General features: G+C 50.0%; 1 protein-coding gene across 1 annotated transcript; it reads left to right on the top strand.

The window, feature by feature from the left end:
• Positions 1-5,518: 5,518 nt before the first annotated feature.
• SELENOS (selenoprotein S) lies at positions 5,519-37,493 on the top strand. Its single transcript, XM_078609357.1, has 6 exons — positions 5,519-5,626; positions 5,974-6,102; positions 20,133-20,233; positions 26,349-26,426; positions 28,713-28,785; positions 35,199-37,493. Exons 1-6 carry the CDS (start codon positions 5,575-5,577, stop codon positions 35,279-35,281), a joined length of 516 nt encoding a protein of 171 aa, XP_078465483.1. The 5' UTR covers positions 5,519-5,574; the 3' UTR covers positions 35,282-37,493.
• The last annotated feature ends 34,596 nt before the right edge of the window (positions 37,494-72,089 follow it).

The following is a 72,089-nucleotide window of genomic DNA, read 5'->3' on the forward strand; positions in this document are numbered from 1 at the left end:
CGCTGCACAGTAGTGACACCATTTATGTCACTACAAATATATACCCCGCATTTTAGTTGTATATGTACCTGGTTAATCAATCGCTTCGTTATAGTTTTATTATGTACTAGGCTCTTGCCCATTGTGGCACATTAGGAATGGATAACTTTTTTAATTATATCCTTGTGCAGCAAGGGAGTAAATTGTGGTTCTGTGAAGGTCCTGATGTCCTGTGCAGTGCATCAATGCATGTGTGTACAGCAGCATGTGATGACTGAGTCAGGCCTGTAGGTGGCTGGCAGGGTTAATGAATAACCGCACGTGTAAACCAGCCACATGGTTAATGGCGTCTCGGAAGAATTGCTGCGTGTAACACGCGCTGTTGCATTTTACAGGTAAAGGACCCAAAGGTTGTTTTTGATCGTTATATAAATGTTCTAGACTTGTTCTAGACTTTAAGCTTGGCTTTGAATTGTTCGTTTGTGATATATGCAATTAGAGGCGATTTAGCACTGTGCATTGTAAAGGGATGACGCACTGTAATTAGTTACTGTCATTGTAATTCTCTAACTCTAATACTGTTTAGTCTATAACCATGCCCATGTACCCAGAGTATGACTACTTGTGTAATGGGTTCCGGAGACACTTGTAGAGGTAACTTCTTTATTACAATCCAACACTCCAACAGTCCTGATACTCTGTTACAGCCTAGGTACACAGCCTAGGTACACAGCCTAGATCCACTACTCTGGCTACGCTCTGGAACTCGCCCTCACAAGGACGTAGAGCCGGGAGTTCCAGAGTCCCACCACTGGCTCTCACAGCATCCCAGGGTCCTGAGATGGCTGGTCTTGAGTCTTGGGTCTTGAGCTACAACTGGCCTCGATCGTCCAGGGAGCTGCCCTTTTATGCCTCGTCCCCAACGAGGGGTGGGGTTGTGTGCGCCCCCAGATATCCCACAGAGCACACACAGCTCCCCCCCCCCCCCGTTGGTGGCACCAAGGGGCTTAAGCGTTTTGGTTGCCTGGGAACCCAGCGCCTGGCGCCAAGGGGCTTAAGCGTCTGGGTTGCCTGGGAACCCAGCGCCTGGCGCCAAGGGGCTTAAGCGTCTGGGTTGCCTAGGGTCCCAGAGCCCCCAGCAGCCCCTCCCCTCTTATGTCACTACACTTGCAATGCTATTGAGAAAAGAACACATGTAAAGTAGTAAGCTGTACAATGGTGAGATACAGTACGTATACTGTACACATACAGTACATATAATGGGTGTAATATACCGATATAAGTGGATGGTATAGATAGACATACAGCTTAGGATTAAAGTAATAGTCGAATAGTGATGTGCAAATGTGATTGTCAAAGACAAGGATGGTTTATAAGTAGCAGAATTGGGTTTAAGAGAAAGGGTTAATGAATAACCGCACGTGTAAACCAGCCACATGGTTAATGGCGTCTCGGAAGAATTGCTGCGTGTAACACACGTGTTGTTGCATTTTACAGAGTGACGGTGCGGTTCTTCACAAGATTAATATTAACCACAATAAATAAATGTGCTTGCCCTCGATTTGGAGCACCTGCCCACGTCCTTCATTTCGAGTGTAATATTAAAGATTTACATTTACGTGTTCTTGTGTGATTGTAGTTTCTTTTAGGAATTGTTGCACGTAAATAAATTTTTCTTAACTAAAAAAATTAAAATAACGACTTTGGAAGATTTCTTGGTATACGATATTTTGTGTGAATCTCTTATCACTGTTCAAAAGGTTTTCCTGCAGTTGACTATCCTTGATGAACGCTTTGATCCGCTGAGGATTTTTAGATCTAGACAGAGCCACGTACAACTGTCTATGGGAAAATACGGGTTCATTGAGATAAATGCCCACATTTTCAAAAGTCTGACCCTGGCACTTGTTGATCGTCAGCGCATACGCAGGAATTATCGGAATTTTCCGTCGTTTCAGCACGAAAGGAAGAGTGACATCACTTGGAGCTAGGTCGATTCTCGTGATGAAAACGATTTCGCCTCGGTTGCATTCCGATACAATATCTGCGGCGATGAAGTTATTTTGTAATGATTTGACCATCAGACGCGTTCCATTACAAAGACCATTCTTCAGGTTCAGATTTCGCAGCAGCATGATGATAATGCCTGTCTTCAGTGCCAATGTGTGTGGCGGCATTCCTGAAGGCGTTTGATCGTGAATAAATTCTGGAGGGTAATTCAATGCATCCACAGGATCTTCCGACACGATCGAGTCAGAGCTGTAATAAATTTGGAGATCTCCGGACAGCTGTGTGATGATGTTTCGGTTCATTTCGAGAGTGTCGTTGTTGGTAGGTGCCTGAATTGCTCTTTTCGCAAGCTCTTTGGCAGGCATGTGTTGCAACTTCTGACCGTAAATTGCGGTGACCAGATCATCAACTGTTATAATTGAGGTGGAATTTCAACGGAACCTAACGGCACTCCAGATATCTCGGGCAAAGTTCCCAATCCAACTTTCAGCAGCCAATTGTTATGCTCATTTTGACCATCACTCCGAAGGTTTTCCGTGAGAGTCAATTTGGTAAAACGCTGCCATTATAGGCTAGATTTGATGCAGCACTCGATTACATCAACACGGGTGCCTTTTGCCACCGATTACGACGACTTTTGCACCAAACGGTCATTGAATCTGCATGATGTCGTGCAACAGCTGATCGATGCATCGAAGGCTATGCTTTGTCAGCTTTGTAATTTCATCAATGATGATGAGCGAAGCTTGTTGTAGCGTTTCGCCTTCTGGCGAATTCAGTCTCATCGACGAAGAAGATATATCGAGGAGGGGAACTGGAAGCTTGAATCCGCTGTGCATAGTTATTCCGCCTTTCAGTAAAGTCGCTGCGATTCCAGTGGCCGCAAAAGGAAGAGAGATTTGACCTTTTCCACGAACAAATGAGAGCAGCGTGGAGTACAAAAAAGTATTTGCAGAGCCGCCAGGACCATCTAAGTAGAAACGTCTGTTGTGGACATGCTCATCGTCGACAGCTTTCATTATTGCTGTGAAAGCTTCAAACTGTTGCCCTTTAAGGGAGAAAATTCTCATTTCAGCTTCTTGTTCTTCTTGCACTGCGTCATATAGCTGAGCTTCGATTGGATGTCCTGTCGGTTGCGGAATACCAATTGATGCGCAAGACAATCCATGTTGTTTGAGAATCGCGTTAATGTCGTGCAGAGCCATGTTCAATGCAACATTTTTGTCATTACGCCGTAGATAATCCAGCGACATGTCAAGTGAATGCTTGTTCCACAACTCGCCAGCGTTTGTTTAGTTTTATCATTATTTATAAGCAAAAATTAAACTTACCTCTTGTTTCAAGTGCTGAAGAAATAAACAAAGACACCAAAAGCACTTTGTTGCTGCGTATAATTATTTATTTCAAAACATTTCAATAAAGAAACGTCAAATTTAAAGAGAGTGTAAAAATCCACCCGCTCATGATTATTAATGGAGGGGGGGGGGGGCCTCTTTTACCAGTGACATCACAAACGGATGTAGCACTGGGCTGCGTATATTTATTTTTTACCGTCACTTTCTGTAAAGACACGTCATATTTGAAGTGATTTTGCTAAAAAAAAAATCTTTCCACTCGATCTAATAATAAAATAATCATGACCGAGTGGAATGATTATTTTATTATTAACTCGCTTGACTACCCGGCTTCGCCCGGGACTTAGATTCACCACGCTCGGCCGCCTTTGTCTCCCCAGTGGCGATGTTCAGACAGTTACTCGTTTGAGGCTGAGTCGACCTAGGGGAGGCCCAGGACTGGTTAAAATAATCGTCACCGGTGGTGGCCGTGAGCGGGAATCGAACTCGGGTCGCCGGGTTCATAGCGCAGCACGCTAACCACTACACTAACGCTCCCCCCACATACACGGGCTTGCTGCAGACACACAACTTTCAGGGTGCGTACGGCGGTAAACGACTGAAATAATAAAGCAATTCTGCGCGAAGAACGCCTTAGACCTGCAACACATTTGTATGGCACTTTACTCGCGGAGGGTTGGGGGGGGATGCGAGACGTCAGCAGGTACACTGCGTGACGCTTCCGCATGCGCGGGTGACATGACAGATGTGACGTCACAGCTCACTTGCCGTGCAAAAGATATGCATTATTGCGCCCCCCCCCCTACCCCAAAAAATACAAAAGTCTATTTTTTATAATTTTTTCATGGTGTACAGTCCGGAAAGTACACACATGGCAAATTTCAAGTTTGTTGCATGTCGAGAAGTACTCTAAACATTTTGAACAGACACATATTTAAAAATGTCCTTTTTATTTACAGATAGTCCCCGAGTTACGATGGTCTGACTTACGATATTTCGATCTTACAATGGCGATACGACAAAATTGTGAAATTTTTAATTTCGCGTGGCAGGCAAACGCAGCAGCGTACGAGGTACGATACGCCATCTCCCGCCTTGTGTGATGCAGATAGGATTGTTTCCTGAAAAAAACTTCCTATTAAATTGCAGTTTATATAGGTAGGCTAAGAATTTACCTTGTTTTTTTACTTTACATTTTACTGTGCAATACAGTATTGCAATTAATAAATACATACAGTATATAGTTTATACAGTACGGAACTGTAAATTGCTCTGTTTTGATAAATTATCACCATTTTTTAAGACTCCTGGGTAGGCTAGGCCATCTTAGACTTACGATATTTTTGACTTACGATGGGGTCGTCGTAACGCATCTCCATCGTAAGTACAGGACTACCTGTACATAGGTGACGGGGGTGCAGCGTGTGGAGTGACGTCATGCGCGTTACACACATTTCTGGGCTATTATAGTATTTTGTATTGTATTTGGAGAGGCAGATATGCGAGAGACTTCTCTGCTCGTTATGCATATTCCTCACGACACTAATAATTATTTTGACTTCGTGCGTTTGAGATTTCCAGGCTCATTTGGTCGATTTTGCAAGTATATATTTGGCCGATACTGTAAATGTAATCCACAGTATTTTTGTGCTTCATAGTTCATTGAATTTCTCCAATCTAAATAAAGCTTCAGATTATATCGTTACATCGTATAACGCACTTGCTGCCATTTGTACCAAAATGATAATCGGCTTGCCGTCAATCAACATGTTACAAAATACTTATTTAACGGGTAATACGTTATATGTTATGTAAAGCTTAAAATCAAGAATGAATGTAGTCAGTTTGTTTACAGTTCAGAGAAAACACGCGCTTATGTCTGCTCGAGAGCACAGAGAACACAGACAGAATTAATTCCCTCGTCCTGTGGAGGTTGCGAGCCGGCGCTATCTTGTTATTCGCGGCGGCACGATTCGAGATTACGCGGCAATTAAGAACTTTCTAAAAGTAAATTGTCAAACGTTTCTAAAGTTTAAATCTCAACGCCTCTCTGTCCGTGCCGCTCTGGTTGGTGTACGTTTTATGAATGCGTGTGTATGATTATTATATGTGTGTATGTGTATTTACTAAAGGGGCGTACTGTATATGTTTATGAACGTTGACGTTTTAGACGAAAGAGCAGCGTGCGGAGTAAACGCTCATAGCCGCGTGGTGACGTGGAGGAGGAAAGATGGACCCGCGGAACGAGGAACCCGCGGTGATACGCGGTGCCAGCGATGCGGGTGGGAGCCGCGAGTACCGCGTGTCCCGCGTGTCCTGCGTGTCCCGCGAGTGTGTCCCGCGTGTTCCGCGAGCGTGTCCCGCGAGTGTGTCCCGCGTGTATCGCGAGTGTGTCCCGCGTGTATCGCGAGTGTGTCCCGCGTGTATCGCGAGTGTGTCCCGCGTGTCCCGCGAGCGTGTGCCGCGAGTGTGTCCTGCGTGTCCCGCGAGTGTGTCCTGCGTGTATCGCGAGTGTGTCCTGCGTGTCCCGCGAGTGTGAGCGGCGTGTCCCGCGAGTGCGAGCTGCGTGTACCACGTGTGTGAGTGAGTGTCTCACTGCCTCTCTCCCCTCTGTGTCTGTGAGCGTTAGTGTCGGAGCTGCTCGCTCGCTTTGGCTGGCCGCTGCTGCTGCTCTGCGCTCTTCTCTACTTCACTGTGCGCCGAGCCACCCCATGGCTGCGATGGGGCAGGAGCAGCAGCACCAGCATCAGCAACCCAGGTTTTACCAATCGATGAGTCGACACCACTTTATTTTTGGTCACGGCCGTATTCTTAGTCACGGCCCTGCTCTGGCTTTGCCTCTTAACACGGCTCAGCTCTGGCTTGAGCCGCGCAGTTGCTTTCAAAGATACATACGCAGCTCAGCCATTGCACGTCTGAGCCTCAGCTCATGGAAACCCTGAGCGTGGTTGGGACCATTATAATATCAGGGCAAATGGAGCCCATCAATGCCTGCAGACTATTGCTGGACAGTGACAAGAGACAAGCCAAGAAGCGCCGAGTAGACACTGAATAAGGACTAAACTAAGTACTTATATACAACTAGCGGAAGTACCCGGCTTTGCCCGGGTGAAAAATATATTTCTTAAAAACCTTACATATATATACACAGATACTAAGGTATTGTCAAAGCCCGGTGGGCTGTTTGTACATTTCTCCACCAACAAATATTTGAGGCTTTCACAAGTCCAAAAAGTTGTAGAAAGTGTGGGGTAAATAGTTGATGTCAAAAGGTTTCCGAAAATTGCGGTCTCCCCCCCCCCCCCCTCAAAAAATATCTTTACCCCTCGTAGTTATATATACTAACAACACCTTACATACAACAGAGGAAGTGGTATCTATTGACTCTGTAGTAGTATCTACTGACTGTACCGTAGTATCTACTGAGCCAGTAGTAGCTACTGACTGTAGTAGTATTTAGTGACTGTAATAACTACTGACCATAGTAGTATTTACTGGGCCTACAGTAGTATCTACCGACTATATACTCGTAACGACTAACTGTATAGTATCTGCTGACTCTATAGTTGTATCCACTGACTATAGTGATGTAGTGACAGAGAAAGGTCACTACTGTGTCGGCCCGTACGAAGGCTGGGGGCCCCAAGGGGGTGCCTGGGGGGTCACGTGGTGGAGGGATCCGGACCCTCCCAGAGGTGGGGGAAGTGAGGCGTGTCCTGGGAAGGGAGGCGTGGCCTGAAGAGAGCCAGCCACGCCGGGGCGGAGCCAGCCACGCCAAACCAAATATAAGCGTGGTGTGAACGCAGAGCGAGGCTGCTGTTGTACTTTACTCCAAGGTGAAGACATCTTCGGTCGTCAAGTCCCGAGTCGTCGTCCTGGGCCAGGCAGGCCGTTGCCTGCCTGGTCCAGTCTGTGTCGTGTTCCAGAGTGTTAGTGAGTTGAGGAAGGTCACCACCTCATGTAGAGTGTTATATTATTTACCGTTTAATAAATAGTGTTGCCTCCAAGTTGCGTGTGTGTGCACCTAATTCGAACCTACTACATTTGGCGTCAGAAGTTGGAAAAATAAATATTGCTAGGTGTTATCCTAGGGAAGTAAAATGGGCACACGAAAAACAAATATACAACTCACCTGGACGCCTTCGTACAACGGGGACGGTGTGACGACCATCCTTCGGACAGCCCCGGGGATGGCAGCCCCGGTGACAGAGAGAGAGAGAGATGGCGCTGCGCGCGGAGCGGCGGGACTGGCACCACACTGCTGCTTCGCCGCCATCGGAAATGGAGCGACGGAGCCGCGGGGAGAGGACACCATCGTCGCTGCGGGGGCTGGCAGGGGAGGCCCGGCCATGCGGGCCACGCGGTTCCTGCCATTTCGGCGGCTGGTCGGGGCGCGGTTCCCGCCAAAGCGCCGCTCCCGCCATTTCGGCGGCGGGAACGCCGCTCCTGCTGCTGAAATGCCGCTCCCGCCGACATCAACGCCTGCAGAGGGGGAGTTCCAGTCTTCAGCTCGAGCGCGAGAGGTGGATGGGTTCGCAAGAGCAGGCCGTGTTCACCATGAAAGATTCTTCGGGCCGTCCCAGTGCTCCACCTTGCCGCCCTCCACTATTCACAGTTTGCCAGGCGAGTCGTGACATGACAAGCACCCGGCCCCAAGAAAAAAAATAATAATAATCTTCACCCATCTTACGTGCGCCGGGTTGCGATCGCGTGTGTTTTTTTTTTTAACTCGCTGGGTTGCGGAGCGTGTTCGTCCGGTTGTGTGCGTGATAAATTGACGCGGCGACTATGGGGGTTTCTGCTTGTAACAAGTGTTGCTGTTAATTACGGCGTCGAGATCGGTATCTTCGGGGTGTAGTTAATGATTAATTCGTGTTGGTGTCCCGAGCTCCGTTGATATCCTGTATGTTGCCGTGTTAATGACTCGTGTTGTTACATCGTTTTGTTGCGAAATCGCCGTTGTTATTGTGTATACTGTATGGAGTTTCGCTCGTGATTGCCACGTGTAACTGTAAGAAACTTTGATCGTCATTTTTGCCAAGGTACAGACCGTATGGAGCTTTGCTTGGAATTGTTAACAGTGTATGGACTGTTGGGTACTTGCTTGTGATTATTTACTATGTACGGATTGTCTGGAGTAGTGATTGTGTGTGTTGCCATGTGGGGACTGGATGGAGCATTGCACCAAATGATTGACTGTACGAAATTCATATACTGCATATACTGTATTAATCAATTCGGCGATTCTTGGGGTTTGTGTATTGTTTTGCTCTCAAAATTCGAATGCCCTGAGTCCCATGGTTAATGTTGAAGGGGTTTTTCAAATGACAGGTTCGGTGTGTTTCAACCTCACTGGTTGGCTCCTGTCCGTTGTTGCACAGATGATGTATTTTGTGCGGGAATGCCCCTTGTGTTCTACATCGATCGGGGGTGCGTTTCCGTTAATTGCTGTCAAATTGCGTTGCTCTCTCCACTCGGTTGGTACAGCTGCATGCTGCAATGCGAGTCTCGGAGATGTGTACGGATACGGGATGTGAGGTGTATTGTTGTGACCATTGAATATTCGGGATCGTCACAAATTGTGCGTACCTGTTCGGCATTGGATCAGTTCTGTGGGGGATCATAATTCAAATTGTATGTGTTGTGATGGTGTTAAATTGCGATGGTGACATGCTGCCAGGGATTTGTAATTGTGGTGCTGGCTGTCACTTATCTTGGGGCGCAGGTCCTGACCAGGATGGCCCAGTGAGTGTTGCGTGTCTAACATGAACGTTGTGGTCCCGTCATGCAATGGCTGATGGCTTGACCTGACAGCCCGGAGATCGAGACACTCCGTGGCTTGTCTAGCCTAGTGGGCTGTGCGCTCACATGGCTCGGGGAGTGTGGTCCCGTCATGCTGTGTCTTGACGGCTTGACCTGACAGCCCGGAGATCGAGACACTCCGTGGCTTGTCTAGCCTAGTGGGCTGTGCGCTCACATGGCTCAGAGAGTGTGGTCCCGTCATGTTGTCTGACAGCTTGACCTGACAGCCCGGAGATCGAGACACTGCGTGGCTTGTCTAGCCAAGTGGGCTGTGCGCTCACATGGCTCAGAGAGTGTGGTCCCATCATGCTGTGTCTGATGGCTTGACCTGACGGCCCGGAGAGTGAGACACTCGGAGGTGCGTTGAAACAGTGGGCTGGAGATTCGCAAGGTTCAGGTGGAGTTGTCCTGTTACGTTGGGACTGTATCCCTCAGTTGTTAGGGTGCATGTTGTGCAATGAGTGAACGATGGGTCGTCTCAGCTCGGTCGGTACAGTTATATGCTGCGATGTGAGTCTTTGAGAGAGACTGGCTCGTCTCAGCTCGGTCGGTACAGCTATATGCTGCGATGCGAGTCTTGGAGAGAGACTGGGTCGTCTCAGCTCGGTCGGTACAGCTATATGCTGCGATGCGAGTCTTGGAGAGAGACTGGGTCGTCTCAGCTCGGTCGGTACAGCTATATGCTGCGATGCGAGTCTTGGAGAGAGACTGGGTCTCAGCTCGGTCGGTACAGCTATATGCTGCGATGCGAGTCTTGGAGAGAGACTGGGTTAAAATCCCACCGATATGGCCGACATGTGCTACTGGTTGTGACGCCGCGTCGGAAAGGCGGTGGGGTGGTAACATGGAAATTCCCCCCCCCCGATATGGCCGACGCGTGCTACTGGTTGTGACGCCGCGTCGGAAAGGCGGTGGGGTGGTAACATGGAAATTCCCCCCCCGATATGGCCGACGCGTGCTACTAGTTGTGACGCCACGTCGGAAAGGCGGGGGGGTGCTAACGGGTGACTGTCATTGCATGCGTGATTCTAACGGGGGGGGGGGGGGGGGGCTGTGCTGGAGCGTAAGTGGGTTAGCCAGTTTTCATGTATAATTGTTGTTAATTCCCCGTTTTCTGTGCGGTTCCCTTTTACCCTCGTCGATTCTGTATATATTACGTGATTGTATTTCTTATCGGTTGCCGGTCATTTATTGATGTTGTTGGTTCGGAGGCACACCTTTTCGATGTTTCAGAGTTGTGTTACAGCCGGGGACGGCTGTGTGTTTATACAGGGGGGGGTGATGTAGTGACAGAGAAAGGTCACTACTGTGTCGGCCCGTACGAAGGCTGGGGGCCCCAAGGGGGTGCCTGGGGGGTCACGTGGTGGAGGGATCCGGACCCTCCCAGAGGTGGGGGAAGTGAGGCGTGTCCTGGGAAGGGAGGCGTGGCCTGAAGAGAGCCAGCCACGCCGGGGCGGAGCCAGCCACGCCAAACCAAATATAAGCGTGGTGTGAACGCAGAGCGAGGCTGCTGTTGTACTGTACTCCAAGGTGAAGACATCTTCGGTCGTCAAGTCCCGAGTCGTCGTCCTGGGCCAGGCAGGCCGATGCCTGCCTGGTCCAGTCTGTGTCGTGTTCCAGAGTGTTAGTGAGTTGAGGAAGGTGGTCACCACCTCATGTAGAGTGTTATATTATTTACCGTTTAATAAATAGTGTTGCCTCCAAGTTGCGTGTGTGTGCACCTAATTCGAACCTACTACAGTAGTAACTACAAAATCTATAGCAGTATCTACTCACTCTATAATAGTATCTACTGACTCTAGTGGCTACTCACCGTGGTAGTATGTACTGACTGTATAGTAGTATATACTGACTGTAGCAGTATTGACTGACTGTAGCGGTATATACTGACTGTTTTAGTATTTACTATAGCGGTATCTACCAACTCGATAGCAGTATCTACTATCGCTACAGCAGTGTATACCGACTGAGGTCGTACCTGCTATCACTACAGCAGTGCATACTGCTGTGTTGGTACCTGTTATGATGACAGCAGTGCATATATTGTGGTGGAACCTGCTATGATTACAGCAGTGCATACTGCTGTGGTGGTATCTGCTATGATGAGAGGAGTACATATTGTGGTGGTGGTACCTGGTATGATAACAGCAGTGCATATTGACTGTACTCATCATTCACCCTCACCATTCACCACTCAGAACTCACCCTTACCACTCATCCTCACCACTCACCACTCCCACTCACTATTTACCATTCACCCTCACAACTCACCACTCACCAACCTCCCTCACCAATCTCCCTCACCACTCACGCTCACCACTCACCAATCACCACTCACCCTCACCACTCACTCTCACCATTCACCCTCACCATTCAGCCTCACCACTCACCCTCACCACTCACCCTCACCACTCACCGTCACAACCACCACTCACCCTCACCACTCAACTTCACCCTCACTACTCACCATTCATCCTCACCAAGCACCACTGACCAATCACCACTCACCACTCTCCACTAACCCTCACCACTCAACCTCACCACTCACCCTCAAAACTAACCACTCTCTCACCACTCACCCTCACCACTCAGCACTCATCCTCACCACTCACCCTCACCACTCACCCTCACCACTCACCCCTCACCGCTCACCACTCACCCATCACCACTCACAACCGCCACTCACCCTCACCACTCACCCTGACCACTCACCACTCATCCTCACCAATCACACCCTCACCAATCACCACTCACCCGCACTGCTCACCCTCACCACTCACGCTCACCCTCACCACTCACCCCTCACTAATCACCACTCATAACCGCCACTCACCCTCACCACTCACCCTCAACACTCACCCTCAGCACTCACCGTCACCACTCACCCTCACTACTCACCACTCATCCTCACCAATCACACCCTCAACAATCACCACTCACCCTCACAACTCACCCTCACCACTCACTCTCACCACTCACCCTCACAACAACCACTCACCCTCACCGCTCAGCACTCACACTCACTACTCACCCTCACCACTCACCACTAATCCTCACCAATCACACCCTCACCAATCACCACTCACCCTCACCACTTGCCACTCACCCTCACCACTCACCACTCACCCTCACCATTCACCCTCACCACTCTCCCTCACCACTCTCCCTCACCACTCACCAGTCACACTCACCCTCACTACTCACCACTCACCCTCAACACTCACCCTCACCTCTCACCACTCACCCTCACCACTCACCCTGACCACTCACCACTCATCCTCACCAATCACACCCTCAACAATCACCACTCACCCTCACCACTCACGCTCAACACTCACCCTCACCACTCATGCTCACCACTAACCCTCACCACTCACCCTCACCACTCACTAATCACCTCTCACAACCGTCACTCACCCTCACCACTCACTCTTACCACTCACCCTCATCACTCACCCTCACCACTCACCCTCACAACAACCACTCACCCTCACTACTCATCCTCACCAATCGCACCCTCACCACTCACCCTCACTGCTCACCCTCACCGCTCACCACTCAACCTCACCCTCACCACTCACGCTCACCCTCACCACTCACCTCTCACTAATCACCACTCACAACTGCCACTCACCCTCACCACTCACCCTCACCAATCACCACTCACCCTCACCACTCACCCTCACCATTCACCCTCACCACTCACCCTCACCATTCACCCTCACCACTTTCCCTCACCACTCTCCCTCACCACTCACCCTCACCACTCACCAGTCACGCTCACCACTCACCCTCACTACTCACCACTCACCCTCAACACTCACCGCTCACCACTCACCCTCAACACTCACCCTCACCGCTCACCACTCACCCTGACCACTCACCACTCATCCTCACCAATCACATCCTCACCAATCACCACTCACCCTCACTGCTCACCCTCACCGCTCACCCTCACCACTCACCCTCACCACTCACCCTCACCACTCACCCCTCACTAATCACCACTCACAACTGCCACTCACCCTCACCACTAACCCTCACCACTCACCCTCACCACTCACTAATCACCTCTCACAACCGTCACTCACCCTCACCACTCACTCTTACCACTCACCCTCACCTCGCACCCTCACAACAACCACTCACCCTCACAACAACCACTCACCCTCACTACTCACCCTCACCACTCATCCTCACCAATCACACCCTCACCAATCACCACTCACCCTCACTGCTCACCACTCAACCTCACCACTCACGCTCACCCTCACCACTCACCCCTCACTAATCACCACTAACAACCGCCACTCACCCTCCCCACTCACCCTCACCACTCACCCTCACCAATCACCACTCACCCTCACCACTCACTACTCACCCTCACCACTCTCCCTCACCACTCTCCCTCACCACTCTCCCTCACCACTCTCCCTCACCAGTCACGCTCACCACTCACCACTCACGCTCACCACTCACCCTCACTACTCACCCTAACCACTCACCACTCACCCTCAACACTCACCCTCACCGCTCACCACTCACCCTCACCACTCACCCTGACCACTCACCACTCATCCTCACCAATCACACCCTCACCAATCACCACTCACCCTCACTGCTCACCCTCACTGCTCACCCTCACCACTCACCCTAACCACTCACGCTCACCCTCACCACTCACCCCTCACTAATCACCACTCACAACCGCCACTCACCCTCACCACTCACCCTCACCACTCACCCTCACTACTCACCACTCATCCTCACCAATCACACCCTCAACAATCACCACTCACCCTCACCACTCACGCTCAACACTCACCCTCACCACTCATGCTCACCACTAACCCTCACCACTCACCCCTCACTAATCACCACTAACAACCGCCACTCACCCTCCCCACTCAACTTCACCCTCACCACTCAACCTCCCCCTCACCACTCTCCCCCTCACCACTCTCCCCCTCACCACTCTCCCCCTCACCACTCTCCCCCTCACCACTCTCCCCCTCACCACTCTCCCCCTCACCACTCTCCCCCTCACCACTCTCCCTCTCACCACTCTCCCCCTCACCACTCTCCCCCCTCACCACTCTCTCCCTCACCACTCTCTCCCTCACCACATGTTAAGGGCGATCCTAAAGGAATCTACAACCTTCGATGATTCCTTTGCGCGATTCAAAGAATCGATTCCTGGCGCATAGGAGGTTTCCATTTTTTATTACAGAGTTTTATTTTCATTGTTATGTTATGTTTTAAAGTTTTCAGGAGTTTTTAATTATATTTTAGCCCCGGTCAACGCCGGATATTTCCCATTCGTAGCAGTTTATATCAACTCTATAACCAACTTATATTAAACGGAAATAAGGTGATTCTAAATGAATCTACAACCTTCGATTCCTTTTCGCGATTCAGAGAATCGATTCTTGGCGCGGTCGGGTTTAGAGTTTTAATTACACAGTTGTATTTTCATTGGGATGTTATGTTTTAAAGTCTTCAGAAGATTTTAAATGTATTTTTCCCCCGGGCAACGCTGGGTATATCGAGTTTATACCACAAAGTCGTCGCCTGACAGAGTTGCGTGTCGAGGCCTAGTACCGTGCAGAGCCTCCGGCCTCGCCTAGATTGCCCACCCGGCTGAGGCTGGGTGCTGGGGCCGTTAACCCCCCCCCCCCCGCGCTACAATAATACTGTCTAATCGCTATAATTTTATTATCTACCGACCCTATAATAGTAATTGCACACATTGGGGTGGGGGGGGAGTGAAGAGGACGTGAAACTGTGATGAATTTACCTCAGAATCGCGTGTTAATGCGTGCGCATATTTTTAACGGGAATTCAAAATGGCGTCCACCTCGCAGCGAATGCGTTGCTACCCGTTGCCAGGGGCAACCGCCGTGGTCCGCGCCGGCCGGCGATAGTAAATAAATAAATAAAGCGTTAAATAAATAAATAACAAGAAATCGCACTAAATCGATAATCGGTCCGATTTAAAGTTTAGAGACGAAAAATCGGAAATGCCTAAGTTTACCGCGGGGCCGGGGTCGTGCCCACCTGCAAAATGTAATCTCGCCGAACCCCACGGTCCGAGAGCTAAATCCCCCGGTAGGGAGCGTATGCAGACGGATGGGCGGACGGACGGACAGACAAAAAATGAATTATATAGGTTAGATATACATAATAGTTTTTTGCCTTTTTTTTCATAATTCAATTTCATAATACAACCATTTTGCTGATTTTTTTAAGTGTTACATGAACAGGACAGGTGACATGTTATCAGGTAAAGCAACCATAAACACATGAAAAGACCAAGTTTGACAATTTAAGAGGAAAACTCTTTCTTACCAATAAAAGGCATTTTTGTCTGTCCGTCTGTCTGTCCATTTGTCTGTGTACACGCAACTTGCGAAGGATTTGGCTCGCGAACCGTGGGGTTAACGTTTAAAAAAAAAAGTAGCCGGGTACCACGCCGTAAGCCCCCTGGTGAGCCAGCGCTATTTTGTTTTTCCATCCGTAAACTTTAAAGTAGTAAAATTTACAATAGAGTGCTATTTATATTTATTTAATTATTTCCTCGCACCTCTCAAGCTGCCCGGGGGTTGCCCTTGGCAATGCACGTGCGTCATCGACAAAGGTCGCAATCGGGTACCCGATACCCGTACCCTACCCGATACCTGGCTACCCGTACCAGGCCAGGTACGGGTACCCGTTTGCGACCCTGGTGCGGTCGGGTACGGGTAAGGAATCAAAATCCGTTTGCGACCTCTGGTCATCGGTGGAGGGAGAGTGGGATTTCTCCTTCGCGTTCAAAATGCAAAAAAAATACACGCAACGCTGAGGAAAATTCATCAAAATGTCCCCCCCCCGACCCCAATGTATGCACTTACTACTACAGGGCTGGTAGATACCAATATTATAGCGCTTAGATAGTATTATTGTAGTGTGGGCGGGGGGATGGTGGGGGGGGGCAGGGGTAGCGGCCCAACCCCCAGCCTCGGCCGGCTGGGCAATCTAGGCGAGGCCGGGGGCTTTGCACGGGACTAGGCCTCACCACGGCACTCTGTCAGGTTAGTAGTTTGTGCTATAGAGTCGATATATACTGCTATACAGTCAGCATGTACTACTGTAGTGAAAGCAAGTACCACCACAGTATGCACTGCTGTAATGATAGGTACCACCACTGTATGCACTGCTGTAATCATAGCAGGTACCACCACAGTCCGTATGCACTGCTGTAGTGAAAGCAGGTACCACCACAGTCGGTATGCACTGCTGTAGTGAAAGCAGAAACCACTACAGTCAGCATGCACTGCTGCAGTGATAGGTTCCACCACAGTCGGTATGCACTGCTGTAGTGATAGCAGGTACCACCACAGTCGGTATGCACTGCTGTAGTGATAGTAGATACTGCTATCGAGTTGGTAGATACTGCTATATAGAGTTAGTAGATACTAAAACAGTATAAACCACTACGGTCAGTAAATACTGCTAGAGTCAGTAGATAATAATCCGGTCAGTAGCTACTGCTTTAGAGTCAGTATATACTACTATAGAGTCAGCAGGAATACTTCTATAGAGTTAGTAGTTACTACTATAGAGTTGGTAGATACTATTGTAGGGCCACTAGATACTACTACAGTCAGTAGTTACTACAGTCAGTAAATACTACTAAACAGTTATTAGCTACTACTGGCTCAGTAGATACTACTGTACAGTCAGTAGATACAACTACAGAGTCAATAGATACTACTTACTCTGTTGTATGTAGGGTGTGTAGGTATGTATACCTATGTGGGGGTAAATATATTTTCTGAGGGGGGGGGCAGGGTCAACAATTTTCGCAAACCTTTTAGATACTATTTACACCCCACTTTCTATAACTTTTTGGACTTCTGCAAGCTTCTTATAATTTTGTTGGTGGAGAAATGGACAGATGTCCTACCGGGCTTTCACAATTGCTTAGTATCTGTGTATGTATATGTAAGGTTTTTAAGAGAAGTTTTGATTTATATTTTCGCCCGGGCAATGCCGGGTACTTAGATGTAAAATGTAAAAACGTTTATATATTGGAAACAGTAGCCAATCAGTTTTAATTGTTATATTTGAGTTCAGCACATCAACATCCATAATAAACAGCAAATTTCATCTCTGAAGCAGACGACGTCTAAAAAACGGTAGACCAGTGTTATAAGAGCCAGCTCAACTTAAGCATGGCTTTGAGCTGGGTCACTTGAGCCACATCCATTTCTGAACCAAGCCGTGACTAACAATACAAGCCTAGCGCTAAAGGCAAATTAAGGACTTTCCTTAAAACGCAATATATCTCTGTAGTTGTGTATTTATATACTAGTTAATAAAGCCTGTCTTCACCAGGCAAACGTTTTATATAGATAATGAACCTGGTAATATATTACCAGAGCATATAGTGAGTTGCAATGCCCCACCCTCATCTCTACCCCCTCTCTCCCCCTATCTCTACCCCCCTCTCTCTCCCCCTATCTCTACCCCCTTCCCCCATTGTCTACTCCTACATTAGCACTGGCTGCCCCGCCCATGCTGTTTACACCGCACAGCTCTCCTCCTCGCAACTCTAGTCCCCCGCCCACTCACTTTGAAAACCCTTATAAGCAGTTGCATTTGGAGGCTTGCCCCCTCTTTTCGCTCCGCCTAAAAAAGACCGCTTGTGTTGCGATCGAAACGTCATGGGTTTTTTGCTTTTATTATTTAAAAAAATTATATCTACGTGACTTTACCGAAAGAACCAAGAATAAGCATATTACCAGATAATGTTTTTTTTGCATGTTCACCACAAGTATGTGTGGTCAATACAGACATGATTCCTTGCAAAAGGTTTCTGTTTGGGGTTTTAACATCTTAACACCTGTTTTATTGCCAGAAACTGTAAAACCAATTCCTATATTCGGCCAAGTAGTTGTTCAAGGGATGGCTTCCTTCTGATAAACGATGTTACGTATTCCGATGATTTGGTGATTGCTCCTCACGCAGAGTAGGAGTTGCTGCTGCTGAACCTGGAGCATGCCACTAAGAGGTGGGGCCTTATCATCAGCCCACCAAAACTAAGCATCTGCCTGGGTATTTTGTGCCATCAAACACTCCATCTCCACAACTCCCAATTGGTGATGGGGCAGTTGTGGAGAAAATGGAGAATTTTCCATACCTCGGAAGTGTGACCTCTGTTTGACAACAGAGGTCTCACTCTGAATCAACCGGGTCGCATCTTTCCATCGGCTGCATAATGCTGTGTGGAAGCTAATTGGTCAGTCGCTCCGCACGAAGCTTCAGGTCTTCTCGGCCACGGTCATGCCCTCCCTTCTCGATCCTTGCGAAATGTGGATCTCCCTAATGGAACATCTTCACCAGTTAAAAACATGTAGGCTGGCCTGTCTATGATCCATCCTGAGTTTAACCAGGCTGGATTGTGTGAGGATCTCACAAATCCTTGAAAGATCTGGACAAAGTCCTATCGGTGAACTCCGGCAGGCAAGTCTGCGTTGGTTGGGTCATGTCGCCCGCATGCCCAGCCACCGCATGCCTAAACAGCTTTTGTTCAATCGGATAGAGGGGGCTAAAAGGGGCGTGGCATGGGCTATAGAAGAGATGGAGTGATTTGGTACAAGAGGATGTGGAGCTAAGTGGACTTGCCGATGACGGGTATCAGCACTGTCACGTTCGGCCTCTGTGGAGGAGGCTCGTGAAGAACGCTACTGGGCATATAAAGGCAGTCGCCCTCCAGCAACAACGGAGGGGAGAGAACAGAGGTCGCAAACGGGTTTTGATTCCTTACCCGTACCCGACCGCACCAGGGTCGCAAACGGGTACCCGTACCCGTACCCGGCCAGGTATCGGGTAGGGTACGGGTATCGGGTACCCGATTGCGACCTCTGGGATGAAGCCATGTTGCAGGCGCCGGTGGGTTGATTCTAGGAACTTGAATTGTGAGAAGAGACAAGACGTTGGGAAATGAGTGACAAACGGTTACTCACCGGTGACTCACGGCCTACCCGTACCCGTACCCGGCCACACCAGGGTCGCAAACGGGTACCCGTACCCGGCTGGGTACGGGTAGCAGGGTATCGTGTAGGGTACGGGTATCGGGTACCCGATTGCGACCTCTGGGAGATAAGCAATGCTCACAACAACGAGCGGAGTGCCGGGCGCCTAAAGCACAGCAAGGTGGCCAGTTATCTCAGTCAGTCAACCCATGACACCTGGGTCTGTCCTTGACCTCCTTGCCAGCGAGCGTTCAACACTTCATGTGGCCTTAACGTGCACATAGTCTGGCACAAGTGCCATGGTGACATCACCGCCACTTAGTTGTTGTATAATCTGCTCAATGCTTCAGGCAAAGAAGCTATTTTATGGACACTTGTGCATGATTTATTCACCAAATCTTAGTCAACTCAGCCAATTCAAAGTCAAAAATGGTTTCATGGTCATGTTACGGTCACTACTTCACTTTTAATAGTTCTCTAGGGGTGAAGCAGGGTGTTTGTATATCCTGCCAGCAACTTAATTTTTGTACAATTTGAAATGTTTTAGAACACCCTGGAGGAACGCTCCTGGAACGAAATGTTACATGCTGGAATGCTGCAGGGTGTTCCAGAACATTCCAGAATGTTCCAAATTACTCCAGCTAATCTCATGGATTTTCCACCTAACCCATACATTTCTACTTTATTATCGAAAGTTAAGGTTTATTCAAGAAGTATCCAGAACATTCCAGAATGTTTGAGCTTGTTCTAGAATTCTCCCAAAAATGGTCGAAATTTCCAATTTGAAAACCATAGCGTGAAACGTCAAAACTCGGAACGGACCCCTGAACATCCTTCAACTGGGCTGAAATGTTGTGATTGTGTGCAAGTCAGCAACAAGAAACAATCCACAGAGTGCTCCCAATCATGAAACTTACTTTGAAATATAAGGACCATTCTAATATATGTTTACGTATGTATGTGTGTTCAGATCTTCTTATGAACATGCACTCCGCTATGGAACTCTCCCGAATCCGCATGCAGCAAGAACTTGACGTTCGTGCCGCCGAACACCAGGCCCGGGTGAAGCAGGTGCGCTCACAACATAACTGGCCCGGCCTCTGTGTATTTCTGTGCACCCGTGTATTGGAGTAGCTTTAAACGTGGTTTAATTTCTTGAAAAATATCTGTTGCCGAGTGCAAACAGGAGCAGACTGTGCCTGCCGGAGCAGACGGTGCCTGCCTCAGATATGAAAGGTGTTTTTTCAGCACTATTTAGCATGATAAATATATATTGGGATTTGGGCTTCCGTCTAAAAATGTCTTTGTTTTATGAGAGCCCAGGCCACATTTCTATATCATAGAACTTGACCAAACTGCGACAAACTGGATTGTCTGTCATTCTATGTTTTCAGGGGCTAATGAATCAAATATATTTTTATATCTCTTTCTAAAAATGTTTTATTTTGGTATATGTCTTTAAGCAAGTTAGCATGTATGTATAGTGTGTTTGTCAATACCTGTCCCTCATTGTCTTTGTGTTTGTCCAGGCCTGTAATTTTTTTCTGTGTGGGTGTTTATGCACATGTGCATGTTACCTCCTGAAGGTAAAGAGTGGTTATCCAATCTCCACGAACAGATATACTGATTTTCTGAGCATTTCTTTAATGACCTGGGGGGGGGGAACCCTGCAGCCCAGATACCATTATGGGACAAGGTAGGTTTGAGTTTAACACGTAGGCTTTTGTAATCAATATCCATAAAAGAGGTGTTTTGGGTTAGATCGTGTAAATTTACGCGATCTAACCCAAAAAACATGTTATGTAAGGTTATAATTGACCCTACTGGGGCTGCGGTGCCTCATATTTGAGGAAGTAGCCACTCCCTGTGAGAGGCTAACTGATGTACCATCAGTTGAAGTACAAAGAGCTATCCAGAGCCTGATACCCGGAAAATCACTGGGTTGAGATAACCTTAATTCTAGATTTGAAGCTTTCGTGACTGCAAGGATTCATACTCTTAGTTCTTTCGGTAAAGTCACGTAGGTAAAAAATGAAATTAAAATTAATAAAAATAAAATACAAATCACGACGTTTCGGAGGCAACATAAGTCTCCGTCATCAGGTGGGACCGTCACAGCCAGATTTTCTGCATCAAGTGAGGCAGGGATTCAAGATGCAAGCTCTTAAATACAAGTTAAGGGGGAGGAGAGGGGGGGGGGGAGCTTATCAGAATGTGGTAGCCAATGAATGGAACGTATCGGGAGGGGGGGGGGGCTTAAAGAGGTCACGAGGTGGTCGTAGGCGTCGACGACGTGGACGTGTTTGTGCGCAAGTCACTGTTGTTGCACATGATAACGTATTGGAAGAGGGGGGGCAGAGCTAAAAGAGAGCACGGGGTGCAAGTGTACGTGGACATGCCTGTGCACAAGCACCTGTTGATGCACATGATAGAAAATAACGAAAATGCCCATGTTTATACCAGTGTTGGCTGACAATAAAGAGAGTACTGTTAAACACTGGGGATGTTAACACTCGGTAAAGTAAAATAGTGCCTGTCAGATAAGATGGTCCAAAAATGTGTAGTTAAATATTTTTTACATGGTTAATAACATTTTTCCAATGATTACTAAGTTTGTACCCATCCTCACGGTTGAAATTATGTCTGTGTTTGTATATCTGAATGGCTTCGTGTACAGACCTTTGATGGTAGCCAGAGGGTTTGCAGAGCACCTTAGTCTCAGAAAAAACATTATCATGAGAGCCCACCGCGTTGTAGCAATGATCGGCAACGGCGGAAGACTCAATTTTGCTGTGTTTCAAATCTGACTTGTGCTCGCGGACACGATCAGAGACATGACGTGCTCTGCAAACCCTCTGGCTACCATCAAAGGTTTGTACACGAAGCCATTCAGATATACAAACACAGACATAATTTCAACCGTGATGATGGGTACAAACTTAGTAATCAATGGAAAGATGTTATTAACCATATAAAAAAGATTTAACTACACATTTTTGGACCATCTTATCTGACAGGCACTATTTTACTTTACCGAGTGTTAACATCCCCAGTGTTTAACAGTACTCTCTTTATTGTCAGCCAACACTGGTATAAACATGGGCATTTTCGTTCATTTCTATCATGTGCATCAACAGGTGCTTGTGCACAGGCATGTCCACGTACACTTGCACCCCGTGCTCTCTTTTAGCTCCGCCCCCCCCCCCTTCCAATACGTTATCATGTGCAACAACAGTGACTTGTGCACAAACACGTCCACGTCGTCGACGCCTACGAGCACCTCGTGCCCTCTTTTAGCCCCGCCCCCCTCCCGATACGTTCCATTCATTGGCTACCACATTCTGATAAGCTCCCCCCCTCTCCTCCCCCTTAACTTGTATTTAAGAGCTCGCATCTTGAATCCCTGCCTCACTTGATGCAGCAAATCTGGTTGAGATAACCTCCCAAGCAAACTGCTAAGGGTAAGGTGATGATTGTGTACATGTTGGCTAATATAACAATTACAACCCTCTGGACCACAGGATGGGTTCTGCAGGATTGGAAAGATGCCTTGGTGGTCTCCTTTTCCAGAAGGGGACTGCACTTATTTTAAGAACTATCAGGGCCTCTCCCTCCACGGTGTGCCTGGCAAGTCGACATTTAATATTCCTTGTCAAGATCACTGAGGAGAAGTTTGTGCTGTTAACAGTAAAATTTTATACTGCTCAGCATGGTAAAGAAGTGGTGGTTCGGGATTGCTGTGTACTGTATCGCTAGAACAGCTAAACAGTGGCGAGGTGGTTAAGGTTTGCATGCGAGGCCACATAAATTTAGTGATGGTGAGGGGTGCAATTTAATAGAGTGCAAAGGAGACGAGTAAGTGGGAATACTGTGGTGTAAGGGGGTGTCTGATCAAAGGGGTGTTGGAAGCCCTAAGGGGTCTCAAATACTCGCAGAACCCTGAAGACGCACCGAGACCAGGGTAATGAAGCAAAAGTGCGAACCCCAGCGTGACTCACACGACTGGTTAATAGTGGGGACATCCCCATATCTGGGCTGATAGGCAAAACAGCCTTAAGTAGCCATATTCAAGAGTGTATGAGTTCAGGAAACCGCTAGGACATAGGTGTGAGTGGGTGTATGTTTGGATGTTACTCCATATAAGATACTCTGGCTGAATTGCTGTTGGAAGTTGTGCTACTGTGTGGAAGTGTGGAGGCTGACTGGCCTACAATTAAAGGGCAACCCCAGTAATGTCAGATGAAAAGTTGTCTTATGCTCACACAACTTAACCCACCATACGAGTGTAGTGACTGTGCTTGTCACTGTATGGTGCCGGGGCTTGCAAAGCCACGGCCGGTAATGTGTTGTCATTACGGGCAGCCCAGGTTACAGGATGTAGTACCAGCCCTAGCGGAGCTTGGGTGAGCGCTGGTTAGCGCGGAGGCACCGCGAGCAGTGTGTGGTGCGGGCTCCCGGTGAGGGAGCGAGAGGGAGCGTCGGCCAGCCAGGGTTACCTTGGGGCATGATACGCTGGTTGACCTGCTGTCATGTGACTGGATGATATTGGAGGGGGGCCACCGGTGGACCGGGGCCGTGGAGCGGTCACGTGGTCCAAAGGAGCTCTCGGAAACCTTCGAGAAGGAGCTCGAGAGACCTGGAAGGTAGGCGGGGCGAAGGGCGGAGCCAGCCCCAGCCCGGGGACATATAACAAGGGCCTCGTTAGGAGCTCGAGGTTCTTAGTGTGCTGGTGTTACGAAGATCCACGTCGGGGACAAAAAGCCTCTCGCCTCGCGGTCCGGGACCCCGTTTGTGGTCCGGACTGGGATAGCGAACCAACTCTAGTTCTGCCGTAGCGTGGTTAGATGGGTATTCGAGACCGGAGTGTAGATCGTGTTGTGTTGCGTGTTAATGTGTAATAAATAGTGTTGCTCCCGAGATAACGTCTGCGACTCAGTTGGACTCGCTACACGAGCACTAGTGACTTGGCTAACGAAAAGTATCAATGACTCTAGCAAATGTTTATATAGTTACCGTACACAACTGATGCTCAGCTGCGGGTCAGGAATTGCTCTGGTCAACCAGGTTAGGTATGCTTATAGTTCGGTGCCACTACTGCTTAAGCTGGAGTGTGCCATTATCATCAGTCACAGCAAAAAAACACTTGTCTGGGTATTTAATGCCACAAAATACTCCACAGCAGTTGTAGAGCGAGTGGAGAAGTTTTTGTATCTGGGTAGTATACTTATGACCAGTTCTGGTTTGACAGCGGAGGTCTCAATCCGAATTAGTTTAGCAGCATCTTGTTAACAGCTGCGTAATGCAATATGGTAGCTACTTGACCTATTGCGCTATATGAAGCTTTGGGTTTTCACAACTACACGAATGCCCTCCCTTCTCTTTGCTTGTGAAAGTGGACCCTTTTAAAGGGACATCTGTGCCATTTTTAAACATTCAAGATAGCCTGCTTATGGCCCATTTTGGGTTTAGTTACTAGGCTGGATTGTGGGAGGAGCTCACAGATACTTTAAAGATCTGGAAACAATCCCATCGGTGAACTCTTCTGGTAGGCGACTGTGTTGGTTGGGTCATGTCGCTCGCATGCCCAGCCACAGCATACCTAAGCAGCTTCTCTTTTGTCTGATAGAGGGGGCGAAATGAGCACGGCATGGGCTAGAGAAGAGCTGATGCGGTAGAGGAGGACTTGGAGCTGAGCAGACTTTTCAAAGAATGAATGGTACCAGTGGTGTCAAGATCAGCCTCTTTGAAGGAGGTTCGTACAGGATGTGACTGGGCAGTTGGTCACCCTCCACCAACAATGGAGAGCGGAGGAGCGACAACGAGTGGAGCACCAGGCGGCGAACACAGGAAGTTGGCACAGTAGGGAGCACAGGTGGAGCATCTGTCGGTCATCTACGTTAATTAACAAGGAGATATGAGTCTGCCTCATGACCTACTATCAGTGAGCCTTTGACACTTACATGGCCTCAAAGTGCACCTAGCCTGGCACAAGCGCCATGGTGATGTCACCGCCAGTTATTGTTGTCCTTCCTCTTCACCTCTGATTTGCGCGGTTGGCTACGTACGGTGTGAAAGAAGTTATACATACATAGTGGCGAATAAAAGTTGCTATTGTCTATATGTTTGTCTATACCTGTCATTTACTTTACATTCATGTACAAGTATTTGTTTTGTTTGTTTATGCCTGTCATCCTCTTTGTGTATATGTATGAATATATGTACACTTAGACTTTTCTTAGTGCTGAAATTGTGTTCCTGCAAAATTCAGCGAAAATTGATTTGGCGCTTAAAGGGTTCATTATACCATTATGTATATATATGGGGATGCAATCCCGGTAGTGTTATTTTTTATGTATGAGCAATATATCAGAGGTGTCAGTAATAGTGCTAATAATAATACAGATGGTAAACATTTTTACACATTCCTGCGGATGGAGCTGGTAGGAACGTTGGGTTGCTCGGTCAATGGCCAGGGTCAACGGCGGCGTGGTGTATTCCGCAAATATGCCCGACTGTGAGGGCGGGCACAAGCCGGCGTGAGTAGGTTAAACGTTGAGTTTTATAAGGGCACCACAGGGTGACCAGCCCCTCCCCACCCAGCCCCCCCCCCACCCAGCCCCTCCCTCCCCACCCAGCCCCTCCCTGCACGACAGACGAACGGACACAATAATCCCCTGTGGGCTGGTGTAACCAGGAGGTTCCTACCAGTATAAGTAATACAACTTTTCAGTATTATGTACTGTATTCACTAGTGCATCCACCTGACACGACCCACATCGACCTGAAGCTCACCCGCCTCAGACTCACCTTATCACTGGCATTTTAACATCCAAAGTGATCCTTGACACTGGTCACATTTTCAGCACTAACACTTGCAGGCCTTTTTCCAGACATCATAGGTCTAAAATGTTTGGCTCTCATTGGCTTAGCAAATGTAAACAAAGATGATGGTGGGTGCGTTTCTTCGGCTAGCGCTGCATGTTTACACTCGTAAGCGCTTTTTAAATTATTGGATGTTCTTAATTTTTTTTATCGTAAACATTTTCTCCAGGACGAGTGCTACAATGAATCAGCGTTCTACGGGCTCACGCAAAGCGAAGTTAGCTTGTCCACGTTTATTTATGCCTGTCATTTTGTGTATGCGTATATGTGTATTTATGTCTTTGTCTATGGGTTTCCTGTCTAGCTGGAGGAGGAGCGACAAAAGCAGAAGATGGAGTCGTGGGAAAGAGGACGCAGCCTGCGACCACGCCGTGACCCCCAGGTGAACGTTAACCCCATCTGGAGCTTGCCTGCACCACTCCATTGTCGTACTATTATTATGACACTTGTTTACCCAGAAAAGTGTCATTGAGTCTCAAGACTCACTTTTATTCAGGTGCTTCCAAGATTTTTGTATTTGTGGGTGATGTTACTTTGTGTAATACAAATTATGTAAGTTGCAGGTCATTTTTCAGAATTGGGATGTTTGGCCAATGGGCAATTTCTTGTCTGGTCACTCAAAATATATAAAAAAAAATGTGTTTTTATCCATCTTTTATGAAATTTGTATACTTGAAGGTACCATAGAAGCATTTTACATTTTTATTTGAAGTCAGAGAATCAAATAGCTTCCATATTGAGGCTTTGAATATTTTATCTTTTTCTGTTGCCTGAGGAGGCAATTTACACATTTAAAGCTGTAACTTCCTTATTTTTCGAAATCTCTCTTCAGCTTTTTCGATCCATTTCAATATATGTGGCATACGTCATAAAATATGATTACTATGAAAAGTGGTGCGCCTTTTGGCGCCATCTGGTCCATCACCATGTGAGAGTAGGCTCTAAGAAAAGCTGTCTCGGGTGTGGACCAATCAATTTCAAGGACAGTGCACACATTATTAAAGTTGTGTTTTTTGTTTGCATTTAGACCGCAGGTATTGTGGTCAATGCAAACATGACTCCTTGTAAAAGGTGTCAGTTTTGTTGCCAGATAAAAGGGTAAAAAAACAATTATCATATTTTGCTACTGGCAAAGGAAGTTCCAATCGTGTAAATATTGCTGAGGGTCTGGGGATGTTTTTTTTCACATTTTTTAAATTCCAATTTTGGACAATTGGTCGGTGTCATAAAACACAAATGAGTGCAAAATAATCATTACTCTTTTATAGTAATGTAATTTGTTTATGTCATCCATGGAAAGAACTGAAAGATACCTTTCCATTGGTCTCTTGGTTTTCTCTGTAGCTCTAAAAATAAAGGTGTGGCTTGTAATTTTGAACTTTACTTCTATGGCACCCAAAACATTGTATTCTGACCCATAACTTGGAAGACTTTTATTCCACTGACCTATAATTTAGAATATTACCATGTCTTTGTGGTACCTCCAACTCTGCCAATTTCATTAAGATTGAAGATTGTCATCTTTCTAGGCAGTGATTTGACATGAAACTACTTTAATTGTGGACAGCTTAGCAATCACCTTTACGACAATCGGCAGAGTTCTTGGCATGTGGTGGGTAGCATCTCGTGATCACATTGTCAAAGCAGTTTGGCTTCTTTATTCTGTCTTGCATGGTTACTTCAGTTCAGCAACAGCAGACACAAGAAGAGGCAGCAAAACACACAGCAAATACAGAATTCTTCTGAAATTATTGACTGCATCGGCATTAATTAGAGATGCCCTAATTTAATTGGCTGAACTGTCAATGAATCTCCACCATGACTCTACCAACCATTCCTTAAGCCCTTTTGTTGCACGATGAAGCACCGGGCAGTAGAGGATAAGCAGGATGTATGGGATTAGCTCCTGCAGCAGCAAATAATTTTAAACTCCAGGGTGTTGCTCTTCGTGAAGGAAGAAAAGCAGATGTTGAAATCAAAATGAAACAGTTTTTTTTTCTTAGCTTGGCAAACTCACATAGAAACAGACTAATGACAACATCGTCTCATGTTTCAATACTGCCACCTGAATATGTTTCTGAATACGAGGAGTTGCGTGCAACCTCCAATGAGGTAATCTCAAAGCCTACGTGTTAAACTGAGGTGATATCACTGTGCAAGAGATGTCATCTGCCTGAAGGAATCCAGGAGTACAAAGAAAACAGGAAAATTTATCCAAGCAGACATGGTAGTGTTTATCATAACATTGAAGGCTGTAGCACTTTCAACATATGTGATGAATCACACTATTGTACTCAGTTAGGACCTATCTCAGTGTCCCAAGAGTGAGCAATATCTTCCTGAGCTGTAATGGTCCACCATTAGCTCAAATCCAACGTCTTGAGTTATGTCAGAGTTATGGTTCTTGAGTTATAGTTGCTTAATTATTAAAAGGACGTGAAAAGGAAATACCTCTAAATATGCATTTTTTCTATATAAGCCCTATAAAATAAAGCCTTTTTGAGGGCCCTTTAAAACCATGGTATTAAAAAAGTGTTTTCCACACTATGCTTCACATTGATGAGTTCCCCAAATTATTTCTTTCCAATTCCACCATTTGCACTTTAAATATTTTCTATTTTTCTTTTCTGTTTTTTTTTGTGTTTAATGAATTTTTCGTGTCATGAAGTCTCAGCAGGAAGAGAACTCAACATCATCAACATCATTGCCAAGAACCGAAAGACACCGACTGAGAGACAACAGTGAGCACTTATTTTTTATCATCATTATTAAGTCATACCATTGTCACTGAATTAAGCTATCACTGTTTATCTCTGTGTTCCTGTGTGTGGCTCCATGTCATGCTGTATCACAGGGTGTGTTTATGACACCATGTCCCATTATGTTACTTTATATCACTGTCATGGTGTGTCACTCGCTCAGTGTAACCGTGTACCAAGTGTCACTGCGTCACTGTGTCAAGTCACTGTGTATTTGGGGTGTATCTATTTACCTCCTTTATGATTCACGATCGCAAGCCAATTCCCGGCATCTGTAATTTGGCACCATGGAGATGCGGGTTAGTGGATTACACAAATGTAGTGAAACTACTTGTGGGTGTCAAGATTTACATACCCTGACTTGCCAGGAGATAGCAGTACAGCAAGTGGATTTGTCTTCATCTGTTTTCATTTGTATGGGATGGTGTGTTGACCCCCTCGCACGCGTGGGTTTTCTCCGTTTGCTCTGAGTAATTGACTAAAAACATCAAAATATATACAGGACCGCCAGGCTTGGGCATATGCCAGTGTCGCCTCAGCCTGGCTGCCTTCCCACTTGTCTGATTTCCCATTCCTCTGAAGCATTTATGAAAAGCTATATATTACAAATTGTTGTATTTATTTGTGTATTTATTTGTGTTCACCCCCTATTCCACATGAGTTTCCGTGTCCTCTGCTTTCCTCCCATAGCTAAAAAAATAGTGGTATAAGCCAAATATCCCAATTCTGAAAAAATGCATGCAAATTACTAAATAGGAATTACACGTAGCAACATCGCCCCTACTGAAAAAATCTGCAGGTGCCCTGCTGAAAAAGAGTTCAGACTCATTGATGCTTTCTTGTGTAAACAACCACATCAATACTAAATGATACTCTGATGTGGTGTGTGAAATTTAAAGTAGTCTCTGAAATATTGCTTACAAATTCCACACAGAAAGGCACCCAAGTCAGAAATTGAATCCCAGGCCCTTAATTCTGTGAGCCACAGGTGTTATCACTGCACCACCCTGTTACCCATGAGTTGAATTGAATGTCCACAACAGGCTTAGACAAGAACATCTGGGCGTTGTGGCTGTGTAATAGTGAATACGGGCCCATGTCTTCCACACCAAACCTTACCATTAAAGTGGTCTGTCCAGTGACATCCGGCTTGTAATCTGTAAGATAGTGAAAACCAGAATTCCACGATGAGGTTGGGCATCTACACAGGACTCCATTCTACCCCAAAATAGCTTGGCTTCAGCTAAACATTTCAAAGGAGAATTTGATAGTTTCCTGCAGCTGTAGTTGGCATGTACCTGTCCTGATGATGTTGAGAGGAAATAGTCTCTTGTTGTCACTTATTCCTTAATGGTGGATGTTGTGTATTGTGTTATAGTGCATCATCACGTGTCATTGTGTACATATTGTGTATCAGTGTACATTTAACAACGTTTGTCCCTTAGCGTGATTTACCAATTATCTGACACTGCGTTACCTGTGTATGTTTCATTGCATGCATATGTTGCCTTGTTAGGTTCACTGTTTCACATTTTGTGTCTTTTACAGTTTGTGTGTGTCATCGTTTGTATTCATCATAATGTGTTTGTCACCATGTATGGTGTGTAGAGGATGTTCATGATTTTGTCTGTGTGGCGTAGCAGTTAGCGCACTGTGAATTTCACTCACGGCCAACAACAATGATGATTATCTGAACCAGTCCTGGGCTGCCCCTAGGTCAACTGAGCCTCAAATGAATACATGGTAGGGTGTGTAAACATCACCACTGCGAGACAAAGGCAGCTGGGCGTGGTGCTGGCGACCCACCCCATCGTGTGCCATACCGGCCTTCATAAGTGCTCGCTAACAGTACTTTCCACAACAGTCTGTGAAGTATATATGTATGTTGAACTTCATTCGCACCATACGTACCCAACCATGCTAATCAGAGGTGTGGGGGAAGGACAATAAACTAAACGCAAAAAGCATTTCTCAAGAAATACGTTTTTAACCATGATTTAAAAGTGCACAGCTCCAGTCGCTTCCTCATATTGGAAGACGGCCGCATCTAAACGCGCATGATGCATTGACCATCTTTGTTCGATGGCCATCCAAAATCCACTACGAGGATGACCAGAGTTCGCATGATGGTTTATGCTCCTTGACAAGATCATAAAGGCATTGTGGTTCCTTTGTGGCAAACACTTTGTGTGTAATGAGCGTGACCTAATCCTTTTGTTCGGCAACCAGAAGCGAGCACTGGACGGACATGGCGCTTTATGACCTTTGACATCGTACTCAGGTTTGAGGTGGCGATAGTTTGTGGGGTCACTATAGCTCAAGCAAACTTTTTGCCTGCGCCATTTTTAACCGGTCTGAGAAACAGCCCTCGCTGAACGAAATATTTTCCAGGTGGACAATGAAGTGGCGCAAGCACATCCGAGCATGATTAAGAATCGACGTGTGGATGTAGTTAAGCGGGGATCTCACTTGCGACTGACGTTGGTGCCAGGGTCTCGAGTCTTGCATTGGTTCCAAGTTGGTCAAACTCAGATGGCAGACCGGGAGAATGTGTGACTTACAAGTTAGTAACTGCTTTCTTGATCATCACTACTTTATTGCCAACGAACTTATCAAGTACTGTGCACAGAGCAGGTTGACTAGTTAATGGATGGTTGGAGTGCAGCAGACCCTTCACGATGCGCCATAGAGCATGGGGGTCGTGAGCTGACTCATTGACTCGCAGAGCATAGAATGATCTGTGAGACTAATGAGTCGGTTTGCAGATCTGCAGGCGGTTCTGTAAGTAAAACAGTCTTGAAACATGTTTTCTTCCAAAGACGCTCCAGCCTCCTCTGTCTGTTTCGCAGTGATTACCTTGGGTGACAGCCAGTTACTGCGCACTTTCCCCATTCTCTTTGTGCTTGTTAGGATGGGCAAGGGTTTATCAAGAACAGCAGTGATTTCATTTTCTAATCGATGCAGGATTTAGACATACCGATGATGATCGGATCTCCTGACGGAAAGCATCGTGGTGCAGTCTTTTACAGTGTCTGTATGATATAATTGTGACGGGTGACCGAATAATCGGAAATGCCACTTTGCATGTCACGAGACTGTGATTTGAAATATCCACGTCTTCGATAACATCAGTTACAGTTACGGCATTGGCGGATGTGAAGATATGATCCAGTATATTTCTCGAGCGACATGTTATGTCACTGACGTGCTGAGTTAAACTTTGACTGTCGATAATCTCGGCGAGATCACAGTTGATTTTACCACAAGAACCAGTCGGTCCGGGACAGTTCAGGTCACCACAGAGTATGTAATGAGAGCAAAGTGACCCACAGTCTAGCAGACCAGAAAGCTCGGAAAAGAATTTCGACACCAGTGAAAAACGGTGGTTGATAGATTGACAGCGATCGTAAGCCTCTGCATGCTGTTAGTTATTTTCACAAGCAGCAGCTCGAAAGACGGGATTGTTAATGATTTACTCAGGACTTTAATGCAGATGTTTTCATGGTTAATTGGTGTGATCGCACCACCATGTGGGCTGCTGGTGCCAGGCTTCCCACGACGGTGCTGATGTACAATAGCATATCGATCTGGTGCAGCCTCACGCCTAATTACGACTGGTGAGTCGTCATGTGCCCAAGTTTTAGTAATGGCCAATATGTCGAGTCCACAATCGTTGATCAGATCATGGATCAGATCATAGATCAGCACCGTCTTGTTGACTATGGAGCGTGCAACATCAGCAGCAGTATGGCGATGAAGGCTCTCTTCTGTGATCATGTGGATGTCGGGCAGAAGAACTGATTATATCTGCAGCACAACCATGTGCGAGGGATAGCAACAAGTGAAGAACACGGTTGGTTAGGAGTCAGCATTTCCACAGCAGATCGTAGCAGAGTGGGTGTGGAACTATAATAGTTAGAACCAGAAAGTCGGCCGATCAGTACTCCCTTCTACATGTTGGATGCTTGGCTGAGTCTGCTAGTGAGTCCCACTGCAGTATCGGCGACATTTGGGTGAGATAGAATTGGTTTGTCGATCTATGCCAAGATAAGTTTCGAGTATGGCCCCCATTCTCCAGGGAAGAGGGTAGACATTGCTTGACCAGACCGCTCGGCTCGTTCCGCTGCAGTCCTGGAGAGCAGGGCTCGGCTGCAACTAGCCGGGTAGCAGCAGCATCAAAAGCAAAAGTCGCAGCAGCATCAAAAGCAAAAGTCGCAGCGTCGCCATTGCAAGGTGTTGTTGCTGCTGTTGCTACTACTGCTTTTGTTGATGCTGTTGCAGGTGTTGCAGCTTGTTGTTGCTGTTGTAAATGTTGTCATTACTTCTGTTTTTGCTGCTCATGCATGTTGTTTCTGACAGTGTTGCTGTCATTGCTACTGTATCTGTGCCACAAAGCAAGTCCAGGCTGAGTTGCAGAAAGCTAACACTCCGTTTTAGCTTATCTGTGTGCTTCGAAGCAAGAGCAGGTCACACCAGTCGACATCAAAGAGATTCCACAGACCCAACCAGTCTCCTAACTAAAAACAACAAAAATGTGAACCTAATTAAAGGAACATCTTCACGAAGGCAGAGATAAAAAGAACAAAGCAACAAAAAAGATGGGTCTTTTCTGTGGAAAGGGTGTATATGGGGATCTTTGTATACGTGTATTTATGCATATGTATTGAGTATTTGCAGGCCTTTTAGTACTGTGTGTGGTCCGTTTCCCTGTGTTTGTGTGTGAACTAGTCTTTGTGCATATGTGTGTAAGTCAGTGACTGTGTTAGTGTTTATTTTATAGTTGGAATTTAAAGTTTTTAGCATAGTTTTTATCATCCTTTTTCATGTATTTTTTGCGTGGTATTTGTCAGCGTGTTTTATTAGTGTAATGCGAGCGTAAACGGGGTTCGATGCTGGGCTCCGGGCCAATCATACGGCCCGGGGTATTGGGGGGCGGAGCCCAGTATGGGGGCGTATGTGAAGGCCGCCGCTCACCTCGGGTCCAATCGGAAGCGAGGTGAGTGTGAGCGGAGCCTAGGGGCGGAGCCAGCAGGGCGCTCAGGGGAGGCTGTATCTGGAAAGGTTTGGAAGGGCGTGGTGAGAGGGAGGAGACAGGATCACGTGGTGAAGGGGATATAGGGGGGAGCCCGGAAGGGCTCCGGGTCAGTTGGTAGAGTCACGAAGCTGGACCACGTTGGGTAGCCGGAGGGGATCCGCGCCATCAGCCACGTGGCTGGAGGAGCTTCGGCACACCGTTGGCCAGCGGTGTGCGGGGTTGGAGGAGCGGAGCGACTGACGGGCGGGCGCGTGCGGGGCGCGCTCGAGGAGCAGCTGGTCCGGTGTCGGGACCAGCGGGGTGCGAGGGAGAAGCTGAATAAAGAGCAGCGGAGACCAAGCAGTGTGTGACGAAGTCTTTTATTACATTAGTATGCTTTTTAGCTAAGTACCGTATGAGACTAGGCTCTAAGAAAAGCTGTCTCTGGTGTGGACCAATCAGTTTCAAGGATAATGCATAAATGATCAGTGTTTTTTTTGCATTCTGACTACAAGTATTGTGGTTAATGTATACATAATTCCTTGCAAAAGGTTTCAGTTCTGTCGCCAGATAAAAGGGGAAAATCCCTATTATATTTTGGTACTGGCAAAGGAGGCCTCATGATGTAGCTAACACGTGTTTGTGTATTTGTGTGCGTGTTTGTGTGCCATACCCGATTTGCCAAACCTTGACCTTATCCGCCTGATGAGTTTCTCGTGGTCGATGCTGTTGAAGCTGGCTGAGCGATCCAGGCCAACCAAAGCTCCATTGCACTTATTGTCCATGATCCTGTAGAGGTGGTTAGTGATCTTCAGTAGAGCTTTCTCAATGTTATGGGGCTTCTGGTATGCTGACTGCAATGGGTTGAATCTGCCCATCGTGGCGACCTGGGGAAATAACCGCTGAAGACAGAGGCTCTCTGCGACCAGATTTGAGATGGGACGATAGTTTGCAGGGTCACGATAGCTCTCAAGCCTGCTTTTTTCACGAGCAGTGTGATCTGCACCATTTTGAAGCAGTCCAGGAAACAGCCCTCACTCAATGAAAGATTCACCAGGTAGGCAACCAACGGTGCAAGTACGTCCAAGCATGAATTAAAAATGTATTTGTGAATGTAGTCGGTTGTTGTGGTTTTAAGAATTAGTGTGGTAAGCAGCGGTGCAGTGGTTAGTGCAACCTGGCGAACCGAGTTTGATTCCTGCTTACAGCCATTCGCATTGGGATGACAATAGAGGTTGAGCGTGGTGCTGCTGGCCACCCACTACCTTGTGTACTGTGCTGACCTTACGTACTCGTAAATAGCGCTTGCCCCAAGTGTGTTAATGGCTATATGTGGGATCTAGTATTTCTCACTGTGTGTGTCACTGTTTTTATACCTCAGATTACTCTCCGCTGTCAGGAGGAGGTGGGCCCACGTGTTTGTGGCGACCCGGGCGACGTGGCCCGGCTTCTGGAGGAGGATGAGGTTAAACTCTCTCCGCTCGTCCTCCACTTATCTACTGGATGATGCAGTAGAGGTGGAGGATTTAGTGGAGAAGGAGTGAGATGGAGGAGTGTCTGCTGTACAACCCTAAGGCCTGTATGCTTTGTCACGGCTCGGCTCTGGCTGGTCTGTTAACATGGTTCAGCGCAGGCTGGAGCCGCTTTGATGCTTTCACAATTGCGGGAGCAGCTCCATTATGGGGTGTCTCGGCGCAATGAAATCCAGAGCATGGCTGGGACCATACTCAAGTCTGAGCTTAGCCGTGACTAAGAATACAACTGTGAGAGATGAAGTCAGAAAGTTTTGAAAACGAAATGTCACTGTCACTAACCAAACTCCATATTCAACCAAGCATAGGACCTCGCCATAACATTATGGAATTTCTACTGCTGGCTTTCACTGGCTAATGGAGATGAGTACTTGAGCAAGGAGTACAATGACTGACTTACACCTTAAAACATATATTGTGATATTAGACAATCATGATTTCACATCTTAACCTTCCTGTGACAAGTTAATTCTCGTTTTCAAATAATTATGTTGGCCCCATTGTGTGCACACATGACATGTGTGTTTTATGTATTGACTGGATGTTTCAGGAGTGGGACATAATGTCCGATGTATGTGTGCATGTGTTTGAAAGAAAATCATGAAGGGCTGGTTGTTGTAGCAGGTAAAGCAAGTCCTTAAATTGTGGGTCATCTGATTTACATGTTTCCTGCCTAAAAGTTTCATGCTGTAGACCATATAATCCTGTTATATGGCAATTAATAAAAGGCTGCACATTCTAAGTACATACACATGTAGTATTTTCTAAGTGCTGGGGACTGGATGATACATTGCGCTTTGTCCGGAACCCTGTAAAATGAGAGCTATTTCAGTTGTGGAACCTGGTTTGCCTGAAGTAGACATTCTGCTGCTGTCACCACATAGTGATAGGGCGTTGTCCACTGTGAGCAAGCTTTACCTTCAGACACTTAAAAAGTTTGCTTAGTAGTTCAAGTCATTAATAATAAAACATGGTATTTTGATTTAGCATCGTTAAACCTCCAGCTCTCTAGCCTTTGCTTAAAGAACGAAAAGTATTGCTCTTGTGCATTTAGCTGTTTCTAGTTATAAATATAGACTTGAAGATATGTATTAACTTACAACATTCGAGCATGCTCGACTATCTTTAGAATTACCTTTACTCATGACCAACTATAAAATAATGTTTTTGTGTGTCGACGTGCATGTATATGGAGCAGTAATGTAGTGGTTGGCACGCTGTGCTACAAACCCAGCAACCTGAGTTCGAGTCCCGCTCACAACAAACATCAGAGACATCTGAACCAGTCCTGGGCCTCTCCTACATGGACTCTGCCTGAAATGAGCACTCGGTGGTGCAGTATGTAAACATCAGCACTGGAGAGAAAAAGACGGCCGAGTATGGTGTTATCCACGGCACCCCCTCATGTGCCCTTTTGTCCTTCTTAGGTGCTTGCTATAACAGTACTTGCCCCAACAGTCTGTTAAGGCTTTCCAGCAGATATTTGTCTTTATACATGTGTGTACATGAAGATGTGTACATGAAGATGTGTAAATGTGTGTGTACAAATTGGGGCCTTGGTAGTTGAGTACACAGACTCCCTCTCTCCGTGCAGCACGGTAGGAGTAGTGAACTCGTTTTTTGTGTGAACATGGCAGTGGCTGTAGGAGTCGAATCATGTTCACCTTGGTGACGAGACCCATGACACTTGGCCTGGAAAAGCCCCGCTGTGGCCACAGGCTGAGCCGAATAATTCACTATTGTTCCGTGGAGAGAGGCACTCTCGAGGAGAGAGGCACTCTCGAGGAGAGTGTCGTAGTGATCTTCATGTAACTGACATGCTCGGTTTAATTTCGTGATTTTCGATCTTTTTGAATCTTATGATCTTGGGTGGTTGAATTCATAGGTTACTCATGTTTCTGCTAAAACATAATAATGACCTTTGCCCTTACCCGAATCCATAACACTAGCTCTACCCTAATCCTGAACCCGAGACGTAATATTTAACCCCTAACCCTATCCTTATCCTAGACTTATCCCTAACCTCAGCTGTAATCTCACTCTTGATGGCGGTCACATTGTGTTCACAATTCTGCTCTCCATTTATCTTTTTAACTGCAAGAGAGAGCAAGCACTTTGTTCATTAAAATATATCTGTTAAACAATGCTTGTGAAATTGTCTTTATTCGATTAACCATGTGTGATTTATTTCTCACAAGTAATGATGTCCATAAGAGGTTTTTGGGTTAGATGGCATAAATATATAAATCTTCGTGTTTCTTTCAGTAAAGTCACATAGAAGGGAAGTAATAAAATAATAAGCAGCATCAAAGGGAAGGGATATGGGAAATGCAGGTATGTGATTAGTACTACTTATGCCCGTGCATTATGCAGGATTAGCAGCATCAAAGGGAGGGGGATATGGGAAATGCAGGTATGTGAATAGTACTACTTATGCCCGTGCATTATGCAGGATTAGCAGCATCAAAGGGAGGGGATAGGGGTAGCATTAATAAAGGGAAGGAGTGTTAATAGTATGTAGCTGCAGTAACTAAAACCACCACGTAAACAACTAAAGTATAAACTACATAGTATCATCAGTATACTAAATATACTCTACAAAAAGCTGAGTTACTAACAGTAAGTAATACATTACAATTCTACGTCGTAAAAATATGTAATATGCTTCCATCTAAACTTTATTCTCTTACATAACACGAGTCTACACCGTACTACATACTGCCATAGACAAACCCACCCTTTAATATATATACTACAAACTGGCTCGTTTTTTGTCTGAAATTCTACGGCCTTTCACTGGAAAAACCACCTCTGCGGTACTAAACTCCACTGACCTGGTATCGACAAGTGGATTTCTCTGTCCCCAGACGACCTGCTTGTCAGTTTTGATGTGGTTTCCTTATTCACCAAAGTTCCTGTACCTGACACCATCGCAATCATTGAAGACTTGGTTCATCAAGGACTGAATGCTGGGGTACCCCCCCTGGTGAGACACTGCTTAACCAATACATACTTCACCTGGAATGGAACTTTCTACAAGCAAACTGAGGGCACCCCAATGGGCTCCCCCCTATCTCCTTTTGTAGCCAACGTGTTCATGGAGAAATTTGAGACTGACGCCATCCAGACTGCCACTCTACGCCCGACCTTATGGAAGAGGTACGTAGATGACAATTTTGTCATCTGGCCACATGGCCGGCCTGCTCTAGACCAATTTCTCGACCACATCAGTTCCATACACCCAGCCATCAGAATCACCATGGAAGTCGAAAAAGATGGCAAGCTACCCTTTCTGGATGTCCTAATTAAAAGGATACCTGATGGTTCAATGAGCCACTCTGTCTACAGGAAAGCCACCCATACGGATGCTTACCTAAAACCAGATTCCCACCAACATCCATCTCAGAAGAATTCCCTCATCAAGACTCTATACCATAGAGCCCAATGCATATCCGACCAGGAACACATTGCCAGTGAACTCAAACACGTACGCCAAGCTCTTAAGGCTAATGGTTACTCCGACTACACAATCCGCAAAGCCATCACTCCAACCATCAAGAAGGATCCTGTTGAGGAGCCTTTCAAGACCATCACCTTACCCTACATTGCTGGGGTCACAAAAAAGATCTCCAAAATCCTGATAAAACACAAGATCCAGGTCCGATTCAACACAGTACATAAAATCCGTGATCTGGTCCTGTCTGTAAAAGATGTGGTTCCAGACATACAGTACCCTGGTGTCTACAAACTAAGTTGCCTCTGTGGTAGCAGTTACATTGGAGAAACCAAACGACATGTCTCGGACCGCATCCGTGAACATAAAGCAGACTTGAAACACGGTAGGACAAACACCTCAGCCGTGGCAGATCACTGTTACAATTCAGTGGGCTCACATGATATTGACTTCTCCAAGACAGAGGTTCTCTGCAAGCCATCTGGCTACCATGAGATATTCATTTGTAGGGTTGTTACGGGAGGGCTGTAGGTGCATAGGATCCAACGGGGAATAAACACAGTGGGCGGAGCTCCGGGAGTACACGGGGGGGGTGCCCGCAGCGACGTCCGCATCAGGCAGCCTGGGGGGTTGTGATCCTGATGGGGGGGTATAAAGGGGGAGGACAAAGAGAGCTCGTGGCTCAGTCTGGGAACGAAGGAGGAAGAAGGAAGATCTTCTAGTTAGAAGCCCTGGACTCCCCTCGACGCCGCCCTTGTAAGGGCTGCGGAGGATCGAGCCAGAGGCGTGGTTCCGTGAACCAGGGTCAGTACCCTGGGACTCCGGAGACCGTAGCCCGACTCACCAGTGTCGGGCCAGTTAGCCTCCCCTAGCCCGTTAGTGGAGGACTTGGGGGTAGGTCAGGATTAGCTAGAGTGTATCCCCAGTTATCCGGGTGAGGGGGCCGCTACCCCCTCTAGTGCTGTCCTGTACCGACAACTTGTAATAAAGATACGTGTGCCTCAACCTGGGTGTCCAGCGTATTTACCGGTACTTCATCTGGTGTCAGAAGAATTACGGACATGGAAACACGTCAGACAGCTCGAGCCAGAGTACCGGACGAGGACACTGCTGAATTCGTTGAGCCCGAGACGGCTCACCAAGACATGGTGCAGCCGGGGCCTGACGCGTTCCTGCCGGGGCATCGGCATGAAGAGGGGCCGCAGCCAGACGCGCTACGGCTGGCTCACGAGAGGCTGGCGGAGCTGCTGTATGCCGCTGCCGCCACGCTGGAAAACATCACGCGGCTGGGGGCTGGTGGCCCACCACGGGGCGAGGGGAGTCGACGACCGGAGCGCCTTCCCGCCATTTCGGAAGACTCCAACTTTGAATTTCCCGCCATCGCCACGGCAGCTGCAGAGGGCGTGGCCGGGCTCAACCTTGGGTCCGACACCGCTCTCGCTGGGACAGCCGCATCATCGCCAGCGGCGGGAGCGTCATCACGGCTGCGACAGGCGATTCCATCTGCCATTCGCGCCGACGCACAGCCAAGTCCTGGGGATAGCAGCCTGCAGACTTCCAAGGCGAACGCTGCGCTGCAACAACGGCTGCCTCCGCTGAAGGAATTTGTTGGCGCGGAGGGCGACTGGGGCGGCTTCCAGCGACGCTTCATCGCCCACCAAGAAATGGCAAGGTGGTCGGACGACGAAGCCCTCTGCGCGCTGCCGGCGCTCCTCGACGCCGACGCGCTCGCCGCCCTCACATCGGCGCCAAGAGAGAAGCGTTCTACTCTGCCGAGGGCGCTACAACTGCTGGCTGGGGTCTATGGACCATCTGCAGAATGCAGACAGCAGTTCTACGACCGCAAGCGGGGTGAAAAAGAGTCGCCCCTGGCATACAGGACGAGCCTCCTGGCGCTGGCCAAGACGGCTTTTCCCCGTATGGACGACGACGGCGTGGACGCGATGGTCACGGAGAAAATCCTCCTCCTGGCAGACGACCTGGACATCGCTGTCGTCGCACAGGAGGACGCCGAGATGACCTCTCTTCAGGCGGCGCGCCTCCTTCACGCCAACCTTCTGTCCCTGCGGCGGAAAGCCAGCAGGGCATCGGCCGGGCGTGCGGTGGCTGCAGCCACCCTTCCGACGGAGGAGCTCTACGCCGTCGACCATCGACGGCAACAGGCGCAAGGAGCACGGTCGGGCCGGGACGGCTCAAGCCGTTTCGACCGTCCATCGTCTCCACCGGGGCTCCCGCGGTGTTTCAACTGCGGCGTTCGGGGCCACGTCGCCTCGGGGTGCCGCTCGCCTCGACAGCGCGGGACGACGCCTCGACGGGACGCCGGGCCTCCTCCTCCCAAGCTCCAGCAACATGATCCGGCGAGTCGCGGCACCACACATGTTTGGCCAAAGCACCCACCCGTTGCACACTCTCGCACCACAACGAACGGGGGGCCGATGTTGCGTTGCGACGGGCCAACACGGATCACTGCGGGGACTCAAATCGAGCCCAAACAGTGGTCCGTGTTGGCCCATCGCGTGGTAGCCGCGTCGTCAGGGTCGTCGGCCGTGGTCGGACACATTGACGGGGTAGAGGTACGCATCCTGGTCGATACGGGGGCATCGGCGACAATCATTTCGGAGTTAATTTACAATATTCTGCCTGTACAAAGCCGGCCTTTACTGCCGGTTAACGTCCCATTCTATGCCGCTAACGGGGGCTCTCTGGGCATCATGGGACAGATTCGAGCGCAAATTTGTATTGGGGACATCAAATTGTCGGGGCCGATTTTCGTTTCTTCCTCGCTGGCGGTTCCGTGCCTGCTGGGGACGGATTTCTTAGGAAAAATGCCAATTCGTATTTTGATCGACAAAGGATGCATTGAGCTTCCGTCGGGGCGACGCATGGCGTTCCTGCCTTCCCCTGCGGCGGCTCGGACGGCGTTCGCGACGGTACTGGCGTTCGTCAGAACATTTAGTGTGCCGCCGGGAGCTCAAATGCTAGTGCCTCTGAAACTTCGTAAGCCCTTCGCTAAGGGCGTAGGGGATCAGGGTGTTTTGCTGGGACCGTCTAGGGCCGGGGTTAATGCACCTCATTTGATTCCGGCCCAGACCGTCGTAAGAGGGGACGGGGACCCTTTCATCGCGGTCCTCAATGTGGGGTCGCAGACAGTGGTGGTTCCTCAAGGGACGGTGCTCGCTCACGCGACGCCGGTGCCCTGCGAGGAACTTGTCGCGAACCATGTTGGCACTGCTTCCCGGATGCTCCCACATTCGGACAGCGATGAAGGGTGGCTCGACGCGCTTTGTGCGGGATCGACGGACCTGACAAATTCAGAGCGCCAACAGCTTAGAACGCTACTGAGGGAATTTTCCGACGTTTTCAGTCGGAATAAATATGATTTGGGTTGCACTCACCTGCTGCGTCACCATATTGACACGGGTGACAGCGCGCCAATTCGCCAAAATCCGTTTCGGTTAAGTCCCGCCGAAAAGGACCATGTCAAATCGGCTGTTGATGACATGTTAGCCGCCGACATCATTTCTCCCTCCACCAGCCCTTGGGGAGCGCCGATCGTCCTGGTTAAAAAGCAGGACGGCTCGTTGCGGTTTTGCGTGGATTTTCGGCGCCTTAATAAAATTTCGGTTGCCGACGCATACCCGCTCCCACGGATGGACGAATCGCTGGACGCCTTGGCGGGAGCGCGATTCTTCTCCACACTAGATTTACTTTCGGGATTCTGGCAGCTTCCTCTGGACGATGATTCTAAGCCTAAAACTGCTTTCCGTACACCGCACGGCCTGTTCCAATTCAACCGGTTGCCGATGGGCTTACACTCAGCGCCGGCAACTTTCCAGCGATTGATGGAATTGGTTTTGGCTGGATTGCAATGGGAGTCGTGCCTGATTTATTTGGATGACGTTATTGTCTTTGGTAAAACTTTTGATGAACATCTCCAGAGGTTGCGGGCGGTTTTCCTAAAGATGCGGGCTGCTAATTTGAAATTTAAGCCCCAAAAATGCCATTTGTTACGCGAGTCGGTGCGTTATTTGGGGCACATCGTAGGGCGCTCGGGTATTGCTACCGATCCCGCCAAAACGCAGTGTGTCAGCTCTTGGCCGACTCCCACCTCGGTGGGAGAGGTCAGGAGTTTTATTGGCTTCGCATCATATTACCGACGCTTCGTCGCTAATTTTGCAACGATTGCCAAACCCCTACACGCGTTAACATCTAAAGGGGTTCGGTTCCACTGGGGTCAGGATGAGGAAGCTGCTTTCTGCTCCCTTCGGGACGCCCTGGTAAAGGCTTCTCCCCTGATTTACCCAGATTTTTCGAGGCCGTTTTTGCTCGACACCGACGCGAGCAACACGGGTATTGGAGGCGTGCTTTCCCAGGTGGTTGACGGCGTGGAACGGGTGGTTGCGTACGGTAGTCGGGTGTTGTCTCCAGCGGAGCAAAGATATTGTGTCACCCGTAGGGAACTGTTGGCAATTGTCTATTTCATCCAACAGTATCGCCCATATCTGTACGGTCGGCATTTCACCGTCCGCACAGATCATGCGGCACTGCAGTACGCCCTGAAGGTTCAACAGCCATCGGGACAATTGTCCCGATGGTTGGAGGTCCTCCAGGATTTCGATTTCGAAACCACCTACCATAAGGGCGTTCGCCACACCAACGCTGACGCTCTGTCACGGATGCCAACCGCCTCCGAATGCGCATGCCTCCTGGGGTCTGGGCGTTGCAAGCCAGCAGGGGACATGATGGTTCCGGTCCTGGCGGCCGCCGCCAATGACGAAACATTGGTCACCAATGATATCGCGGAACAGGGGAAAGATTCCCTGCTTGGGTTGCCCGTTAATGAATGGGGGCGCCTCCAAATGGAGGATACCTCCCTCCTCGCATTGCGTCGTCGCGCCGGGGAGAGGGGGCGGGGGACGGGTGAGGCCGACGCTTGGGGGATGCACGCAGGGTTGCTCATGCATTGGGACAGCAAATCCCACCGTCACCGGCTGGTGGTCCCTTCGGGATTACGGGGTAAGGTGGTGTGGGCTGCTCATGAGCGCCTCCTCCACCTGGGTACCCAGAAAACTCTCGCCTTGCTCCAGCTGAATTTTTTTTGGCCGGGCATGACAAGGGATGTCGCTGATCTGTTGGCAGCATGCCCTCGGTGTGCGCAGCGCAAACCACCGGCACGGGAGTCGAACCCGCCCTTGCAGTCCATCCAGGTCTCCAGAGTAAATGAACTGGTCGCACTGGACATTCTGGGGCCATTCCCCGCCACCCCCAGGGGAAACAGATATTTGCTTACTGGGGTCGAATATTTTACGCGCTGGCCTATGGCCTGGCCCCTGCCAAATCAGTCGGCAGCAGCCATCGTCGACGCCTTTGTCCAGGGTTATGTCATGGACAAAGGTGCTCCGGAGCGGTTGCTGACCGACCAGGGTAGAAATTTTTCCGGGAAACTCCTAAAACAAGTCTGTGATCTCCTAGGAACGAAAAAAATTCGAACCTCTCCTTATCACCCGCAAACGGACGGGATGGTCGAGCGTCTGCATCGCACCATCTCGTCTATGTTGTCGCAGCAAGTTTCGGACTCACAGACTGATTGGGACTTACAAATTCAAGGGGTTCTAGCGGCATACAGATTGGCTCCCCATGCTGCGACGGGATTTTCACCCTTCTTTCTTATGTATGGCCGCGAACCCGACCCACCTGTTCCGGCACAGCTGCAGATCCCCGCGCCGCTGGGTAAAACTAAATTGGACGAACACGTTAAATTTAACCTTGACAAACTGACTGAGGCGCGGGATGCTGCGAGGCTAAATTCTGACAGGCGTCAAAAGGCGAACGAGCGCCTCAGGCTGGCTCGCGCGCACGTGCTGCAGTGGAAGCCGGGGGACAGGGCATGGCTGCACTGTCCCCAGGTACCACTCGCGACCTCCTCTAAACTCGTACGCCCGTGGCGGGGCCCCGTCGAGGTTGTCGAGGTTTTGAGGCCTCAGTGCGTTCGAATCAAATGGGGGAGGCGCCGGTGGTTTGTACACCCCTCTAGGCTAAAACCGTTTGTTGCGGTGCGAGGGCCCACTCCACACGCGCGGGGCCAAGCATGTGGGGGGGTCGACCGACTCGGAGGGTCCGTCGCTGCTCTCGCCTGATGTGTTGCCGGCTGTCCCACCCACAGGTGCACCGGGAATGACGGGCTCATGCCCTACAACCCACACGGGTGATGCCGACGGTCGCGCCACTTCAATCGTGACCTCATCTCGAAAGGGACAGCCGCCACCGGATGGTCCGCCGTCCGGGGTTGCCCCGTGTGACGGGCCTGCGGCAAGGACGCGCGCTAAAATGTGCAGACTCTTATAATATACGAAAGGAAGAAATTTTTTATTTTTTTTATTTTCACGTGTCATGGTTACTGTATGCTGCGTCGGTGGTGCGCTCCTGGCACATTGTGTGTGTTGTGGGTGCGTTGTGTGTCGTGGGTGTGCTGTGTGTGCTGGGGGAGTTCCTGGCTAGTTGTATATACGTGCTTTTACGGATTTCGTATTTATACGGGGGGGGGGGGGGGGTGCGTCGGACATTCCCTTCGGGGGTGTGGTTGTTGTTCTTGTTGTTGTTGTTCAATTTGCATTTTGTTGAAAAAAATGAGGCACACACGGGGTCGAGAGGTAAATGTTCCTTTATTGGAATTGTTGCAGCCGGGACGGCTGCGAGCTGTAATGGGGGGAGTGATGTAGGGTTGTTACGGGAGGGCTGTAGGTGCATAGGATCCAACGGGGAATAAACACAGTGGGCGGAGCTCCGGGAGTACACGGGGGGGGGGGGGGGGTGCCCGCAGCGACGTCCGCATCAGGCAGCCTGGGGGGTTGTGATCCTGATGGGGGGGTATAAAGGGGGAGGACAAAGAGAGCTCGTGGCTCAGTCTGGGAACGAAGGAGGAAGAAGGAAGATCTTCTAGTTAGAAGCCCTGGACTCCCCTCGACGCCGCCCTTGTAAGGGCTGCGGAGGATCGAGCCAGAGGCGTGGTTCCGTGAACCAGGGTCAGTACCCTGGGACTCCGGAGACCGTAGCCCGACTCACCAGTGTCGGGCCAGTTAGCCTCCCCTAGCCCGTTAGTGGAGGACTTGGGGGTAGGTCAGGATTAGCTAGAGTGTATCCCCAGTTATCCGGGTGAGGGGGCCGCTACCCCCTCTAGTGCTGTCCTGTACCGACAACTTGTAATAAAGATACGTGTGCCTCAACCTGGGTGTCCAGCGTATTTACCGGTACTTCACATTCATGAGGCGATCCACATATACAAACACAGAGACAATTTCAACCGAGAAGATGGATTCTGGCTTGGCAATCATTGGAAGGACGTAATAAACCATTTCGGATCTTAACTGATTGTGTTCACGTTTACAGTGACTTTCAGACCGCGTTCCACTCACTGGCATTGTATTCTCCGCAGGGAATGGATTCTTTGCTCCGCTGCAAGTTTTCCACCGCTACTCACCCATTGACATATTTCGTTGCTTCCTCTTAGTATCTTTCACACGACGGTCAATGGTACAGTGTATAATAACAAATAGTATAACATTTATATGCTTAATACAATGTACAAAGTAATATATAGTATCGTAATTGTATAGTCAATATACAGCAGTGTGATATACATTAGGGTGGGTATAATAATACATAGTGTAATATTACAATGTATAAGGTGGTTTATAGCAATACAGTATATATATTAAAGGGTGGGTTTGTCTATGGCAGTATATAGTACGGTGTAGACTCGTGTGATGTAAGATAATAAAGTTTAGATGGAAGCATATATATTTTTACGACGTAGAATTGTAATGTATTACTTACTGTTAGTAACTCAGCTTATTGTAGAGAATATTTAGTATACTGATGATACTATGTAGTTTATACTTTAGTTGTTAACGTGGTGGTTTTAGTTACTGCAGCTACATACTATTAACACTCCTTCCCTTTATTAATGCTACCCCTATCCCCTCCCTTTGATGCTGCTAATCCTGCATAATTCACGGGCATAAGTAGTACTATTCACATACCTACATTTCCCATATCCCCCTCCCTTTGATGCTGCTAATCCTGCATAATGCACGGGCATAAGTAGTACTAATCACACCTGCATTTCCCATATCCCTTCCCTTTGATGCTGCTAATCCTGCATAATGCACGGGCATAAGTAGTACTAATCACATACCTGCATTTCTCATAAAAATGCTAAATTCCTCTTGATATGCATATTCTTTTGTCAAGGCGCCCCTTTTCCCCCCTTCCAACCCAGCTTATATATATGCTCCAAGCACGTGTGCTGTTTCATTCAGACGCTGTCGCCTCGACAGACCTGGTTTTCACCTGAGGACGGCTGCTTGCGTTGTGGCCGAAACGTCGTGAGAATTGTTTTATTATGTTTTATTTTTATTATTTTATTACTTCCCTTCTACGTGACTTTACCGAAAGAACCAAGAAGATGAATCCCTGCAGTCACGAAAGCTTTAAATCGAAATATATAAATGTCGTTAAAACCTGCCACCACCCGACACAGCCAACTAGTAAGGGTTGTCACGTAAACAGAACATTCCAATTCGTCACTAGTACAGCACACCGGTGTGTTGGAGAGCCAAGCTACAACATTTACAATCTGAGTACGACGTTTCGCTAGTAATTACAACTTGCTTCATCAGGCGACAGCCAGATTTGTGGAGAAGTCTTACTGTTTCCTTATATAGAGGCGTACCTTCTGCGCTCTTGCACAATGTGGGGGGGGGGGGGGATTACTGAGGCAACGCACATTATATGCATGTGCATTATGCGAGCCCTTTGAACTTGTCCTTCCTGTCTATCGTGTTTATTAAAATAGCCCTACCAACGGTAATCCCTATTGAAGTACACTGCCCTTTGTAGGCATGCATTTAAATAATGTATTATTTGAATCGATTCCACGCAGAGCTAAGATAGCTCTCCGTGCTGGGTGGAAGCGTGTCATCAGAGCTAAGATGGTAGCTATCCGTGCTTCGTGGAAGCGAGTCATCAAATAATAAATTATTTAAATGCATGCCTACAAAGGGCAGCGTACTTCAATAGGGATTACCGTTGGGCTATTTTAATAAACAATAGACAGGAAGGACAAGTTTAAAGGGCTCGCATAATGCACATGCATATAATGTACATTGCCTCAGTAATCCCCCACCCACCCCACATTGTGCAAGAGCGCAGAAGGGTGGTCAACTCATCTACGCCTCTATATAAGGAACGAAACGGTAAGACTTCACAAATCTGGCTGTCGCCTGATGAAGCAAGTTGTAATTACTGGCGAAACGTCGTACTCAGTTTGTAAATGTTGTGGCTTGGCTCTCCAACACACCAGTGTGCTGTACTAGCGACGAATTGGCATGTTCTGTTTACGTGACAACCCTTACTAGTTGGCTGTTTCGGGTGGTGGCGGGTTTTAACGACATTTACGCGATCTAACCCAAAAACCTCTTATGGATATTGGTCGCGAGAGCCTACGTTTTAAAGTAATGATGTGTTAGAGGTTTAGCATATTTAAAAAGTCTCATGTAATTATTACTTGGCCACATCTGAATTTGTATTTCCATCAGTGGGTCAGGGTTTGTGGTGTGAGGCGAGTACAATCCCATGCTCATTTGAGTAGGATAACTGTTTAACATGTACGTATATACACAAAATAAGAAAATGATCTACAGCATCATATGAGTTGCAAAATGTAGCAAGATGTAACAATCACTAGTTCAATAGAACACGGCCATGATCATACACCACTGCACATTCCACAGATGCCAACCTTTAAGACTGGAAAGTGCACTGCTCTATGCAAGACACCAGTATTTACAGGGTATACGTTTTCTTTGCTTATTGGGGGGAAATGTTGCCTCAACGCATCAACACCTTAAGCAGTTTACGTAGGTTCGTATACATCAGCGAATCTGTCACCTGCAACATTTTTAGCCGGACTTTCAATTGAGAAACTGATAGATACATGACTATCCAGAGTTAATTTTACATCGGTCAGCTCAATGGTCATTTCTAAACTAATGGCTTATAAATTCACCAGTGGTATTGTGTGTAATATGTTACTGGTCGGAACCACCTGGTTCCACCAGCCCACAGGGGATTATTGTGTTCGTCCGTCGTGCATCCAAAAATTGGAGGGGTGGGGCTGGGTGGAGAGGGGAGGGTGGGGCTGGGTGGTGGGTGGGAGGGGTTGGGGCTGGGTGGGGAGGGGCTGGTCACCCCGTGGTGCCCTTATAAAACTCAACGTTTAAGCTACTCATGCCGGCTTGTGCTCGCCATCTCAGTCGGCCATATTTGCGGAATACACCACGCCGCCGTTGACCCTGGCCATTGACCGAGCAATCCCACGTTCCTACCAGCTCCCTCCGCAGGAATGTGTTTAACGGGGCTTGATCGTATGGAAACCAAATCCGATTTTTTAAAAATGTTTTTCAAAAGTATATTTTTAACTCAAACCGTTAGTTTGAAATTTTGAGCAAACTGAAACATGCACCAATGAGTTTACGGCCCGCCCGTCGTTGATTTGACTTCACAGACCAATGGGTTGAGCACTTCCACAAATGTGTGATCGATCAATGTTTGAGGGTGGTGAAGTGGCAACACTTGAATCTCTTGATGTCCTCTCATATAACTGGTCTCAGTCAAATTTCCTGACGATTTCTCAATTAGTATTAAACATAGCAACATCGCCCCCTGCTGCAAAAACTTGGCAAGACTTTCCTGAAAAGACTACTCAGGTGAGGCTTTGCTGGGTAAAAGCGCATATTAATAAAGTAAAACATTTTGCTTCTGAAGCGCCATATTACAGGTGAAGTATTCGGAATGACGGCGGGAAACCACTTGACGGGTAGCACACTTTATTAAATCTTGTCTTTCCACAATAACACGTGTGGTCACTATTTCTCACACTACACACTCCACTTGACACGTGTGGTCACTACAACTCACGCTGCACATTCCACTTGACACGTGTGGTTACTACGGCTCACGCTGCACGCTCACGCTACACGCTCACGGTGCACGCTCACAGCCACTCCAGCCCCGTAGCGTCTGTGGAGCCTACAGACCCACCCCAGCTTGGGCGTGGGTCACGACCTCTGGGTTCCGCGGGCCGGCCCTCACACGGACATTCGGCCCCAGGTCCCAAGGTCCCGCCTCTGAGCCACACAGGGCCCCGGTCCTCACAAGGACAGCGGGACTAGGTGCCTCAGGGCCCTATCTCTTCCTCCTCCGTCTTCTGTCTTCACTGGTCACCAACTCCCCGTGCGCCTGTGCGCGCCGCCTTATATAGCCTCCGCTCCCAGGAGACGGAGCGTATGCGGACCGCGACGTGAGCACCCCCTTAGTTGACCAATCCCCACGCGCTGCCACACGATCCTCTCGCTGTCAGTGCGCGTCACCGATACCCAGCCAATCACCGCCTCATAACCCATGACCCCGCGCTGACCCATGATCCTTCACCGTCAGCGCGCGTCACCAACACACACAGCCAATCACTACGCGCTGGCACACGATCCTTACCCCAGCTTGTATCACCACTACATCACCCCCTCCCACATAGCTCGCAGCCGGCCTGGCTGCTAAACAACACAACAACAACAACAATAGTAACAACAACAAAATCCCCACACCCCAGTGTGCCCCGTAACACAACAACAACAACACAACGACACAACACCAGAAAACAACCTATGTACAAACCGACGAACAACACAATAAAAAAGTCAACAACATACAACACCAGACAACAAGCTATGTACAAACCGACGAACAACACAATAAAAGTAATTCCAAGAAAAAACGTGTCCAGTGTCTGTAACTATCGAACCCCCCCTCCGCTCGCTCCTCAACCGGGGTGATAGAGCGGTCGAGCGGATGGGGAACGCAGTGACGAGACGCTCCGGCCGCATCGGCCCCTCATTCAGTTGGTCAGGAAAAGTTGCGCGACTTAGCGCGAGTCCGCCTGGCCTGTCCATTGTACGGGACGGGACGCTGACGACCGTCTGGTGGCTCCGGCAGCCCCGGAAGGCACGGATTGGGCCTGGAAGGACCGGCCGTGTCACGGGGATCCGGCCGCCGGTGGTCGGCAGCTGTCAGTTCCGAGCCACCTGGGAGCGGATCAGGCGGAGACATGTGAGGATCAGGCGGAGACATTTCCCCCCTCGGGTCGTCGGTCACGTCACATGCTCGGTCCTCACGACACAAAGGGAGGCCATACGGAGGCGAGAACGGTTTCAGCCGGGAGGGGTGGACGTACCCCTCCCGGCGTGCAACCTGCACGACCTCCACGGGTCCTCGCCATGGCCTCAACAATTTAGGCGACGTAGCCAAAGGTGCCTGAGGGCAGTGCAGCCAGGCCCTATCGCCCGGAATCCAGTCGTGCACGGACACCTTCCGTGCACGCAAGCGCTCGTTGGCGATTTGGCGAGACCTCGAATTAAGCCGTGCGGCCTCCCGTGCCTCGGTCAGCTTAGCAATGTTAAATTTAATATGTTCGGCCAATTTTGAATTAGTTCGTGGCGCGGAAAGACCCAGCTGAGTTTCCATGGGCGGGTCGGCCTCCCGACCATACATCAGATAAAATGGGGAAAATCCCGTTGCTGCATGGGGGGCCATTCTATACGCGGCGAGGACCCCTGGGACCTGCAGGTCCCAGTCAACATGTGCCTCGCACACCTGCTGGCACAGCATAGAAGTCAAAGTCCTGTGGAGTCGCTCCACCATCCCGTCCGTCTGTGGGTGGTACGGGGAGGTACGCACCTTCTTAGTACCCAAAAGGTCGCACACCTCCTGCAGCAATTTACTCGAAAAAAAATTTCCCTGGTCGGTCAGCAATCGTCCGGGAGCCCCCTTGTCCAGAACGTAGCCCTGGACAAAGGCGTCCGTCACAGCCGCCGCCGATTGGTTGGCGAGTGGCCACGCCATAGGCCACCGGGTAAAGTATTCCACACCAACCAACAGGTACTTGTTACCCCTAGGCGTGACTGGAAAAGGCCCCAAAATATCGAGCGCAACGAGCTCGTTAGTGCGCGAGACCTGAATAGATTGCAGCGGTGGATTTGACGCCACGGGCGGTGGTTTCCGTCTGGCGCAGTCTACACACCCCTTTAGTATATTTACCACATCGCTCCCCATCCCCAGCCAATAATAGTCACGCTGAAGCAGAGCAAGCGTTTTGTTTACCCCCAAATGCAAGAGGCGTTCGTGTGCGGCCAGGACAACTTTTCCCCGCATAGCGGAAGGCACCACGAGTGCGTGCCGCCGGGACAAATTGTCCCATCTCATTAGCAGGCCCTGCTTGAGCAGCCAGGAGCCAGTTCGCTTCCGGCCCTCCTCGGGACCCCCCACCCTGCGACGCAACGCCAGCAGGGAGCTGTCAGCCATTTGGAGACGGCCCCACTCAATCAAAGACAGAGCAGCGAGTCCCCTCCCTCAGGGGTAGCGGGAACGTCACCAATCGGTGCATCCATGGTCGCGGCCTATGCACCCACGCTTACCGCAGCTGGCGGTTTACAGCGCGCCGACCCCATTAAGCACGCACATTTGGGACAAGGCGACAATCGCGACAGGGCATCCGCGTTAGTGTGGCGCAACCCCTTACGGTAAGTGGTCGTAAACTGATAGTCCTGGAGGACTTCCAACCACCGTGACAATTGGCCCGAGGGTTGGGCGACCCTCAATGAATACTGAAGCGCCGCGTGGTCCGTCCGGACCGTAAAATGACGGCCATAGAGATACGGTCTAAATTGCTGTACAAAAAAAACAATAGCCAGCAACTCGCTACGGGTGACGCAGTAGCGCTGTTCCGCCAGCGACAAAACCCTGCTACCATAGGCGACCACCCGTTCGACTCCCCCAACGACCTGTGAGAGCACCCCCTCAATGCCCGTGTTGCTAGCATCCGTATCTAGCAAGAAGGGACTTGTAAAGTCAGGATAACGTAAGGGCGGGGCACCCACCAAGGCGTCCCGGAGGGAGCAGAACGCGGCCTCCTCCTCCGGTCCCCATCGGAACTTGACTCCTTTTGCCGTTAGAGCGTGCAAGGGTTTTGCAATGGTGGCGAAATGCTCAACGAATCGGCGGTAGTAGGAAGCAAAACCAATGAAACTGCATACGTCAGAAACCGACGTGGGCGTTGGCCATGAACTGACACAGTTCGTCTTCGCGGGATCGGTAGAGATCCCCAAAGAATCAACAATGTGGCCCAAGTATCTCACGGACTTTCGAAGAAGATGGCATTTGGCCGGTTTAAACTTTAATTTAGCCGATCGCATCCGCAAGAACACCCCTCTCAACCACTGGAGGTGTTCCTCAAACGTTTTACTGAAAACAATGACATCGTCTAGGTAAATCAAGCAAGTATCCCATTGCAGACCCGACAAAACCAACTCCAAAAGGCGCTGAAACGTCGCGGGAGCGGAGTGAAGTCCCATGGGTAACCGGTTAAACTGGAACAGGCCCCCTGGAGTCCGAAATGCTGTCTTAGGTCTAGACTCGTCGTCGAGTGGCAGCTGCCAGAATCCCGATAATAAGTCAAGAGTAGAAAAATATCGCGCACCAGACAATGCATCGAGGGACTCGTCCATTCTGGGGAGCGGATACGCGTCAGCCACGGAGATTTTTTTCAGGCGACGGAAATCTACACAAAATCGCAAGGACCCGTCTTGCTTTTTAACCAGCATGATAGGTTCTCCCCAAGGACTGGAAGAAGGCGAAATGATGTCGGCCGCCAGCATATCGTTGACGGCCGACTGAACGTGTTCCTTCTCAGCAGGACTCAGCCGGAAGGGATTCTGCCTGACCGGTGCCGCATCGCCTGTTTCAATATGGTGGCGCAACAGGTCCGTGCACCCAATGTCATATTTGTGTTTTCTGAACACGTCAGAGAATTCTATCAGCAAAGCACGCAGCGCACCCAACTGTACCCTTGACAAATTCTTTGAGTCCGCACACAGCGAATCGACCCATTCAAGGTCCTCCCCCGATCGAATTTTCTGCGCCGGGACTGGATCAACATGCGCAACAAGGCGCTCTTCCGCAGGGACCCGTGCCGCGTGAGCAAGCACAGTGCCCTGCTGAATAACGGCTGGCGCGAACCAGCGTTTAGAACCATAACGAACGGGTCCTTGTCAGCCCGAACCAACGTGTGAGCCACCGACAAATCCAGACCTCCGACAGCCCTATTTGATGGACCCAAAAGCACGCCCTGTTCCGAGGTCTCCCCATCCAATGGCTTCCTCAACCGGAGGGGAATCAACATCTGCGAACCCGGGGGCACATGCACGGTCTGTGTCGCCAGCGCTTGTATCGTAGCGCACGCCGTCCGAATTTCCGTAGGATTCGACAAAAAGGAAATACGGCGACCCGATGGTAGCTCAATGCAACGTTGATCGATGATAATTTTAATGGGCATTTTAGCCAAAAAATCTGTGCCCAACAGGCAAGGAACCGCTAAGGAAGAGGAGACGAAAACGAGTCCCGACAATTTAATATCCCCAATGCAAATGGACGCCCGAATCTGCCCGACAATGCCCAACGAGCCCCCATTTGCCGCGTAAAATGGCACGTCCACCGGAAGCAGAGGTCGACATTGGACGGGGAGAATGTTGTAAATGAGGTCTGAAATAATAGTCGCCGACGCCCCCGTGTCCACTAACACCCTGACCTCGACCCCGTCTATAAATCCCGTAACGACCGATGAACCCGCCGACGCAGCCACTATTCTGTGACCCAACTCAGACCATTTAATGTCCCCTCGGTCCCGCACGATCCCCCCTCTCGGAACCGAATCCCCGACCCCTAATCGGCCCTCCTCCGCCGCAAAGCGACGGCCCATGTGTGTCGTGCATGTAGGCCGAGCATGTGAAGTGCCGCGACTTGCCGGGGGTAGTAGGGACGACTTGGGGCCTTGGTCGTCGTCCAGCCGAGGTCCCATGGCGTGCTGACATGGAGCGCGGTAACCGGACGCCACGTGGCCCCGGAGGCCGCAGTTGTAACACGTGATGAGGGACGTCGGAGGTCTCGGTTGCTTCAGCTTGCAGGCCGATCGCAGAGGCGAACGACCCCCGGACCTCCAGTCCCCCGGTCGTCCAGCGGTGAACGCCTCCTCCCGTGGGCAGACGACTTGGGGCTCGGTGACCACCGGGCCCGGAGCTGAGCCCACGGCAGCAGTGCAGACGACCCCCTGTTTACGCTTGAGGACCTCGTGCGCCTGTATACTTGTTGCGACCCGCAATGAAAATATGTCGACTTCGTCGGCCGTGTTGATGGGGACCCCCAGGTCCTGCGCCAACTTGAGCAGTTGCTCCAAGACCATCGCATCCTGGCCCTCCTCGTCCATACGAGGGAACGCGGCGTCGGCGAGAGCCAACAACGCCGTGCGGTAGGCGAGCGCGGTCTCCGTGTCCGCCTTCCGTCGCTCGTAAAACTGATGGCGACAAGCCGAAGGAGGTCCATAGACCTTGGCCATGAGGCCCAACGCAGCCTTAAGCGTGGAGCGGTCCGACCTCTGTGCGGACCTGAAGGCCGCGAGCGCGTCGTCGTCCAACATGGCAGGCAGTGCCCGCAGCGCCGTAGCGTCGGACCAGGCCGACATTTCTTGATGCGCCAGAAACCTGCGTTGGAATGCGCCCCAGTCCCCGCCTTCCGCCTTGAAGGCTGTCAACGTGGGAAGGCGCTGCTGGAAGATGAAGTCGTCCTCTGCCACGTGGTTCCTCTCCGCCCCACCGTCGGTCTGCAAGATGGCGGCCCCTATGGCGGGTGGCTGATGGCGGTCCGTAGCGCGCGCTGATGACGTAAGCGGGCGCGCTTGGAGAACTCCCGCCACGTGTTGCTCGCCGTTCCCGCCAAAAGATGTCCGCGTGGTTGAAATGGCGGGAACTGCCAAGTCATTTTGGCAGGAATCAGCGAGGCGAGCCTGTTGAATGTCCGCCGACGTCCCCGCTCCTCCCGACGTGGTGATCTCCGCCAGGATGGACGCCGCGGCGAGTAGCAGCTCTGCCAGACGGGAGTGCGCCTCGCGGAGTCCGGCATCAGCCCCCAGCCGCTCGTCGGGCGCCCCCGGTGGGTCCTGTGGCGTCGGCATCTCCTCGTCCTCTCCCCCTGATGCCAGCTGGCCCGAGTCGTCGAGGTTATCCTCGCGGTCAATCCCGTGAGTCCGAAGAGTCTTCCTTGTATCCATGCCTGGAAGACTGTTTCACTTCTGACACCAGTTGAAGTATTCGGAATGACGGCGGGAAACCACTTGACGGGTAGCACACTTTATTAAATCTTGTCTTTCCACAATAACACGTGTGGTCACTATTTCTCACACTACACACTCCACTTGACACGTGTGGTCACTGCAACTCACGCTGCACATTCCACTTGACACGTGTGGTTACTACGGCTCACGCTGCACACTCACGCTACACGCTCACGGTGCACGCTCACAGCCACTCCAGCCCCGTAGCGTCTGTGGAGCCTACAGACCCACCCCAGCTTGGGCGTGGGTCACGACCTCTGGGTCCCGCGGGCCGGCCCTCACACGGACGTTCGGCCCCGGGTCCCAAGGTCCCGCCTCTGAGCCACACAGGGCCCCGGTCCTCACAGGGACAGCGGGACTAGGTGCCTCAGGGCCCTATCTCTTCCTCCTCCGTCTTCTGTCTTCACTGGTCACCAACTCCCCGTGCGCCTGTGCGAACCGCCTTATATAGCCTCCGCTCCCGGGAGACGGAGCGTATGCGGACCGCGACGTGAGCACCCCCTTAGTTGACCAATCCCCACGCGCTGCCACACGATCCTCTTTCTGTCAGCGCGCGTCACCGATACCCAGCCAATCACCGCCTCATAACCCATGACCCCGCGCTGACCCATGATCCTTCACCGTCAGCGCGCGTCACCAACACACACAGCCAATCACTACGCGCTGGCACACGATCCTTACCCCAGCTTGTATCACCACTACACAGGTATACACTTCTCACAATTCAATAAATTATGCTTTGATTTATTGCTGATACAGTTTATATATGCTACAGAATGGTACAACATACCGCGATTACAAAGATAACGAATTCATTAATATAATTATCTTTGAATTATATATGATATTTTGTCCATGTTGCAAATTAAATGACCCCTGAAAATATATTTTAATGCTCCATAAAGTTATAATACTAAGCGTGTACATGTTAAATGTTACATTCAGTGGATATTTGGCAAAGGTTACACTTACAATTAACAAGTTCATCATATAACGTCTTCATGAACAACGTACATTCCATGCTTATGTAATACATGGTGTGATGGTGCTGCATTCTTCATTTTAATTTTCATACGTGTCGTTATAATAATTACGCATTTTTGGCTGTAAAAGACAATTTATATTAAACCCTGCACAAACTAGCTGAGTAAAATCCTCAGAAAAATGTAATGGAAGCAGGTAAATTATGTTTAAAGGTCATGGTAGGTATTTGACTCTTTCAGATGCACTGTTAAAACATTAACTCCATGTCTTCTCCACATTTTAGAACATTAAGGTATTGAAGCGCATTATCATATGGGGATGTCGCAGGTGCCAGTTCTTCCGGTCTGTTAAACAAAAATCAGTGTTAGGTCTTGTGGACAACGCACATGCTCGCACACTTGAAATGGGACGATCAGTAAGGTTAGAGTCGTGCAACGTAACTGGTGAAGTAGGCGATATACTTTTTGCCATTTTTGTGGGCTGACCAGCAGGAAAAATAGGGCCAATATTATAAGGAAGGGTTATAAACTGGAATACTAATGGTGATTTAATCGTATTTATAGTTATTGCTCAATGTATGGCTGATACTGTGGCTGTCACGAGAGATTTTGAGTGCTGTAAAAAGCTGATGGATGTGAGATACTGACAAACTGGCATGACCAAATGTAGTTTCGATGCTGTGTACTTTTGTGATTTATCCATGCACATTTATTTTATTACGATTGAGCTCGTTTATCCAGAAAAGCCTCACTGGGTCTCAAGCCTCTTTTTGTAAGGACCCTGCCAAGTTTTTTCAGTAAGAGATAAAAAAAATCTGTAATCCCAAATCAGCAATCTGCAGGTAGAGTTTTAACATTGGGATGTTTGACCAATATCAGTTACATTTTATAGGCTGAAATTGGAGAACCTGGAGGAAACCCATGCAAAACAGGGGCATAGCGTACAACTCGAAACAGAGGCGCCCGAGTCAGGAATCGAACCCAGCCATTCACACTGAGGAAAAAATGCTACCACTCCATCATCCTGCTGCCATAATTAAAGGCTCATTACAAGGCCAATATAATTGCTACCAATGAGTTGAAAAATAGATGGCGGCTGGGTGGTACAATTGAAGTATTGGAAATGACGGCAGGAAACTCCTTTGACGGGAACACACTTCTTTTATTAAATCTTGACTTGAACGATACAACGCGTGGCCTCTCTTCTTCACAGTACGGTCACCATACAACGATACAACTCGTGACCTCTTCTCTCCGCTCCACACTTCTCTCGACTCCCGTAGATTCTGTACTGCTGGCTCTCTGTGCCTCGTGTAGACTCCGCGCCTCGGCTACACTCTTCTCTCGTCTTGTGTAGACTCTGCGCCTCTGCTACACTCTTTACTCGTCTCGTGTAGACCTTACGCCTCCGCTACACTCTTCACTCGTCTCGTGTAGACTTTACACATCTGGCTACACACTCTTCAGTACCCGTCTCGTGTAGACCTTACAACTCCGGCTACACACTCTTCAGTACCTATCTCGTGTAGACCTTATACTCTCTCTGGCTACACCGTATGCATTACTCGGCTCGTGTAGACCTTACACTCTCTCTGGCTACACCGTATGCATTACTCGGCTCGTGTAGACCTTACACTCTCTCTGGCTACACCCTGTACATTACTCGGCTCGTGTAGACCTTTCTCTCTCTCTGGCTACACCTTGTACATTACTCTCCATTACTCTACATTACTCTCCATTACTCTCCTCTCCGGGCTCTATCTCTGCACCTTCGTCTTCATTCCTAGATGGTTCCACTTCCTCCCTCTACTTCTCTGTGCATCACCTTATATACCCCTTCCTCCCGGGAGACGGAGCGGATGCGGACCTCAACGTCGGCACCGCTCCTCAGTTACCCAATCACCATGCGCTATCTCTACGATCCGTTTCCGCCCAGCGCGTGTTTCCACTCCTCGACCAATCACACCGCGCTGCCACCCGATCACTCCCTCTCAGCGCGTCACCGGCACACAGCCAATCAGCAGCACTACCCCCACCCGCGCTGACGCCTGCTCCTCCCCGTCAGCGCGCGTCACCACACACACACCCGTATATACGCGCTGGCACACGACGTATACCCCCAGCGCGTATCACCACTACATCACCCCCTCCCACATAGCTCGCAGCCGGCCCGGCTGCTAACAACAACCAACTGCAACGATAAGACGACAACCCAAACCAAAAAAAACCCCGTAACCCCCCAGTGTGCCCCGTAACATAACAAGAACAACAACAACAACGACAAGAACTATGTACAAATTGACAACGAACACAAGAAAAGTCAACAACAACACAAAACACGCGAATTCCAGAAAACGAACGCGCCCAGCGTCCCTGCGACTACACGCAGTGACGAGGCGCTCCAACTGCCCCGACTCCTCACGAGGCGGTTCACGCAAAGTAGCGCGACCTGGCGCGAGTCCGTCTGGCTGGTCCGTCGTATGGGGCGGGACGCTGACGACCGTCCGGCGGTTCCGGCAGCTCCAGACGGCGCGGAACGGGCCTGAAAGGGCCGGCCCCGCCGCGGAGATCCGGCCGCCGGTGGTGGCAGCTGTCAGTTCCGAGACACCTGGGAGCAGATCAGGCGAAAATACGTGTGGATCAGGCAGAGACATTTCCCCCTGTGGGTCGCCAGTCACGTCACCCGCTCGGCCCTCACGACACAAGGGGAGGCCATATGGAGGCGAGAACGGTTTCAGTCGGGAGGGGTGAACGTACCAACGGCGCTTTCCCCACTTTATCTGAACGCACTGGGGCCGTGCAACGCGCACGACCTCCACGGGTCCCCTCCACGGCCTCAACAATTTAGGCGACGTAGCCAAGGGTGCCTGAGGGCAATGCAGCCAGGCCCTGTCACCTGGTTTCCATTCGTGCATGGACACCTTCCGTGCCCGCAACCGTTCATTAGCAATTTGGCGAGCCCGCGAATTAAGCCGTGCGGCCTCCCTCGCCTCTGTCAGCTTGTGAATATTAAACTTAATATGTTCTGCCAATTTAGAATTATTTCGTGGAGCGGACAGGCCAAGTTGCGTTTCCATTGGCGGGTCAGCTTCCCGACCGTACATCAAGTAGAATGGGGAAAACCCCGTAGCTGCATGGGGGGCCATTCTATACGCGGCAAGGACCCCCGGGACCTGCAGGTCCCAATCTACATGTGCCTCACACACCTGCTGGCACAGCATAGAAGTTAAAGTTTTATGAAGTCTCTCCACCATCCCGTCTGTCTGCGGGTGGTACGGGGAGGTACGCACCTTCTTGATACCCAACAGATCGCACACCTCTTGCAACAATTTACTCGAAATTTTTTTACCTTGGTCGGTGAGCAGGCGTTCGGGAGCCTCCTTGTCCAGGACATAGCCCTGGACGAAGGCGTCCGTCACAGCCGCTGCCGACTGGTTAGCGAGAGGCCACGCCATAGGCCATCGGGTAAAGTATTCGACCCCCACTAACAAGTATTTATTCCCTCTCGGCGTGACTGGAAAGGGCCCCAAAATATCGAGTGCAACGAGCTCGTTAGTGCGCGAGACCTGAATAGATTGCAGCGGTGGATTAGCTGCCACGGGCGGTGGTTTACGTCTGGCGCACTCAACGCACCCCTTCAGAATATTTACCACATCACTTCCCATTCCCGGCCAGTAATAGTCACGCTGAAGCAGGGCAAGCGTCTTGTTAACTCCCAAATGCAAGAGGCGTTCGTGGGCCGCCAAGACAACCCTCCCCCTTACAGCGGAAGGCACCACGAGTGCGTTCCGCCGGGACAAACTGTCCCATCTTAATAACATGCCCTGCTTAAGTACATAGGAGCCGGTGCTTTCCTGGTCCCCCTCGGGACCCCCCACCTTGCGGTGTAATGCTAGCAGCGAGCTGTCCGCCATCTGGAGACGGCCCCATTCGCTGAGCGACAACGAGAGCAGCGAGTCCCGACCCTGAGAGGCAGTGGAATCATCCACGATCGGTGCTCCCGCTGTCGCAGCCAGTGCCCCCATCTCCCCCGCAAGCATCGGTTTACAGCGCGCCGATCCCGACAAACACGCGCATTCATTACAAGGCAACAACCGCGACAGGCAATCGGCATTTGTGTGTCGCAACCCCTTACGATACGTAGTCGTAAACTGATAGTCCTGGAGGACTTCCAACCACCGCGACAACTGGCCCGATGGTTGGGCGACCCTCAATGAATACTGTAGCGCCGCGTGGTCCGTTCGGACCGTAAAGTGACGACCATAGAGATATGGTCTGAACTGTTGCACAAAAAAGACAATGGCAAGCAGCTCGCGACGGGTGACGCAGTAGCGCTGCTCCGCCGGAGACAACACCCTACTACCGTAGGCGACAACTCTTTCAACACCCCCGACGACTTGGGATAGCACCCCCCCAATGCCCGTGTTGCTAGCATCCGTGTCCAGCAAAAAGGGACTCGCAAAATCGGGATAACACAAGGGTGGGGCACCCACCAAGGCGTCCCGGAGGGAGTGAAACGCGGCTTCCTCCTCCAGTCCCCATTTGAACTTCACTCCCTTCGCCGTTAGAGCGTGCAAGGGTTTTGCAATAGTGGCGAAGTGCTCAACGAACCGCCGGTAATAAGAAGCAAACCCGATGAAACTACGCACGTCGGAAACGGACGTAGGTGTCGGCCAAGAACCGACACAATCCGTCTTCGCGGGATCGGTGGAGATCCCCGAAGAATCGACAATGTGACCCAAGTATCTAACCGACTTACGAAGGAGGTGACATTTGGCCGGTTTAAATTTTAGTTTAGCCGATCGCATTCGCAAGAACACCCCTCTCAATCGCTGGAGGTGTTCCTCAAATGTTTTACTGAAAACAATGACATCGTCCATATAAATCAAGCATGTATCCCACTGCAAGCCCGACAAAACCAACTCCATAAGTCGCTGAAACGTCGCTGGAGAGGAGTGAAGTCCCATGGATAACCGGTTAAACTGGAACAGCCCCCCTGGAGTCCGAAATGCTGTCTTAGGTTTCGACTCTTCGTCGAGTGGCAACTGCCAAAACCCCGATAACAAATCAAGAGTCGAAAAATATCGCGCACCAGACAATGCATCGAGGGACTCATCCATCCTGGGGAGCGGATACGCGTCAGCCACAGAGATCTTATTCAGGCGACGGAAATCAACGCAGAATCGCAGGGACCCGTCCTGCTTCTTAACCAGCACAATAGGCGCTCCCCACGGGCTGGAGGAGGGCAAAATAATATCGGCTTCTAACATTTCGTTAACAGCCGACTGAACATGTTCCTTCTCCGCAGGACTCAGTCGGAAGGGATTTAGCCTGACCGGCGCCGCATCGCCCGTTTCAATGTGGTGGTGCAACAAATCCGTGCACCCAATGTCATACTTATGTTTACTGAACACATCAGAAAATTCTATGAGCAACTCGCGCAGCGCACCCAACTGCACCGCCGACAAATCGTCCGAGGCGGCGCATAGCGAATGGACCCACTCAAGGTCCTCCCTTGTCTCAACGTTCTGCGCGGGGCTCGAGGCCACCTGCGCAACCAACCCATCATCCACAGGGACCCGCGCCGCGTGAGCCAGCACGGTGCCCTGTTGAATGACAGCTGGCCGCGACCCCGCGTTCAAAACCATTACAAACGGATCCCTGTCAGCCCGCACCAAAGTGTGAGCCACCGATAAATCAAGACCCCCGACAGCCTTGTTAGAAGGACCCAAAAGCACACTTTGTTCCGAAGCCTCCCTCACCCATGGTTTCCGCAACCGGAGGGGAATTAACATCTGTGAACCCGGGGGCACATGCACGGTCTGTGTCGCCACCGCTTGTATCGTAGCGCACGCCATCCGAATGTCAGTAGGGCTCGTCAAAAATGCAATCCGGCGACCCGATGGCAGTTCAATGCATCGTTGATCGATAAGAATTTTAATGGGCATTTTAGCCAAAAAATCAGTGCCCAAAAGACAAGGAACCGCCAAAGAAGACGAAACGAAAACGGGTCCCGACAATTTGATATCTCCAATGCAAATGGACGCCCTAATCTGACCGATAATGCCCAACGATCCCCCATTAGCGGCGTAAAATGGCACATCCACCGGGAGCAGCGGACGACATTGGACTGGAAGAATATTATAAATGAGATCCGATATAATAGTTGCCAACGCCCCCGTGTCCACTAACACCCTAATCTCGACCCCATCAATAGATCCCGTAACAACGGACGAACCCGTCGAAGCAGCCACAATTCTATGCCCCAATTCCGCCCATTCAATATCTCCCTGGTCCCGGCCGAACCCCTCTCGCCGAACCGAACACCCGAACCTTAACCGGCCCTCCTCCGCCGCGACGCGGCGTCCCATGTGTGTCGAGTATACAGGCCGAGCGTGTGAGGTGCCGCGACTTGCCGGGGATTCTAGAGATGACTTGGGCTCTCGGTCGTCGTCCAGCCGAGCCCCCATGGCGCGCTGACGCGGAGTGCGGCACCCGGACGCCACGTGGCCCCGGAGGCCGCAGTTATAGCACGTGACGAGGGTCGGAGTAGATCTCGGTTGCTCCGACTTTCGGCCCGATCGCAGAGGCGACCGAGCCCCCGGCCTCCAGTCCCCTGGTCGTCCCGCGGCGAACGCCTCCTCTCGTGGGCTGACGACTTGGGGTTCGGTGACCACCGAACCCGGAGCTGCGACGACGGCAGCGTTGCAAACAACTCCTTGTTTCCGTTGTAGGGCCTCGTGCGCTTGAATACTTGTGGCGACTCTCAAAGAAGATATATCAATCTCGTCAGCTGTGTTGATAGGGACCCCCAGGTCCTGCGCCAACTTAAGCAGCTGCTCCAAAACCATCGCGTCTTGGCCCTCCTCGTCCATCCGAGGGAACGCAGCATCGGCAAGAGCCAGCAACGCCGTGCGATAGGCCAGCGCGGTCTCCGTGTCCGCTTTCCGTCTTGCGTAGAAATGATGGCGGCACGCCGAGGGAGGTCCGTAGACCCTGGCCAACAGACCCAGCGCATCCTTCAGCGTGGAGCGGTCCGACTTCCGTGCGGATCTGAAGGCCGCGAGCGCGTCGTCGTCCAGCATGGCAGGCAACGCCCGCAGCGCCGTAGCATCGGACCACGCGGACATCTCTTGATGCGCCAAAAACCTTCGCTGAAATTGGCCCCAGTCTCCGCCTTCCGCCTTGAAGGCTGACAACGTGGGCAGACGCTGCTGAAAAATGAAGTCATCCGCCTCGTGGTTCCTCTCCGCCTCTCCGTCGGTGTGTAAGATGGCGGCTTCAGCGGCAGACGTAAAATGGCGGACCCCATCACGCGCCGATGACGTCGATGCGCGCGCTTGGGACCCCACCACCACGTGGCGCTCGCCGTTCCCGCCAAAAGTAGGCCCAGGTGCAATGGCGGGAATCCCCCATTCGTTTTGGCGGGAATCTGCGGGGCGACCTTGTAAAATGTCCCCCACTTTCCCCGCTCCTCCCGACGAGCTGATCTCCGCCAAGATGGACGCGGCGGCGAGCAGCAGCTCCGCCAGTCGGGAGTGCGCCTCACGAAGCACGGCCTCGGTCCCCGGTCGCTCGCCCGGCGCCGTCGACGGATCCTGTAGCGTGGGCAAGTCGTCCTCCTCACCCCCCGCCACCAGCGGCCCCGAGTCGTCCAGGTTTTCCTCGCGGTCAATCCCGTGGGTCCTACGGGTCTTCCTTGTCTCCATACTTGGAAGCCCGTTTCACTTCTGACGCCAGATGAAGTATTGGAAATGACGGCAGGAAACTCCTTTGACGGGAACACACTTCTTTTATTAAATCTTGACTTGAACGATACAACGCGTGGCCTCTCTTCTTCACAGTACGGTCACCATACAACGATACAACTCGTGACCTCTTCTCTCCGCTCCACACTTCTCTCGACTCCCGTAGATTCTGTACTGCTGGCTCTCTGTGCCTCGTGTAGACTCCGCGCCTCGGCTACACTCTTCTCTCGTCTCGTGTAGACTCTGCGCCTCTGCTACACTCTTTACTCGTCTCGTGTAGACCTTACGCTTCCGCTACACTCTTCACTCGTCTCGTGTAGACTTTACACATCTGGCTACACACTCTTCAGTACCCGTCTCGTGTAGACCTTACAACTCCGGCTACACACTCTTCAGTATCTATCTCGTGTAGACCTTATACTCTCTCTGGCTACACCGTATGCATTACTCGGCTCGTGTAGACCTTACACTCTCTCTGGCTACACCGTATGCATTACTCGGCTCGTGTAGACCTTACACTCTCTCTGGCTACACCCTGTACATTACTCGGCTCGTGTAGACCTTTCTCTCTCTCTGGCTACACCTTGTACATTACTCTCCATTACTCTACATTACTCTCCATTACTCTCCTCTCCGGGCTCTATCTCTGCACCTTCGTCTTCATTCCTAGATGGTTCCACTTCCTCCCTCTACTCCTCTGTGCATCACCTTATATACCCCTTCCTCCCGGGAGACGGAGCGGATGCGGACCTCAACGTCGGCACCGCTCCTCAGTTACCCAATCACCATGCGCTATCTCTACGATCCGTTTCCGCCCAGCGCGTGTTTCCACTCCTCGACCAATCACACCGCGCTGCCACCCGATCACTCCCTCTCAGCGCGTCACCGGCACACAGCCAATCAGCAGCACTACCCCCACCCGCGCTGACGCCTGCTCCTCCCCGTCAGCGCGCGTCACCACACACACACCCGTACATACGCGCCGGCACACGACGTATACCCCCAGCGCGTATCACCACTACACAATGGTAACATTTGTGCCTCAGCACCAAGGGCTGGATTTGATTCCCGACGTCTTTTTGTGTGGAAATTAAATGTTTTCCCATTAAATTTCGATTTAAAGCTTTCGTGACTGCAGGGATTCATCTTCTTGGTTCTTTCGGTAAAGTCACGTAGAAGGGAAGTATTACAATAATAAAAATAAAACATAATAAAATCATTCTCACGACGTTTCGGCCAACAACGCAAGCAGCCGTCCTCAGGTGGAAACCAGGTCTGTCGGGGAGACAGTGTCTGAATGAAACAGCACACGAGCTTGGAGCATATGTATAAGCTGGGTTGGGAGGGGGGGAAAGGGCGCTTCGACAAAAGAATTTGCATATCAAGAGGAATTTAGCATATTTATGGAAAATGCAGGAATGTGATTAGTACTACATATGCCCGTGCATTATGCAGGATTAGCAGCATCAAATGGAGGGGATATGGGACATGCAGGTATGTGAATAGTACTAATTATGCCCGTGCATTCTGCAGGATTAGCAGCATCAAAGGGAGGGGTAGCATTAATAAAGGGAAGGAGTGTTAATAGTATGTAGCTGCAGTAACTAAAACCAACACGTAAACAACTAAAGTATAAACTACATAGTATCATCAGTATAATAACTCTACAATAAGCTGAGTTACTAACAGTAAGTAATACATTACAATTCTACGTCGTAAAAATTATATAATATGCTTCCATCTAAACTTTATTCTCTTACATTACACGAGTGTACACCGTACTATATACTACCATAGACAAACCCAACGTTAAATTATATACAGTATTGCTATAAACCACCTTATACATTGTAATATAACACTATGTATTATTTTACCCACCCTAATGTATATCACACTGCTATATATTCACTATACAATTACGATACTATATATTACTTTGAACATTGTAATAAGCATATAAATGTTATACTATTTGTTATTATACACTGTACCATTGACCGTCGTGTCAATGGGTGAGTAGTGGTGGGAAACTTGCAGCGGAGAAAAGAATCCATTCCCTGCGGAGAATGCAATGCCAGTGAGTGGAACGCGGTCTGAAAGTCACTGTAAACGTGAACACAATCAGTTAAGATCCGAAATGGTTCATTACGTCCTTCCAATGATTGCTAAGCCAGAATCCATCTTCTCGGTTGAAATTGTCTCTGTGTTTGTATATGTGGATCGCCTCATGAACGAATCTCTCATGGTAGCCAGATGGCTTGCAGAGAACCTCTGTCTTGGAGAAGTCAATGTCATGTGAGCCCACTGAATTGTAACAGTGATCTGCCACGGCTGAGGTGTTTGTCCCACCGTGTTTCAAGTCTGCTTTATGTTCACGGATGCGGTCCGAGACATGTCGTTTGGTTTCTCCAATGTAACTGCTACCACAGAGGCAACTTAGTTTGTAGACGCCAGGGTACTGTATGTCTGGAACCACATATTGTGCAGACGGGACCAGATCACGGATTTTATGTACTGTGTTGAATCGGACCTGGATCTTGTGTTTAATCAGGATTTTGGAGATCTTTTTTGTGACCCCAGCAATGTAGGGTAAGGTAATGGTCTTGAAAGGCTCCTCAACAGGATCCTTCTTGATGGTTGGAGTGATGGCCTTGCGGATTGTGTAGTCGGAGTAACCATTAGCCTTTAGAGCTTGGCATACGTGTTTGAGTTCACTGGCAATGTTCAATGTGATAGTCTATTTTGAATGGCATAGTTCCTTATGTGTGTTAATTGTGTTCCGAGAACTGAAAACCAGATTTAGCTAAAAACCAACAAGCACAAATGAGAAGTTGGAAAACAAAACAGGCTTGATGGCTTGGCATGATAACAAGTGGCACCAACCTGTGAAACTACTTCCTTGAGCGAATACAGGTATTACCAGAAAGGTCATACATGGGCACCCTGCTGTTTTAACTGTGCCCATGGCAGGAAACCAGCCACAATCAGCATCTGAGCAGTTTAAATTTAAGTCCTTGCGTTTCAAGAGTTGAAACGTTCAGAATGACACCCACTGTATATGAATATTCTTAAACATGATCGTATGAAACTTTAACGTGTGTTCGAGGATGTACCACTACAAGACAATGCAGCCCAGGGTCAAAAGGTTTGAAATTACTTTAGCATGTTCTTATAAAATAAATCACTGCTATCCATACATAATTTCCATACATCTGGAATAAGCAGGTGAAACTAGATGAATAATGGAATTATCGAAGTTTGTGTTGAATGATTGAACCTAAGGATAATTCAGGACAATAGATATATTACATATTATGTAAATTATCCAAGACCAAATATATATTCAAGGGTGTATAACCAGAGCCACGCCGACCGTCTTTATCTCCCCAGTGGTGATTTTTGCATGCCGCACTAGCTATTCATTTTAAGGCTGAGTCGACCTGGGGGTGGGAGGGGGGAGGCAGGGGGAACCAGGACCAGTTTCGATAACCGCCACTGTGTTGATCATGAGTGGGAATCGAACTATTCAAACCAGGCTCAATAGGAGAGGGAACAAACAAAGACATGAACACCCAGAGAGGAAATGCGGAGGGAAAAACCGGATGACCCAGATAAAAATCCACACGATCACGGGGAGAGAGACATGCAAACTCCAAATATTCAACAGGCGTCACGGTCGGGATCAAATCCCGTGACCTATATGTAATGTAGTAACTCGGCGGGAGACGACTTCACGGGTAACACATTCTTTATTTTACCAAACTCGTTCACAGGTGACTAACACCCACTTAGTATCTCGGGTGACAAACACCCACTTAGCTACCCTGGCGACTAACGCCCACTGAGCTACTCGGGTGACCAACACCCACTTAGCTACCCTGGCGACTAACGCCCACTGAGCTACTCGGGTGACCAACACCCACTTAGCTACTCGGCGACTAACGCCCACTGAGCTACTCGGGTGACCAACACCCACTTAGCTACTCGGCGACTAACGCCCACTGAGCTACTCGGGTGACCAACACCCACTTAGCTACTCGGCGACTAACGCCCGCTGAGCTACTCGGGTGACCAACACCCACTTAGCTACCCTGGCGACTAACGCCCACTGAGCTACTCGGGTGACCAACACCCACTTAGCTACTCGGCGACTAACGCCCACTGAGCTACTCTGGACACTCCCTGCCGGGGTGTCCGTCTTGACTATGGGTCCCCAGCCTGACCCACGTGGGCGTCGGACCCCGGGTCCCACAGTCTCGCCTCCGAGCCACACAGGGCCCCGGTCCCTACAAGGACGGCGGGACTAGGGGTCTCGGGGCACTAGGTCTTCAACTCCGTCTTCGGTCTTCAACTGGATAACTCTCCCCGAGTGCTCTCGCGCGTCCCCCTTTATACCCCACCTGCGGACGTCGCTGCGAGCACCCATCCTATTCGACCAATCACTGGGCGCTGGCTACGATCCTGTTTTCCCACATCTCAGCGTGCCTCACCACCCACGCTGCGCCGCCCCGTCATCTGTCATTCCCGGCGCGCGCGTCCACACCACGCCCACAACGCGTGCCCAACCCCGCACCCCGCGCCACCCCGTGATCCATCACTGTCACAGTCGGCGCACGTCAACACCACCACTACATCACCCCCTACCACATAGCTCGCAGCCGACCCGGCTGCTATAAAAATATACAAACCCCCCTGTGTGCCCCGTAACACAACACAACAACAAGAACAACAACTAACGTAACAACACAACACAACGCGAACACTACCATCCGCAACCATCAACCAATGCCACCGCGACAACAGAACAATATATACAATCCGGCGAGTGACAATAGCAATGTGTATGCAGAAATAAAAATAAATGGAATTTTTTTTTTTTTTTTTTCTTTCTCTCGACTCGTGCAGCGTCCCATTCTTTCCGAGCGTCCCTACAACGGGACATTACCCCGGCAGAGGGGAACACCGGGCGAGCTCGGTGTCGAAAAAAAATGTCTTCATGAAAATTGTTGTGCCCTAGCCCGAGTCCGCCTTGCCGGTCCGTCGTACGGCACCAGACGCGGTTGAACGTCCGGTGGTGCCGGCAGTTCAGGAAGACATTGGCCAGGCATCGAGGACCCGTGCGTGCCGCGGGGTTCAGGTTCCCGACGGTCAGCAGCCGTCAAGCCCGAGGCACCTGGGGGTGGGTCAGGTGGAGACACGTGAGGATCAGCCTGCGACACCTCCCTCCCCAAGTCGACGGTCACATCACACGCCCGGTCGTTACGGCACAGAACGGGGTCACACGGTGCCGCATAGGGCTTCAGTCGGGAGGGGTGCACGTACCAACGGCGTTTTTCCCATTTAATCTGTATACTCTGGGGTCGTGCAACCTGCACAATTTCCACCGGTCCCCTCCAAGGTCTCAACAATTTGGGGGACGTAGCCAACGGTGCATGTGGACAATGCAGCCAGGCCTTATTGCCTGGTTTCCAATCATGCGTATGCACCCTCCGCCCATGCAATCTCTCGTTCGCGATTTGCCGAGACCGCGAATTCAACCTCGCCGCCTCCCGCGCTTCAGTCAATTTGGCGATATTAAATTTGATGTGGTCTGCCAATTTTGATTTTGCACGTGGCTGGGAAATCCCCAGTTGGACGTCCATGGCCGGATCGGCCTCCCGCCCATACATAAGAAAAAATGGGGAAAACCCCGTCGCCGCATGAGGGGCCATTCGATAGGCCGCGAGTACCCCCGGCACCTGTAAGTCCCAATCAACCTGATCGTCGCAGACCTGTTGGCACAGCATAGACGTAATCGTCCTGTTCAGACGCTCAACCATCCCGTCAGTCTGCGGGTGGTAGGGGGAAGTACGCACTTTCTTTGTACCCAACAGGTCGCACACCTCGCGCAACAAAACGCTCAAAAAATTCTTTCCTTGATCCGTCAGCAAGCGTTCGGGGGCGCCCTTGTCCAAAACATAACCCTGGACGAAGGCGTCCGCCACCGCTGCAGCCGACTGGTTGGCGAGTGGCCATGCCATGGGCCATCGGGTGAAGTATTCTACGCCAACCAGCAGGAACCTATTTCCCCTCGGTGTAGCAGGAAAGGGCCCCAAGATGTCCAACGCAACCAATTCGTTTGTGCGCGAAACTTGAATGGATTGCAGCGGTGAATTAGCTGCCAATGGTGGCGGTTTTCTTTTGGCGCACCCTACGCATCCCTTAAGAATGTTCGCCACGTCGTTACCCATCCCCGGCCAATAATAGTCTCGCTGGATTAGGGCGAGCGTTTTGTGAAAACCCAGATGCATGAGCCGTTCATGAGCTGCCAGAACGACCCTACCCCGCATAGCAACAGGCACAACGAGCACGTGACGCCGGGACATGTTGTCCCACTTCATCAAAAGGCCCTGTCTGCACACCCAGGAACCGACCCGCGCATCCCCTACCTCGGGAGCGCCAACTTTTCGACGTAGCGTAAGTAGGGAGCTGTCGGACATTTGGAGACGGCCCCACTCAATGAGGGGCAACGACAACAGCGAATCCCTCCCCGTGGGAGCGTCGACTCCCAGAGTGTCAGTGGCGGCGAGCGCAACTCCCGGGGTGTCGGCGACCGGGGGTTTGCACCGCGCCGATCCCAACAAACATGTGCAGTCCGTGCACGGTGGCAACCGCGACAAGGCGTCCGCATTTGAGTGTCGCAATCCCTTGCGGTAAATCGTCGTGAATTGGTAGTCCTGAAGGACCTCTAACCATCGGGACAATTGGCCCGATGGCTGTGCCACGCGCATAGCGTATTGTAGAGCCGCATGGTCCGTACGGACCGTAAAATGACGGCCGTAAAGATACGGCCTGAATTGCTGTGTAAAAAACACAATCGCTAACAATTCACGACGAGTCACGCAATAGCGTTGTTCGGCGGGGGAAAGAACTCTACTACCGTAGGCGACCACCCGTTCAACCCCCCCGACCACCTGTGAGAGCACCCCCCTGATACCCGTGTTGCTGGCATCTGTGTCAAGCAAAAACGGTTGTGTGAAGTCGGGGTAACACAAGGGGGGAGCCTGCACCAAGGCGTCACGAAGGGAGCAGAACGCAGCCTCTTCTTCCGCCCCCCAGTGAAACCGCACGCCCTTAGCCGTCAAAGCATGCAGGGGCCTGGCTATGGTGGCAAACTGCTTGACAAAACGACGGTAATAGGAGGCGAAACCAATAAAACTGCGAACCTCCGTGACCGAGGTTGGCGTTGGCCATGAGCTGACGCAGTGCGTCTTAGCAGGGTCTGTCGAGATCCCTGAACG

The sequence above is a fragment of the Lampetra planeri genome, chromosome 31 (assembly GCF_965212315.1).
Source record: "Lampetra planeri chromosome 31, kcLamPlan1.2.h2, whole genome shotgun sequence".
NCBI lineage: Eukaryota > Metazoa > Chordata > Hyperoartia > Petromyzontiformes > Petromyzontidae > Lampetra > Lampetra planeri.

Excerpts from the sequence above, each read along its gene's own strand:
- SELENOS (XM_078609357.1), top strand. The coding sequence starts at position 5,575 with ATGGACCCGCGGAACGAGGAACCCGCGGTGATACGCGGTGCCAGCGAT. Across the intron at positions 20,234-26,348 it reads ACCAGGCCCGGGTGAAGCAG|CTGGAGGAGGAGCGACAAAA; the intron begins GTGCGCTCACAA and ends TTTCCTGTCTAG. Across the intron at positions 26,427-28,712 it reads GACCACGCCGTGACCCCCAG|TCTCAGCAGGAAGAGAACTC; the intron begins GTGAACGTTAAC and ends CGTGTCATGAAG.